The sequence below is a fragment of the Onychostoma macrolepis genome, chromosome 04, assembly GCF_012432095.1.
Source record: "Onychostoma macrolepis isolate SWU-2019 chromosome 04, ASM1243209v1, whole genome shotgun sequence".
Classification (NCBI taxonomy): domain Eukaryota; kingdom Metazoa; phylum Chordata; class Actinopteri; order Cypriniformes; family Cyprinidae; genus Onychostoma; species Onychostoma macrolepis.
In genome coordinates this window covers 23,839,937-23,897,024 of record NC_081158.1, presented here as the reverse complement: position 1 = coordinate 23,897,024, position 57,088 = coordinate 23,839,937, and the positions used below count along the sequence as shown (strand labels likewise).

General features: G+C 39.7%; 1 protein-coding gene across 2 annotated transcripts; it reads right to left on the bottom strand.

Annotated features, from left to right (window-relative positions):
* Positions 1 to 1,006: 1,006 nt before the first annotated feature.
* LOC131539638 (mucin-2) lies at positions 1,007 to 56,654 on the bottom strand. 2 transcript variants are annotated; one of them, XM_058774299.1, is made up of 16 exons: positions 56,398 to 56,654; positions 49,212 to 49,277; positions 43,891 to 44,068; positions 40,570 to 41,046; positions 40,010 to 40,456; positions 34,671 to 34,826; positions 30,972 to 31,187; positions 29,833 to 29,918; positions 29,147 to 29,255; positions 26,673 to 26,741; positions 16,260 to 16,490; positions 6,914 to 6,984; positions 6,682 to 6,792; positions 5,638 to 5,735; positions 3,269 to 3,338; positions 1,007 to 2,128 (listed from the first exon to the last, which is right to left on the bottom strand). In XM_058774299.1, the coding sequence occupies exons 1-16, from the start codon at positions 56,548 to 56,550 to the stop codon at positions 1,877 to 1,879; spliced, it is 2,790 nt and encodes a 929-aa protein (XP_058630282.1). In that variant the 5' UTR covers positions 56,551 to 56,654; the 3' UTR covers positions 1,007 to 1,876. The 2 variants fall into 2 exon arrangements, with proteins under 2 accessions (XP_058630282.1, XP_058630283.1); XM_058774300.1 differs by lacking the exon at positions 3,269 to 3,338 and having other exon boundaries at positions 1,898 to 2,128.
* Between the last annotated feature and the right edge of the window lie 434 nt (positions 56,655 to 57,088).

Below are 57,088 nucleotides of genomic sequence, written 5' to 3'. Positions count from 1 at the left end.
GAATGCACTACGTGGTTAACCTGAAAATACAAGCCACCAATTCCCTTTACAAACCATTCACTCTCAATCTGAACTGTGTCCAAGGGAACGGTAGCGAGCAATGCCGTGTGTGTAGTTGTGCGCACAGCCCATTCGAGCCCGTCCGCGTGTCCATCCCATTGTGGCAGAATGTTGCCTCCTCATTATGCCACGCCTGAATAGAACAGGAGCGGCAGCATGTAACCCACACTGATTAGTGATCCGGGCCCCTCTGATGTTCTCCCTGTTGAAATTCATGGGGACTTCTTGTTATCACTCCTCTCCAGCCTCCTTTCATTCTCTTTGAAAGTGCTGCCATCCCTGCCTCTCAACTTCTTCTACAGACTTTGTAAATCTAAAGACGCAGACTGTTAGACAGCACTCACTTCCTCATGAGTGCCCAGAAAGCTTTTCACGACTGTCCAATGTCTGTGGCCATTTCTTTAGGCTAAATGAGACCGGTCGTTCTCTGTTTTTCTCACTACCTCGATCCTTTTCATTTTTTCCCCCCTCTCCTCTTTCTTATACAAATCCTCACTTTTGTTACTTCTGAATGTGACGGTGCTCTCTATGCTTGTCAAAGCTCTTCTCTTCCCTTTCCCCTACTGAGTCTTGCAGGTTTGGTGAGTGATTATCAGTGATGATTGGATGTTTGACGACCACACTGAGCAAACTTTTCACTCTCTGTATGCCGAATTGGAAATGGCATTAATAAAGGCTCTAGCCTGCATGAAATATGAGCTGCTTGACTTTGGCCCTGAAGAGTGCAATGCAAACAGTGTTTCAGTACCACAGACAGCACTCCTCTCCACTCTACTAATGTTCAGCAGCGATGGCTCAGTCTTGTGCAGTAACTGAAATATATGCCCTATTTTTTGGTGAAATAGAGTAAGGTTTTGTTATTTTGATTGACATTCAGTGTTTACCCCTTTTTTTAACGAGTTATTGACATGGATGCTAAAAGAATAATTAACAAGGCATTGTTGTAGTTCATTTTTATTGAGGTTTGATCACTTTCAGCAGAGTTCAGCAGGATGAATACATAAATGGGACACTTAAACAATCATTTGTATCAGTATTTGTATAGTCTTACTTAGTGATGATTTTTTCCGCATTGAAACAGTATACAAAATATAAAAAATATGATATGAGGCTGAAGTGTCTCTACTTCATTAATTGGCCGACTCGTATTCACTCCAATAATATAATATAATATAATATAATATAATATAATATAATATAATATAATATAATATAATATAATATAATATAATATAATATAATATAATATAATATATAATATAATATAATATAATATATGAAATGTATAACATATATATTTCCTATAATATACATAAAATATAATTTATATGATTATAATAATTTTAGTTATGTAATATTCTAATATACACTACTGTTAAAAAGTTTGGGGTCAATTAAAAAAAAAGAAATTAAAATCAAATTAAAATAAATTAAAAATCAAAGCAATAATAAAACATGTCATTAAAGTTTTTTTTTCAAAGAAATGCTGTTTGATCTTCCTATTAATCAAACCAACTTTGTGGGGGGGAAAAAAGTCCCACAAAAATATTAAGCAGCACAACTGTTTTCAACATAATACTGAAGTATTTTTGAAGGATCATGTGACACTGATGACTGGAGTAATGGCTGCTGAAAATTTTTGTAGCTGTATTTTTGATCAAATAAATGCAGCCTTGGTGAGCAAAAGAGCTTCTTTCAAAAACATTAAAAATCCTTCAGGCCCCAAACTTTTGTCATACATATGTATCTAATATATGTAATAATTTTGATGTTAATATGGCCTAACAATTGGTGCAAACAGTTGTTGTTGATACCATCACAGGTTACTGGAGTCATCGAAGGGGTTGGCGATAACTGAGTTATGAATGAGGATGAAGAGAGGCAGGTGAGCAAGGAAGTCGAGAAGATCGAGGGAGCGCAAATTGTGAAGTTCCCGCCTCACAGACGCCTCATGCTCAGGTCTGATGCCCCCTGCCTTGAGCTCCACTAGGAGTTGCTCTGCTCCAATGCAGCCCTCTGGCACCACAGCGCCCCCTGTTTGGGCCTCCAGCAAGAACAAGAACAACCGCTGTAGAACAAGCACAAATACTCAGGTTAGTATCAGTGAATGTAATATTTATTCCATGTATATACATAATAAATATACACGGTACACACACATATATTACATAAACAAAAACGTTTATTTTCGCGATTAATCATTTGACAGCACTAATATATATATATATATATATATAGTTGAGTTTAGTTTTTTCCCCCAGGTTTTAACTTGTGGTACACAGCAGCATCAGTCCATACATATAACCCTCCATCCACATGTGCAAATCCCTTGTGAATACATTCATTTGGCCCCAGTAATCACCTATTGCACACTTCTAGATAGTCAGGGCACTGATGTCGGTATAACCTGTGTGTTTGTGTGTGCGCGTGAAAGCGTGTGCTCGGTTCACACGTGTGCCTGAGGAGGCTCAAGTTACAGCGGCCTTTTCCTACTCTTCTATGAGTGCACCTGTTTGCACAGTTAAATGCATCCGAGGTAATGACTAAAAGTGAGTGTGTATGTGTGTGTGTCCTGTAATCCCCTGGCAAAGCGCCCACTCCTCTCTCCTCTTGCTCGATAACAATTCAAGCCCAGCTCACTCTGTAATTAGCCTCCCCTCTCCACCTAACCCCAAGACCGGGCAGGGGCTCAGTTTCCCCAACCTCCTCCATCAACTTTTAAGTCTCCACGCTTTTCAGCAGCCGGCCTTCTCTGTTCAATGGGCCTGGTCGGGTCTTGCTACTGAATGGCCACCTTATACCTCTGCTTTATCCGAGATGAGCAGTATGTCTTTGCCTGATTACAGAGCACGCTGCACTGGATGTACACTGCCGGCCACTTTAATGAGATTACAGCCTGTAATCCATGAATACAAGGGAGGGGGAAGGCTGAAGGAAAAATGAGAGAAAACCCCATTTCTCTTTTTTTTACTTCGGCTCTCAATGCCATGCAAGGTGCTTGACGGAAACAGCTAGTTTTACTAAGCCTGCGTTTGAGTTGGCCTTTAAAGTGTTTTATGGTCTCTATTTCACTGTAATTAGTTCCTACTGAGAGAGGGAGAGGGAGAAAGAGGGACAGAATTGCCAAATGATCAGGAACAGTTTGCTAGCGAGTATGACAGATGTTCATTTTTACACTAGATGCCATTAGCATTGATAGAAAACAAACCTTGGCTTTATAAAGCTTCATCTCCAGAGATTTGAAATCCATCTTGCTGATGAGGGAGCGCATGAAATCACTGTGAATTAAAAGAGAAGTCTCTCAGATTTCTATACACTAATATTTTATCAAATAATAATAATAATTAACAAAATATATTTTAGTAATTTTATATAAAATTATTCTAAAACATATTTATTACTATTATTAGGTAATTATTTTATCACACATGTATAACTGCTATTATCACTGTACAATTGTAATATCATTTATTAAAATACTATTTTACCATTTTATGACATCAATATCAATTGTTATATATTATATATATAATTATTCTAATATATATAATTATTATTATATAATTATAATGAATTTGTAAGTTATTTATTTATTTATTTATTTCACACACACACACACACACACATACATTTTTTTTTTTTTTCACCAAATGACAGAAGATGATGGGGTTATGCAAGGGTAGCTGGTAAATGTTGCTGTATTTTGGCGGGTATTTTTCCAGCGGGGCCTAATCGTGTGGCGCATTGTTTTGGGTTTTGGTGGGGGCAATGATGCTAAAGTGTTCTGAGCCCATTGTGGTTGCTCATTATGGCCTGTCCCCTAAAACAATGATCCCAACCCGCCAGTATAACGGATAAAAAAAAAACTGCCCCAGTGTGAGGAGGGTGTTTAGGGGACATGCTCTGGAGCAATGTGACCAACACACACCTACGCAAAAATACACTTGCACGCGCACACTGGGATAATTGCTCGGAAGCGGTGGCTATTCAGTCGGGACAGAGCGCCACTGTCCAGCGTGTGGCACAGCGATGGTCATCCCCCGTGCTAACGAGCCCCTCCTTTCAGTAAGCATGCTGGGAGGAGAATAGCTGCTGGTACGCCACCTTCAGACTAACTGCTATTGGCCCGTTCGCCCGGGGTTGTGGTGAGGCAGGGGGGTTTGATGGGAATGAGGGGAGACAGGCCAGCTAATGATCATTAATTGCACTTGGTTTGCAGAAAAAGAGCCCAAACTGCAGCATGGATAATAGCCGGGGCAACGGAGAGCGCGCCAGAGACAGAGAGCAGGATAATAGCAGCTCTAACCCATTTCTATTGTTGCGCCCCATCACCGCGGACCTCATGCTTACGTAATTGCCAAAGTTTTGGCGGTTCTGGCAGGGGGCTTGCAAGATATGGTTGGATATTTGGAGGGGGAGGGGGGGGGGGTAGATGGGTGACCCACTTAAAGTTTGGGTGGACGGAGTTGTTTTGACAAGCTGGTTTTGGCGGTAAGTGTGTTTATGTTTTGGACCGGGTCAGAGAGTGCGAAAGAGAGATAGAGGCGGGATGCTAAAGGAGGTCGTTTCAGGTTTCCCTCCGTTTTTTTCCGTTTTGTGTTGGTGCAGTGAGTCACGCAGTGATTCGTAGTTGAATCAGTCCAATTAAGCCATAGATTTACTGTTCTTGTCATTGGAACTGAACCCGCAGACAGCTCAGGCCACACGCAGCCCACCCAGGATGTTTCTACCTATGCTTCAAACCCACAAAAACACACACAGGTAGAGGAATACACTATGTTTTGAGGGAGCACTGCTCATATCAACCTCTGTATGGAAATGTAGTGGTTAATCACATGACCAGCTCTGGGAGAAAGTGCCAAAGCACAGACAGATGGCGAAAGCAAAAGGTGGCAGGAGAGACTTTGGACAGGCAGTCAAGGCACTGGATTTTGTCGTTCTATGAGGGTTATGTCCACTGTAATGAGTGAACATGGGGGTATATCAGCTAATGAATGGGGTCAAATCCATATCAGGGTTCAGAAGAGGTTGATGGAAAAAGGTTAAAGCACATAAATGTCCCTATTGTGTCCATTCCAAACACCCTTGTTCCTTTTCATTTGTTTCATTTGTCCACTAGTGCAGGGAAAAGAGCAATGCCGTAAATCAGCGAAGAGGCGTGACCCCAAATCCCCTCGCACACATAACCCAGGAAACCCAGAATGGGCCCCTGCGTTGAGTGGAAGCTGTTAAAGATCCTAAAAAAAGTGAGCGGGAATGAAAGAGCCTGTGTGTGGGAATTTCTGGCATATGGGCTGTAATGTAGCATCACAGCCAAATGCCCCCAAACCCTCATCACAGTAATGGACTTCAAGACGACACACGACCGCCCAGGCTGTCATGGGTCACCCTCCAATCGCATGTCACATGCTCTTGTATTTTTGTACAATCGAATGGTACAGACGCTACAAACGGATATACACATTTTCGGTCCTACACACACAAACACTTATGAACTGGCCGTGAATATTTATGGAAGGTCAGTGACTCCTCTTCTAACGCTATTGTGTATGTTGAATGCTTGGCCTGCTGACTCACTCAAGTGTGGCTATTTTCTGGGCCAAACTGGCCACTACAGCAAACAGGCGCAGATCCGTAAGGCCTTCTGTCACTCTGAAATCAACCAGCTCCAGAATCTGAGAATAGATCATGTACATATTTAAATACAAGCAAATACATGTTTAAATTTAAACAATATATATATATATATATATATATATATATATATATATATTTTTTTTTTTTTTTAACACAAGTACAAGGGTTTTTTAAACTAAAATTAAAACCATAAAACATTTTTCATTACTTGAAATAAATGTTAACTGAAATAAAATATACAAAAAAAAAAAAAATTTTCATTACAGCAAAGGCAATATTTCTTATTTTTATTTAGTTTAACTTGTTGTTTATCTTGATGAAAATAACTAAAACTACAACCGAAATAAAAATGAATGAAAACTATGTAGATATATAAAAAAACAAAAACAACTACTTAAAATGACTAAACACACAACAAAATTACTCAAATTTTAACTAAAATTAAAAATGTAAAAATAAAAACTTCAAAATATGAATAAAACCGATTATAGTGACTCAATTACTAAAATTGTATTATATTTGTATTTATATTTGATAAAACATAATAATAAAAAACAACAAATAATAAATGCAATAATTAATAATCAGTTATTTAATAATTAATTAAATAAATTGCAATTTCTGTTGATTTTCTAGCAATCAGTAGTAATTCATTAAATCAAAATGATCAAATGATGCAGAAAAATCCTAAAACCAGTTTTATATGCAGACATATGGTGCAGACCAGTATTTTCACAGTTTTACTCGGCCCTGCAATTCCACGGGGAAAATTGTGTTCAACACAGATTTTTTGGGTGTGTTTGCGCTGTTACCTAATTTGCATGATTCCTTTAGTGAATCGGGTGCTAAAACAACACAGACAGTATATGCAAATATACGTCGCTATCAGCCGGCACAAATTATTCTTAGTGAATTGCCTCCAGACATTGTGATAAAAAAGAGAGACGGGCAGATCATATATTTTTTTGTGAAGGCGGCGTTTACCCTGTACACATATATTTCCTCTTCTTCAGTCAGAAGTTCTGGGGGAATGATCTCTTTCAGTGCCAGCAGCACTTGGAGACAGCTCAGATAACCATCTCCATCACTATCAGCCTGCAGGCACAGAGTATTACAGTCAGAGTTAGTGGCAGTTAAGTGATTACTGTCATTACCAGCATATGAAAATGAACCCGTTCTTTTTGATGTGGAAATTGTGGAATTTTCTTTTACTCACAGCCTCAAAAGCCCTTTTGTACATGGACAGCTTGTCCTGACTGAGGATGCAGTACTTTGCCAGAAAATCAACTGCAAAAAAGCACACAAAGGTATTAAAAAGTGGGTTACACTTCACAATAAGGCTGTATACATTAACAATAATTAACACAGTTAACATGAACTTTGACACATCTACAGCATTTATAGAGCTTAATTGATTATATTATATTATTTACAATTAATTAACGGCAACATTTTAATTTTATGAATAGAAAAAAAGAGAGAGAGAGTCACATATATATTTTGTGATTTAAATACTGTATGTCAGAACTTAACTATTACAATCAACTATAGATGTACACTACTGTTCAAAAGTTTGGGGTCGATAAGAATTTTGTCATTTATACTCACCAAGGCTGCATTTATTTAATCAAAAATACAGTAAAAACAGTAATATTCTGAAATATTGTTACAAATTAAAAAAAGTGTTTTCTATTTTAATATATTTTAAAATGTAATTTATTCCTGTGATGCCAAAGCTGAATTTTCAGCAGCCATTACTCCAGTCTTCAGTGTCACATGATCCTTCAGAAATCATCATTATAATATACTGATTTGCTGCTCTAGAAATATTTCTTATCATCAATGTTGAAAACAGCTTTGCTAGTTAATATTTTATACACGATACCTTTATTTTCAGGATTCTTTGCTGAAAAACAAAAACAGAATTGAATTGAAAAACAAATCTTTTGTAACACTATAAATGTCTTTACTATCACTTTTGATCAGTTGAATGTGTCTTCACTGCATAAAAGGATTCATTTCCTCAGACTTTTGAACGCTAGTGTATTTGGCCTAAAGAACAACGCCAAAGAAGCTAAAGCCATGTATTTTACTATTTATCATGAATGAATTACAATGAAACCAGTCACATATAATGAAGCCTTAAGAACAGGGAAAGGCAGAAAATCAACCATTTGGCCACAGAGGAACAGACAGATGGGAATGAAGACTAAGATGAGTTAGGAAAAGAGGATCAGAACCGAAAAGTTAAAAAGAAAAAGGAGGGAAAGAGAGGAAAGGAAGCTGTGGAGACCTCATTTAAGCTGCTGCCACTCCAATACATGAAACGAACAAGAATGATAGACAGAATCCACTGAATAATGGATCTATTCATCAGCGAGGCAGAAGAATAGGGAGGAAAGAGTTGATATCAGTGTGGATTTAAAGCACTGGGCCCAATGAGCTGCGGCCTGCTCACAGGGGGCCGATTCAATCTGCCATTTATCAGCTTACCCCTAATCAAACCCGGGCCTTGCATGGCCTCTCCCATTCACATGCAAAGTGTTACATTCGCATGTAGTCAACTTGACTTGTTAAGGCCTGATTGATCAAAACCTCTCGGTCCAGGGACGCACATCTGTTTGCAAATAACTGCGGCTAGCGGGAGCTCTGGTGTCACCCTGGTCCCTCAGCAGCGCTTGGATTTAGCTTCAAATCTGAAACAGTGATCTGTTCGGATCATTGAGCTGATCTGTATTCACTGACTCTCTCTTTATCTGCACTCATCTGTCTCAGATGCTCCCAAGACACTGAATTTGCCGTCCCGGTCCTGCTGCCACTGTCTGGATCTGATCTGACTGGGCTGCACAGGTGTATTCATCTGGTTTCTCACTATATGAGATGTGCAGCCAGGACACTCACACTTGAAAATTGTATTCTGTGTCTAGTAATGCCATGTCTGGCTCATGAAAATTGCATAGTGGATGCAGCCAGAGTCGTGACATGCTCAAAACATGCACACGTAGTTCAGCAGGTTTGAATAACCCATCACTTTTTCCCCTCTTTGCCCTAGTTTTAATTTAGTCTTGTTTTCCAGAAAAAAATATATAAGCACATTTAGAACAAAAAAACTTGTTATCAGATAATATTTATTTATTATTCATTTATGTTAATCTTAAACTTAATTTATCTATTTATTTGCTTATTTTTGAAATGTAAACTTTATATAAAATATGAAATAAACCATATTTATGTATTTATTGATTTATTTATTTTTGCTTATTTGGCATTTTATGTATGCATTTATGTATTTATTGATTTATTTATTTTTGCTTATTTGGCATTTTATTTATTGATTTATTTGCTTATAACATATTGTTTTCTTTGAGTATAAGCCTAATTTATTTATTCATGCATTTATTTATTTATTTACTTACTTACTTTGCAAGTTCACATTTTTTGTTAAGCTTAAACTCTGTTTATTTATTTTCTTATTTTAGAAATGTAAACCTTATATAAAATATAAAATATACCATATTTATTTAGTTTTACTTATTTGGCATTTTGTTAAGCTAAAACATTATTTGTGTATTTACTTATTTATTTGATTTAAAAAACCTTCAAGCATAAACTTACATTCATTTATTTGCTTCTTTTTTCTTTAAGCAAAAACTTCATTCATTCATTCATTCATAATGTCTTTTTTGGAATAAACTTCACAAAATTGTTGTCAGATTCATGCTTATAACAAGTTAAAAAAACTTTTTTCAATGATGCAAAAAAAACTTAATACATGATATTCTTTATAAGTAAGTCTTAATATAGTCTAAAATATATTTTTTAAAGTCTAAAAGTATGATTTTATTTAAATAAAATATATGGATTATCTAAAGATTTATAGCTTTTCTTTTCTTTTTTTTACTGGAAAACAAGACAACGAGAGTTAAAGAGTTAAAAAGTCAAGAATTTTTTTTTGTAATCAACTTATTGATGAAGTTACCTTATAGTCTGGTTGATTTTTAGTTTGGCGTATCAGTTATCATCTTTCTAACTTTCTTAAATATTAAACCTGTATTTGGGTTTATTTACACTTGCCCAAATTTCTGCCTCTCTGTATCTTCACCAAATCACTTATTTTACCTCCTCCTGAGGCCTTTGAACTTCACTATAGTCCTCTGTTAAACTCCACCATAGATGTCTTTTAGACCCCACCGGAGTACTGCGTCCCATCTCAGGCCACCGGTCCACTCAGGGATTTGTGGCTCGTGTGTGTGTGTGTGTGTGTGTATATGCATATGTTTTTTGGGGGGGCTCTGTGCCGTGGAATCAAGGGAACAAAAGGTGCAGTGGAGTGAGAGATTGAGGGAGGAAGCACAGGCAAACGTGCGGGAAGGGGGATGGAGGGGGCACAAAGCTCCTGGGCTAACGCCTCCCGCCTGATAGCCTTATCTGATTCTGCTTCAGCGGCTGATGGCTTTTTTTCCACTGTGGGCTTTGCTGCACACAGGTTGGGCCCTTTGGTGTGAAGCCTAGCAGAAAATGTTAATCAAGAGAAGAAGTCTTAAAAAAAGAGGTGGAGAGAGAGAGACAGAAATCGAGATTGCAAGAACAGAACTTCTCTCGTAATCTGTAATGGGAGTGACGGCAATTCAGTAGCAAATGGAAGTCCGAGAAAAAGGGAAGTGTGACGGGGTGACAAGAGCCGGGCGACGTGCACCCCGTCAACCACATTTGCGCGTTTGTGCTTTGTTGCTCTCTTTTTTTGACAGAGTCACTCCTCTATGAGGTCTGATGGCCTCAAGCCGGTATCATTCTATCCAAAAGGTTGAAGACGCCATAGAAAACTGCAGTCACATCCCATTTAACACTCACTCTTCAAGGCAGAACTTCACAGCTGTTTCACTGCAATGCACTGATTGCATGTCCTTTCACGTCTGTAGCCAATGAATAATGGATGTTCATTTTTGCTATTCTGTATATGGTTTATTTCTTACTGTCTTAGAAAGTATAGTTCATTTTTATTTTTTGCTTTTCAGTTTAAATACGTTTGTTGTGAAAACGGATGATGCAACTTTCTGCCACACATACAAACACACACTCCCGCTAAAAAGTAACACTATTATTAATACACAGAGACTTATTGTGCATTATTGAGGCCGTTTTGTACCCGTGTTTGTTTGTGTTCCATATTTAATCCTGTAGCTTTGTTTATGTTCATCATCATTCAGATAGACTCCCTTACATAGTTTGCTAACAAGGTCAAATTGGGTCAAAATATGACCTCTTTTCTCAGATTGGGGTTGCTCTACATATAGTATATGTCAAAGCATGACAGTAGCTATCAAAAGCACATGTGTTGAGCGCAGTAACGGTCAAACCAAGAAAATTTTGTTTTTCTTCAACTATGGGTGTTTTTTACTCTTTGGATTTCCAGAAAATAAACTAAAGGCTAACATTGGACATACGTGCAGCATTTGTCATTTTATTTCATGAACATTTCCACTGTCATTCCCACCATATTTCTAATTATTGTTTAATAGCATTCTAGTGGAAATGGAATTTTTTGGAAAAAAGGAAACAATTTGCAATGGATAATTTCATAGCATTTTCTTCATCTTAAATGCATACAATTAAATAATATTTTCATACTTTTTGCATCATTGCAATTTTATATTTGACAAAATTAGAGCTTGATTAAAAAATGACACAATAAAAGTGACACAATCTGCTGACACATTTTCCAATTCACAAAATTTTATAGGGACATAAATATTGGACATGATAGAAATGATGCCAAAATTTCTTTGTGTAAAAATTGGTAGTATAAGTAATAATTAATATTTTTAAGATGGATTTTTATAATCTAATACCTGGGTCCAACACAAGGATAAAACAAATCTATACAAAAAAAGGCAATTTTTTTCTAATAGCAAAAAGAAAAAAAGAAAAAAAGTTTTAATAATAATCAACCTCTAGAACAGTAAAGTGCCCTTAGTTGAAGAAAAACCCAAATGTTTTGCTGCATCTTTGACACTTAATGGTTTCCAAACATAAGCTAGCTTTTTGTCCTTATAGAGTAAAAATGGGAAAAATAAGATGAATGTATGAATGTAATTTCATTGGTTAAAGTATTAAACTAAAATGAAATTCACAGTATTTAAAAGAAATAATCTTTCAAAAAAAAGATTCATACAAATACATTTGTTAGGTTTACAAATGACACACACACACACACACACACATGTCTGGTTTGCTATCCTTGTGGGGACTCTCCATAGGCGTAATGCTTTTTCTACTGTACAGACTGTATATTCTATTGCCCTACACCAACCCTACACCTAAACCTACCCCTTACAGGAAACTTTCTGCATTTTTAGATTTTCAAAAAACTTCATTCTGTGTGATTTATTAGCTTGTTTACCCCTGGGGACCTCAATTTAGGTCCCCACCATTACATGAGTCCCCATGAGTCTGTGTGTATTCAGGTTTAAGTCCCCACCTGAATAGAAAAACAGGTACACACACACACACACAGCAGGCCGGTCCCCATAATGTGAAAAATTTCAGATTTTACTATCCTTGTGGGGACATTTGGTGCCCACAATGTAGCATAAACAAGTACACACACACACACACACACACACACACGTCTTGTTTTCATTGGGGACAATATGTATTAGGACACTTTTTGTTTGTAAGATGTTACTGAAACATGTTACTTGGTACCTGTGTGAATCTAAGAGGAGCTGATATCATACAAAAGTAAATATATTTGATATATATACTTGATTTTGTTATATAATACAAGACATATATTTTATTCAGAAATCTGTACTTCTTACTAAATACTTTTTGTGCCCACTCTAGCTGCTTTCCTGGCCTGCACCACACACACACTTTGCATGCACTCTGCCACGTGCTGGTCGCTGTGGTGCCGACCCAACTGACAAATAACTTACGCAGGCCGTCCAACTCTCTGCTGTGCTCCTTGATTATTCGAAATTTGGCACTGTACTTTGGTCCCTTTGAACAAGTGCAGGGGGCAAATTTTGGCAGACCTCTCGAAGTGAGCTTTGTTGTTGGCCGCCGGACACGTGGCTCCGCCCCTTCACTGCCCTTGAAAAGGAGGGGGAAAAAAACAAACAAAGACACACGCAGGCACCACACTCCTCCTGCTGGCTGCATGCCATGCACTCTCAAACACACACAGACCACAATCCCTTACAAACCACTACACCCTGATCTCCACTGATAACTCCACAAAGGGCAAATCATCTGTTATAACTTATCTACAGCGATAACCCCACAATGGCCAAATCATCTGCCATTATTGCTGCCGCTCTCCTTGACATTGTCCCTTTATTAAGGGCATTGTGGAAAGGCCCACTCTGTTTGGACGCGGCATAATAGAGTCTTTGACAGATTCACTTCTCTCCCTCTCGCTGTGAGCTTTGAAAACAGCGAGCATATTCCATGCTTCGTGCTTGTCAATAGCCGGACTGTTTGTTTGCCTAGTCACTCTGAGCTAATGGTAAACACACACAGCTATTCCATCCTTTAGCGCTGTGCAAATAGCGCTTATATAAAGGCACTGTACCCCTACACACACACATATACACACACTTTCTGGTCTTTCAGGATGCTGAGCTTTTGAAGAAGCCATTCAACAAGGGAGCCACATAGTTAGCCTCCTACACAGTCTGAACGCTAACCGCTAGCAAACTAGCAAACAAGTAGGGTGGGGCAGTCTCAGGTATACCAGGTGTTCTCTGTCAATGCTAACATTTATCAGAGATATCCACTTTCTCCAAGTGACCAGAAGAAACATAGATAAGGGCAACTGGAAAGATTGTATGAACGTCACCACAAAGTTTCTTTGTTGAAATTATTTTTGGACTCATTTATATTAAGTGTCCTTAACTGTACTTAAAATTAAATTAATCATTTGATAAAATGCACTCATTGTGTACATACATATTTTTACATTGTAAAACCTTCCAAAATACTTCCAGTAATTAATTTCTGTACTAATGCTATAATTATACTGTTGACTCTGCCCCTTAAACCTTACCAAACCACCAAACCAGACCCTATCTTAACCATATCCCACCTCAATAGCAGCAAAAGTGTTTTGCAATTCAACATGAACACAATACACGTGCACGTGCCCCCTCAAATCTTTGAGCCAAGTGGATTTTGAATGCAGCTTCCAAATTCCAAATTATATTTAATATAATCACACCAGCGTGATTAGATGGTTCAGTGCGTCATATCATCAGCTGCTAAATTCGAATCTGCGTTTGCTGGCTGGCGCTGAGTGCACTGCGCATTATAACCAATCACACACGATGCTGTTGAGCTTATGAATGCAATGACCAATCAGAGGCGTTCAGATGAGTCATCGCTAAAATTCCAGTGTTTTCTTCACTCGCCTGCTGACTGAATACCTCTTTCTGGCGAATTCTCTCGTCAGAAACAGTAAAGTGCAAATATGTGTACGAATCGGTAAGATATTAATTTCATAGTGTAAACAGCTTCAGTGGGAGTTTTTGTAAGTGCTTGGACTCTAGACAGTCAGTGAAAATGTTCTTTGATAATGTAAATGTTCTTTTGCTCGCTTTCCGTACAATGAAACTGTTATGATTAGTAGCCTAACTTACGATGTTTTTATTCACATTCATTTTCAATTAATTAAAGTCAGTCATATTAAAAATATGTTATGGCATGACACCCATATCTGCTAATTAAGTAAACAGACAGGTTTTTGTTCATAGTTAATAGATTACATTATTAGGTTACTTTGACCATCACCCACTAGATCAACTAACATAATCTATAAAGGTGAGAATCAAGATATTTCATGATATAGTGAATGCGTTTGGGAATGTTTCGAATAAAAAGGAAAAAATAAAATAAAATAAAACATAAGTGCTGTTGTGGCTGTTATGTGTCACATGACAACCATATACAAGTAGTTTAAATAAAACTGGCCACAAACATCTCATTATTGACACATTATTTTTTATATTTTTACACAAAATGTGATTAAAAAAAGATATTGTGGCTACGAATGAAAAATTTGTTTCCATGCCTTATCAGTTTGTTCCCTCATTTTAGGTAAAATCATGGCCACGTTGTACTAAATTGTTCCCTCGTTTTAGTAAAATTGTGTTCATGATTCAACTAAATGAAAAGGAGCAAACAAATTACTATTTGATTAAAATTAATAAAAGTGGCCACATATTAACAAGGCGTGCAGGGGAACAAATAATTAATTCATAGCCACAACATATCTTTTTCCTTCTTTATGTCATGTGAGGGGCTCTGTATAAAACATAATATTTATTCTTTATTTACTGAACTGGAAACCACGCACTGATTTAAATGTGCAACTTATTGAAGTCAGGTGACAACTATCAAGCCTACTATTTGAATTTCACATACTTTTCTGGAAAAAAAGTAAGCAACACCCAGTATATACTGTACTCTACTGTCTAGTATGTAGTATGCTAGTATTCCATTCTAAACACAGCCAAACACACGCGCCAGTGCTACATACACAGCAAACACTGAATACCTACTGCAGGTAGGGGCCACAGAAAGGGAAAGCACAACGAAAGAGTGGAAAGATGAGAAAAATGAAAGAACAGGGAAGGCCAGACCTATTTTGTGACACTTGTCATTTGTGCATTGATTTTTTGGTCAGTATGGAGAGAGTGGGTACAAATTATGTCCAATTAGGGCTTTTGAGTTCCTAATGAGGAGCCACACTCACAAGTGTCTGAGAGGCCTCACACATATTCATACACACAATTTATGGTGAATGCTGTCTCGTTCCGAGGGAATCCTATCGTTACAGGAGAACGAGAGGACTAAAAACAGTGACAAATGTGAGTCAGTTTGAACCAGATTCAAATCTTCAACATTAAACAACCTTCTTTCTCTTTTCTTTCTCCCTTTCAAACTCCTCTCACTTTCATCCGCATACACACAAAGAGCAACACTCATCTCTGATGTGAGCGACAGCTGCGTGCTTCCTCCTCTTGTGCTTGATTAGGAGCTGAAGGGACCTGTCCAATCAGGCCTATTCACACAATGCCCCTGCATTCACACAATCCCCGTGACCTCCCATGACCCCTCTGGAGCTCCGCCCCTTCACCTTGACCTTCAGTACACACCCTCACTCTCCTCAGCACTCCAAACCGCATATCCAATCATGAAAAGGACCGGCAAATTGGGACCATCGGCATAGACCGGCAGAACGGCACTCGAAAGCATAGCTAATTAAAAAATCAAGTGCAAAGCTCCGAGCTCAAAACTAAACAAGAGATGGTGGGGCGACTGGAGTGTGTACACAGTGTCAAATTACAGCGCTGGGGTTCTGTGTTTGAATGGCGTGAGTTTTTTTATTGTCCTTAAAATGAAAATGGTGGCCTACTGAAAGGACCTTATCAATCAACAGCTGAAATTGCCAGTTCATACTGGCAGACTGGTAAATAAGTGACTTGGAAATGATGTCAGAGCACATTCACCTTATTAGTCTACAAATTCAGATTGGTTTTCACATGCATTTGTGTACTTACAGTCCTCAAACTTAGAGCAAGGTCTTTGATGAGCGGGCTCTGTCGGGTCTTTTCCATCCTGAAGTTTGGAGTAAATCTGCAGGGCTTTATTCTTCCTCTCCTCAGTCTTCTTGATCTCTCTCTTCCTCTTCCTCTTCTCTCGAAGTCTCTCGGACTTGTTTCTGTGCTTTTCAGCATGGTCACTGGTTCTGCATTGCGGGACCAGTATGGTCCCCCCGTTTGTTGGGCTTTCTTTAATTTAGCAGACATAAAACCATATAACATGCATATTAGATTGTTACTTGTGATTAGTGACCTAATAAAAAATTTATATAATATATTCAATTTAAATAAATGTAAGAATAAATATAAATTGTTCACAAAATACATTTACATTTTTTAATATAATATAACATAATATTAGTGCTGTCAAAGGATTAATCGCGATCAATCGCATCCAAAATAAAAGTTTTTGTTTACATAATATATATGTGTGTACTGTGTATATTTATTATGTATATATAAATACACACACATGTATGTATATTGTGATGCGTGTCCCGAGGCCTCATCAGCGTCGCCCTGGCAACGAAGGAGAAACACCTGCACGCCATCCGCACGGGCTGGCTGGCCACACCTGAAACCAATCATCAGCCACCTACAAAAGCTGCCAACCCGCACAGACTGGTGAGAGACCTCTCATCTGATGAGATCGCTAACCTTCCTCTCATTTCCCCACAGAAAGCAGCGTATGACCGGCCAGCCCCGAGGCACTATCCCCACACCGGCACACAACGCGCACTCACGGAGGAAGAGGAATACACGCGGATCCTGGAGCACGAGGCTATCTCACCGGAGCACTTTGGCACGACCTTCACTTTCAATAAACGCAGCCTTCGGGGCACTCATTGACTCACTCTGTCGTGTGATTCTTCCTCCCACCACACTGGTGGAGAATGCGGGCATAATCACGGAAGAATCACCGACAAACACCGTTTTTTTTGTTGAAATTTTCCATGGAGAGGTCCCGACCCCCAGACGCTCACTAACCCACGTCAATTTTTTTTTTTTTTTTTTTTTTCTTTCAGGTGGCGCCTCCTCCCCAGCCATGGAGGAACTGCTCAAACATCTCACCGAAGTCAGTATACGGCAGCAACAGATCGTGGAGCATATGGCTGCGCGGCAAGGAGAGGTAGAACGAGAGGTTGCCGCCCTCCGGACCGCCTCCGCCCAGCGGGTTCCGCTGCCTGATCCCCTCTTCCGAGCCACCGCCTTGCTGCCGAAGATGACAGCCCATGACGACATCGAAAGCTACTTGATGATGTTCGAGTCGACGGCGAATCAAGAGGGCAGGCCACGAGACAAGTGGGCGCGCGTGCTGGCACCGTTACTAATGGGGGAACCCCAGCGGGCGTACTTCTCCATGCCATCGGAGCTAAGAGAGTCCTACGAGGAACTAAAAAAAGAAATCCTGTCCAGAGTAGGCCTGTCACCCATCGTGGCCTCCCAGCTGTTCCACGGATGGGAATATTCTAGCCGGTTGCCAGCCCACGCCCAAGCCGCCGATCTCTCCCGCCTCGCACGCCATTGGCTCCTCGCAGGAGATCCCAGCACCGGCCAAGTGGCCGAAAGAGTCGTCGTGGATCGTCTTCTACGCGCGCTTCCTCGGCCGATTCGGCAGGCAGCCGGCATGCGGAACCCGCTCACCGTAGTAGATCTGGTAGAGGCCATCGAGCTGGCGGAGGCGGCTCAACGCCGCGAGGCTGGGGAGCGAGCGCCACCATTTCCCCGAAGGGTGCCCCAGGAGCAACGCTCGCCGGAGGGCACCATCCGACCAGTGAGCAGGCCGGCAGCTCCCGACCCTCAGGATGAACCCATGCCAACGGATCCTCCCACTTCACCACGCCGGGCCTGGCTGGCAGGTTGTATAGTACACCGCGAGCCCCCATCAGCCGCACCGAAGGTGGAAGTGGATGTCAACGGGCGCCCGTACCAGGCATTACTTGACTCGGGCAGCGCATTCAGCCTGGTCCAGTTAACGGTGGTTTCCCCACGGGAGGGGTCTCAAGGCCGGTTCCCCATCACCTGTGTCCATGGTGTCAGGTCCCGTCTCGTCGGGTCATGATCGCGGCCGCACCGGGCGCTTGGCCCGTAGAAGTTGGAGTCATGAAAGACCTCCCCGTCCCGGTACTCCTTGGGAGGAACTGGCCAGGCTTCGACCGCCTGCTTGCCCTCGCCACCCAACCTGCCAGCCCTGTCGGGAGCCGCCGAACCCGAGGCCAAAACCGACGTCCCCGACGGCGCACCGCCCTGCTGGCCTCGGACAGCCCCCGAGACGGTGAGTCCCCCTCCTCTAACCTCTTCTATGATGTCTTTCAGCAGGTCAAGGGAGGTGGGGCGTTCGCCAAGGAGCAGCTCGGGGACGATCGGCTGAAGCACTGTTGGTCGCAAGTGAGGGTGATCGACGGGAAAGAAGAACAGCCTCCTCCACACCCAATCCCCCACTTCATCATGCAAGGTGGCCTGCTTTACTGTGTCGCATCACGGAGGGGAGAGGAAAAACAACTTTTGGTGGTGCCGCGGTCGAAGACAGAAACGGTAATGGAGCTGGCCCATTCCCATCCGATGGCGGGCCACCTGGGGGCCCACAATACCATCCAACGGATCAGGGACTGTTTCCACTGGCCCGGCCTGGACGCTGACGTGAAACGGTTTTGCCAAGCCTGTCCCACCTGCCAGCAAACCGCGCCGCGCACCCCTCTCCCCAGTCCGTTAATTCCATTGCCCATTATCGAGGTGCCCTTCAAGCGTATAGGAATGGATCTGGTTGGGCCGCTGCCGAAGTCCGCCCGGGGCCACGAGCACATCATGGTGATAGTGGATTACGCCACTCGCTACCCTGAAGCCATCCCCTTGCGAAAAGCCATGTCCAAGGCCATCGCCCAGGAGCTCTTTCTCTTGTGTAGTCGAGTCGGCATTCCATCGGAGATATTGACTGACCAAGGCACCCCGTTCATGTCCCGGACCATGGCGGACCTCTGTCGCCTCCTTCAAGTGAAGCAGATCCGCACCTCTGTGTACCATCCTCAGACCGATGGGCTGGTCGAGCGCTTCAACCAGACCCTTAAGCAGATGCTCCGTCGGGTGGCCGCGGAGGATAAGAGAAATTGGGACCGGATGTTGCCATATGTCCTCTTTGGCATCAGGGAAGTGCCGCAGGCCTCCACCGGATTCACGCCATTCGAGCTCCTGTTTGGACGCCAACCTCGCGGTCTACCGCCCATCGGTCCACCATCGAGCATGTCCGCGAGATGAGGGAGCGGATCGACAGGGTCATGCCCATGATTCGGGAGCACCTCTGGAAAGCCCAGCAGGCCCAACAACGCCACTACGACAGGGCAGCCCAACCACGGGAATTCCAACCAGGAGACCTCGTCTTGGTCCTAGTCCCCACTGCTGCCTGCAAGTTCTTGGTTGAAATGGCAGGGAATGTATACGGTGACCGAGAAAGTGGGGCCCGTCACCTACAGAGTGTGACAGCCAGGAAGAAGAAAAGAGGAGCAATTATATCACATCAACCTGTTAAAACGTCCGCACACCACCCGGAACCATCGTCCGGCAGCGGCCCTACCGACACGCCATCGAAGAGGAGGTGCAGGAGATGCTGAGGATAGGGGTAATAGAGCCCTCGCGCAGCCCATGGTCCAGCCCCATCGTCATGGTCCCGAAACCCGACGGCACCCTCCGCTTTTGTAACGACTTCCGCCGCCTAAACAAGGTCTCCGAGTTCGACAGCTACCCCATGCCGCGGGTAGATGAACTGCTGGATCGGCTGGGGAGAGCCCGTTACATTTCGACGCTGGACCTCACAAAAGGCTACTGGCAAGTGCCACTGACCGAGGAAGCCAAGCCCAAGACTGCATTCTCCACCCCCAGTGGCCACTGGCAATATCGGGTTCTACCCTTCGGCCTGCATGGGGCTCCCTTCACCTTCCAGCGGATGATGGACATCCTGCTGAGGCCCCACCAGTCCTATGCCGTTGCCTACCTGGACGATGTCGTCGTCCACTCGGAGACCTGGGAGGACCACCTGGAGCGGCTGCGGAGGGTGCTCTTGGAGCTGCGCAGGGCGGGGCTGACCGCCAATCCCCGGAAATGTCACCTGGCCCTCGATGAAGCGAAGTACCTTCCAGGTGGGCCGAGGTCTCATTTGGCCCTAAGAGAAGGTGGCAGCAATCCTCTCGGCCCCACGGCACACCTCCAAAACCCAGGTGCGTGCCTTTTTGGGATTGGCGGGGTACTATCGATGTTTTATCCCTAACTTCTCCTCCTTAGCAGCACCCCTGACAGACCTGACCAGGAAGGGGCAGCCGGAGAAGATTGTGTGGGGACCCACCGAAGCCGAGGCGTTCAGGAAGGTGAAGGAGGCCCTCACCGCAGAACCGGTACTGCGGGCCCCGGACTTTAGCTGCCCCTTCCTGCTACAAACGGACGCATCCAACACCGGGTTGGGAGCCGTCCTTTCCCAGGTACAGGACGGTGAGGAACACCCGGTGATTTATATCAGTCGGAAGCTGACCCCAACGGAGCAACGATACGCCGCAGTCGAGAGGGAGGCGTTGGCCGTCAAGTGGGCAGTCCTGGTGCTCAGGTACTACCTTCTTGGCAGGAAATTCACCCTCTACACCGACCATGCCCCATTGCAGTGGATGGCCCGGGCCAAAGACACCAACGCTAGGGTCACCCGCTGGTTTTTGGCGCTCCAGGACTTCCACTTCGTCGTACGACACCGGGCGGGGACGGCCAACGCCAACGCCGATGGACTCTCGAGGATCTGGTCAGCTTTCGCAGGTCTGTCAGGTTTGTCTTCCCTCCCACCCCCAATCTCCCCTTTGGCTCGCAGGACCAGGACGACGCTTAGGGGAGTGTGACGCGTGTCCCGAGGCCTCATCAGCGTCGCCCTGGCAACGAAGGAGAAACACCTGCACGCCATCCGCACGGGCTGGCCGGCCACACCTGAAACCAATCATCAGCCACCTACAAAAGCTGCCAACCCGCACAGACTGGTGAGAGACCTCTCGTCTGATGAGATCGCTACCCTTCCTCTCATTTCCCCGCAGAAAGCAGCGTATGACCGGCCAGCCCCGAGGCACTATCCCCACACCGGCACACAACGCGCACTCACGGAGGAAGAGGAATACACGCGGATTCTGGAGCACGAGGCTATCTCACCGGAGCACTTTACAATACAATACATAATTTTTTAAGAACCCCCCCCCCCCCAAAAAAAAATATATATGCAGATTTGTTTGAATGTATCGCTATTAAAATAATGGCTGCCAATAGAATAAAATAATCATGATTTCCAACCAGTCTTTAAACAGCATATAATTATGGAAAAATCATTAAATGTCATTAAATTTCCTTTGCATGTCTTTTATCATTATTTTCAGACCCCCCATAGCACTCTCTTGTCCTGGATCCCAGTTTGAAAACCCCTGCATTATGGGCTACTCACTGGTCCCAGGAAAGATGAGGACCACCCATAAAAAATGTTCTGCTACAGTGACTTTTAATATTCTATATTTCCTTCTAATTGATCCTAATCTCTAACTCATTTAGTGTATTTTGAAATAGAAAATTTCAAAATAGAATAAAATAAGATGTACCCCTTTGATATATCACTATGTGAGACTACAAACAATGCCTTATTTCTTTTTTGTACCTATACTTGGCTTTTTCTGTGAATCAGATACCAATGGGCCGTCTGTGGCAGAATTCTCAAATGTTCCCCTTAACTCTTCCATTCAAAATGTACTTATTCTGTTTCCTTCCTTCTTTACCCTTCATAATCACATTTTCTGTCCTTCCTCAAAGACACCATTTAAAAGCAAAATGCTCTCTTGAGAGACCTGGAGGTCTGTTAATTTGCCAGTGCTCCCAAATTAGCAGCTTTCATTAGAACTCATTGAGAAGTCCTCACAAAGCACTTCCTGCGTTTAGAGACACAAAGAGTGAGATCGATTAGCACTGAACCTGTGGGGGTTTCTGGATTGTGTGTTCTTCAGCATTTAAATTTAAAACACTGGACTGTGATGTGGCTTTGTGCTGAAGTGTGAGAGAGAGGAGAGCTGGAAAATCAGCTCTTATTCTCATTAACAAAAACACACATGAATTCCTGGGGTCAGTTTGTTAATTATTGTCCCACAAAGACACATCAAGTTCAGTCTTATGTTTCTACATTTGCAATTACAGGATGGCTCAAAGATACAACAGTAGCCTAAATGTATTTTTTTCCAACACTAAGACAGTGGTTCTCAACTGGTGTGGCTGCAAGTCTGTTCAGTTATATAAACAGCGGGGGGAAAGAATGCTAAATGCACATAATAAAATGTAACTAATCGTTAATTGTGCAAAATTAGTTCACTGCAAGAATTTGGTTTGTGCCAATTTTTAAATACTATTTGTGATTATTAGATAAGATACATGCAATATTTTTGTTTACTTTTGTACCATAATCAGATATTTCTATATACAGCATGGAGGAAGTTAAATGTCTCATGACTGGACACATAATTTCTTCCTCGTAATGGTTGTGTTCCCATCAAAAGACTATACTATGTATACCTTGATCATTTATCTGTATTATACACAGTTACACAGTTCACATATCTACAGATATTGCAGATAAGAGCAGGTATCTCTGCTTCTATCTGAATTCTGATCATATAGGCTAATACTGCTATGGATCGCTCACCTTGGCAGATGCCGATACATCACACTCAAGATTTAATGGTGTGAAAACACTAGCCATATTTTATGGTTTTGCAAAACGGGCAAATGAGACGTGAGTAAGGACAGTTAAGCACTTGCTCAGCTCTGAAAATGGGCCATAATGGATCTGTGATCAGCTCTGTGCAACGTGAGAGCACTGACAACGAGGCACCTTTGCATAAATCCTGCAAGGGCAAACGGGTTTACATAGTTTATGATTCATAGTTTATGATCCACAGACTGTTGGTCCTTGTAATCTGAGTCCGCAGCCCAAACTTGATGATGGAAAGTTTTCTGTTCATGCAAATTTTATCAGCCAGTCAAGGAAAGCCATTTGTTTGTAAAAAAAAATAAAAATTCTGCCAAGACTTCACACGTGAGATCAGAGAAAGTCAGGGTGTACTTTCCACTGGGAAAAAAACACATTTTACTGACTATTGTTCTAAAATAAAATACAGAAACCACATTTGAATTGTTAATTAATCATATTAGTGACTTTTCTGGCCAATGACAGTGATTTAAATTAGATTTTAGAAAAAGCCTGTTAAAATGCGAGTATAAAATATGTCTCTCAGTCATCATTGTATTGCATTGCACTCTTTTTTGCTCCACACAATAAAAACTACAGATTTTTCTATCTATTATTTCATATGTCAGGCTGTACAGAATGATCTACTAAAGTAATAATCAACATACATTTCAGATTTAGTGTGTTTCTAAAATCTAGGTGTATTTTTTAAAGGATTAAACATCTCCGGACCCTGACCGCTGTGTGAAATCAAGTTTCACAGGGTAATTTGCCAAACCCAACTAATTCCATTCAGCGTGGCCTATCTCTCCCTGTAAAACCTCCTTTTCTTACACTGCCTAATCCTCCAATGCAGAACAGTGATTACTGAACGGTCAAAGCTGGAAACAAGGCACTGACCTGCTTAGAAACCATCTTAAACCCACACACGCCAGGTTACCATACCAACTGGCCGGCCTGAAAGAGACAGATAGCTGGATTTGGCTGAGAGTGGCAGAGTCAAATCCTTCATCTAGCCCTCCCCTGGTGCTCACAAGGCCGTGGAAGACAAAACACAAACCTCCCCTGGTCCGCCTTGGTTAACACACACCCTGCCCACCCTCCCATGTGGAAATCCGAGCATCCAGCGCACCAGAAAGAAGCAAGAAGGTCGACCGTGTATCTCTTTCTTTGTGTGTTTGAGAAAGGGATGAGCGTCAACAACACAATCGGGCGGCAAGAGGCTTTCAGCGGTGCCACCCAGAGCCATTCTCCCCCAACTTTCGGCAGAAAAGAGGGAGGGCTGGAAGAAAAAGGGAAAATCCCTCCTTGATTATTATTCATGGTACCGATTGTCCTTTCTGGATCTTCAGTTTCCCAACTCGTCATTCCATTCTAGCAGCGCTGACAAGTGCCAATCAAAGAGTCGGTATCCGGGTCTCAGCGCTGTCCAAACGATTGAGGATTTGGCAAACAATGGCTTCCAAGCCCTCAGTGACAGTGGGAGAAAGACAATAGTGGCAAAATGACTGTGTCAGTGTGTGGTCCTGTTTTAGGGCGAAACGATCCTGCTTCGAACATGGCTAATCTCTCCTTCCCCATCTCTTTCATTCACGCCCTTAATCTGTTCGCCAGTGCCTGGTGTCTTCCAGAACAATCCGCCTGGGTCAGTCCGGCTTAGGCCCTTGTTTTTGTCCGGGATGATGGCACATTCATGTCCCTCTGTGACATCTTCAGTTTCAGCTGAATGCTAAAGACTATAATAAACACTTGCAGGGGTCGCCTGAGTGACCAGGAGAAAAGCAACAGTAGCCATTCCGTCACAAAAAGGGATTAGGACACCTATGAATTCATTATTAGCCGGGAGCACAAAAGAGTGGTCAGGGAGCCGACACTGGTGGGAATCGGGACTGTGTCATGTGTCATTTTGAACAGTGACCGAAACACCTTTATTAGTGGGTGCGAATCAATAGTTTCTTTGAGCTGATGAATAATTGATGGTGTCTTGCAAAATCAAGACACATTACATTATTTTTATAAAGAAAAAATCTAAATCAATTCAAATCAGACACAAAGTCACACACAAATAAGCAGACTATTGATCACTTTATCCTTATGAAGCCTGACATATTAATAGTCAGATTATTATTATTTTTTTAATGTGACAGTTTATTGAACCTTTAGACAAAATCTAAAGGTTTGCATATATGTTTTTTGTTGAGAATACATCAGCCTTTTTTTGGGCAGTTTGAGGCCCAAACTGAACAAAATTATACAAATTGGTGCAGCTGCTGGCCTATAAAGTAAGAGAAACATTCTGATAACTTCTAAATCAATGTGATCTTTATAACATATAGCAGACTACTTAAATAAAATGCATCAGTTGTCCTGCAATCATTCTCTCTATGTCGATAATATGTGTAAGATGATATTTAAATGCTTAGTTTCATGATCAAGCTCTGTAGTTTTTACTGTGGGGACTAAACATATACTGATGGCCTGATGTAAGGCCTAATGTATCATATTTTATACTCTCATTTTAACATGATTTTTCTAAATAATAAAAAAAAGAAAATAAAAAAAAAGTATGGATAATGTTATTCTTATATTGTAAAAATCAGTAAAGATTTCACAACAGAAAGACACATGTACCACAACCTGAACAGGGATGTTTTTAGAATTATAATAAAAAGTCTTTTTATTTTAACTTTTTATTAAAACTTTTGCTTGCTAAAAAGTCTAAACTATCAATTAGATGACAGAAGGCATGCAGTAGATTGTGTACTACTGTTTTTGTTTCTTTGAACATGTTGATAAATAAATATGATACAGTAGGCTTTATATGATTAAAGAGTCCAAAAATAATAATTCTGCCATCATATATTTACCCTCATATCGTTCCAAACCTGCATGACTTTCTTTCTTCTGTGGAACAGTTTTGAAGAACAGTCCATATAATGAAAGTATCTGGCGGTCTGAAACAACCATCATTATATAAGATTTTATTTTATTTTTATTCTTTTGTGATTCACAAAGAAAAGTCATACAGATTTGAAATGACCTGAGAGTGAGTAAATGATGACAATATTTTAATTTTTGGTGAACTATCCCTTTAACATTAGTGGTTTTGATTGTAAGTGGTGTGCTTTCTTCTCTTAATTCTCCTACTTTAAGAGTTTTTTTTGCTTATTTTCGATTATCACAAGAGTCCCAATCAGTGATAATCCACATGCTCTTCTCAGCGGGAGGCGTTAATCTCATGTCCACTGTTTTAGTCACATTGAGGTCTCTTCAATACCTACTGGCCCTGGAATGACCTCGCACTGACCCCACATTGACCCTCTCCCCAGGAGTGACCATGTCTTTGGACTTTGAGGAGGGTCGTTGCATTCAGACACTCCCACCATCTCCTAGGTTACATGAGTAACATCTCTTTTGAGGTGAATTACTTTTATTTGCCCCTCTTAGTGAAATAACTGAACCTAAGGTCCCTTATTCATTTTGTTCTGGTTAGTTACTGAAAGTCTTTTGGTGTTGGGACTATGACTTGGTGTGTAAAATGTGATATATATATATATATATATATATATATATATGTGTGTATATAAACAGTATTGTCAATACCACATTGGTGTTATAGCAAAACCACTCACCTGTCAGCAAAGCACTGGGAGAGAGAGTTGACAAATAGAGCGGGACATTCTCATCTGGGGATTCACAACCTTGTGATAAAACAGCAAAAAATATTTAGATTTAGTTATCTTTTATGTTTTTTCTTTTGGGAAACACTAAATGAGAACGATGTTCTTTTCCATACAGTGACAATGAAGGGTGAGCAATATTTTGAACAATAATTTACAGTGCAGGAGTCACAAGGACTACGCTTATGATGCTTAAATGGTGCGTTTTGTGCTTGAGGCCTGGTCACCATCCACTTTCATTGTATAGAAAAGAGCAGTGTTATTATCCTCCTAAATTCCTCCTTTTGTCTTCCATGGAAGTAAAAGTCTATGAGTTTGCGACAACATGACAATAGTTGATTAAAAGATTAAATTTTTGCCTAAACTATCTCTTTAAGCACCTAAAAGGATTAAATAAATTCTTGTAAATGTCCTTGAGCCTTAGAATGGGTTGTTTTGGGGGCAACTTTGTGCCCTGCAGATATGCCAGTCTGAGCCACTAATGGAGGTGGGTGACTGATCAAGTAACATGGAACATTACTCTCTCAACACATTGACGGATGCTGGTGATTAACGTTATTCTTCAAAGGTATGACAGATGCAATATAGCTCAGTCATAGCGGGACAGGCTTGAGCAGGATATTTCCAGTCTGGTCGTGGTTGCATCTTGAGAAGTAGGATGAGAGTACATTAAAGAAGCAGACTCTTAATTTTCTTTCTGGGCCCTTATTTCATTTATGTACATAAGATGGCCACACAGTGAAGACAAGCCTGGCACCAGGCAGCTGCCTCTCAGAGGGATTATGTGGCTTAACTGTACCGGAGACACAAGGATACCAAACACTGGCCTGGCAGTGATGAGAGCTCCATGGAGTGGCACCTTAACTCTGTACGCTCCAAGCAACATGCAGGTATTCATCCCTCAGGTGGACATTATGATAGAGCTTTCAGCTTGGGACTGGAAAGGTGTGTTTTACGCTGCTCACATGCAGGAAATCTTTATTGATGTAGGGGTATTGAACTGAAAGTTGTTAAATGTGATCACATCAAGGATATGTATTTTGCATTTTGCACATTTATGGTCAAAATGGTTTCTTTTTTTTCTTTTTTTTTCCGGTTTAGGTTTAAAGGAATATTCTTGGATCGATTCAATTTAAGCTCAGTAACAGTGTTTGTGGAATAATGTTGCATACCACAAAACTATTATTTCAACTTGCCACTTGTTTTCTGAAAAAAATTAAAATAAATAAAAATTGAGGTTATAGTGTCTCACCTAATGGATGTAAATAGGGACAATTTTTTGGAGGATTTAAAAGCAAATGCAAAGCTTATAAATTTATTTAATAACTTGCTCTACTGTTCAAAATCTTGGGTTCAGTAAGAATTTAATTATAAATTCATAATTTTATTCAGTAAGGATTTATTAAATTGATAAAAAATGAATAAATGTTTCTCTTTTAAACTTTCAAGGAAAAAAATGTATCACAGTTTCACAAAAATATTAAGCAGCACAACTGTTTTCAACACTGATAATAACAAGAAATGTTTTTTTAAATTTTTTTATCAGAAATGCCAAATCATCATATTAGAATGATTTCTGAAGGATCACGTGACACTAAAGACCGGAATAATGATTGCTTCAGCTTTGTCATCACATGAATAAATATTTTAATTACAATTTTAAACTAATAATGTTTCACAGTATTAGTTTTTACTGTATTTTATCAAATAATTGTAGCGTTGGTGAGACTATTTGGTCTGTGAAGCTGTTTAAATCATATTTTTTTACAATCGTTTTAGGGTTTATGACGTTATGTTGTAACGTTGTAAAATTGGACATAACTTGGACAAAAATGTTTTTTTTTTTCACATGTGAATCATGTGAACATGCATATTGTTCAGGTCTTGTGGCTTTACATTTGAAACAGCGAGTATTTGAATGTTTCTGGCCCTAATCATTTTCTTTTTTTAAAGAGAAGGAAGGATGAGTTAAAATAATTTTTTTGTGGTAATCAATATAATGCCACAAATTGAGATTAACCTGGAATATTTCTTTAAGCAAACCATACATAATAGCCTCCAGAACTCTCGTACACGACTGTGTTCCCAAACAGCGGGCATCCACCTCCGAAAGCAATGACCGCATTTATTGTGCTTTGTCTGCTCACTCTGAGGTGCAAGTAAATTATTATATATTATATATTATATATAAATTATTATATTCAGCGGTTTCTCCCACTTTTCTTAGTGATATTTAGTGCCAGTTTATCAGGAAGCAACGATATTGTTCTCTTTGTCATGCTGGATGTTTTATGTGACATTCCAAAGTTAAATTCTCAACATTGGTTTGAGCATTGTTATGATTTCCATCTGTCAGGTGTCATTTCTCAACTGAAATCAAATCCTTTATAACAGTTATGTGTTTTGTGGTGTGAGTGGTGGCACACCTTGGTCCTCACAGGTGGTTTTCTCTCGGTTCCCGGAGCTGCTCTCAGACACACTCGAGCTGAGAGAACAACATGATGATGTCCTTGATACACTCCCCACACTGATGAGCTAAAAGCACAACAATTAACACACAAACAGGACAGAAGTGCATAACCACCAAATATGAATGTGTGTGTTTGCAGCCATGGCCCTGCTGTGCTGCAAAGAAGCAGTGGCCTCCCTAGCGTCGACAGTAATCTGTCCTTATTGTACTGAAACTTAATTGACGGCAGCTTACAACACATTCATGTTTAGGCCACCATACCCCTCCCCTGGCTTTCCTCCTTCCTTCATAAAAGAAAGATTAATGCCTCCATCCTTTTGCACCTGCATCCAATGCTTTGAGTCCTCATACCCCTCGCTGACACTGTTTACCCCCTAAACCTTGCCCTTTGGCCCCGCTGTGGCACATCCATGCCCTAAAATTCAGCCCTCTTATCAGCAGGGTAAGTCAGAGAAGCCCAACTTCCTTTTCTATAAGCAACTGCACCTTTTTCTCATCCGTAGTGACTTATTAGCCCCACACCTGCCGCCCAGCAGCAAGCAGAAATCCCCCAGTCACCTCCATACAGCAACGACAGCCATAAAGTGGCTCATAGATTCCTCTATGTGTGTGTTGAAATGGTTTTATGAGCGACGTACTCACCCCGGGGCACTTTCTGCGTCCCTTGAAAGTTGCCAAAGAATCTTGGCCACTGTTTCTGCCACTTAATGGTTTGCGGTTGTCGGGGACTGCAAATAGACACACATGGCTTGAAAACAAGTGCAGACCAAATATATACAAAAGCAAAAGAAATGCAAGAAGAGGGACGACAGTGAGTGATTAATGCCTTGTATTTGAGATGACTGAAGGTCTATAATCCCTCTGCAAATACTGATAGAAATGGTGCCTCACAAACGCGCGACAGCACCTGTCTACTCGCAGCATGCCAGGTGCAGACACACCTAGCGAGGAGCCTGGCCTCCACGCGCTGCCGTGCGTGTTTGTGCCAGACTTTAGAAACACATTAACACTATTTCAAAACACATTCGATCAAGATTGCTCCCAGATCTGATCCACCGCACGTGGCTTTCCTTTGTAGTGCCTTTATCTGTGAATTGCGCCTGAACAATGCACAATAGCTGCATCGCAGGATTACGTCCTGATAGGGGGGCCATTGCGACCAGACGTGTGGATGAACGGAGGTTTTGGGTTAATGATAAACTTTTTATCTTGATTAATATGACTTTTTCATAACTCCATAAAGCGTTTTTTTTTCTGGAGGAGCAACAAACCGCTACATCTTTATGGCTTCAGTTAAGGACTTGTAGACGCGCGCCCTGGAACAGATGAGAGGCATGCCGGCTTTGGTTCAAAGGTAACAGCAATGGGGTCACACACACATACGCATACACAAATACTAAAAACATTACTCTCAAGGACGGCCAACAATCGGCACACCCGTAACGTTATTCCCCGACGCCCTCTCACAATTGCCAAATTTCCCCAACTCAAATCAACCGTTCCTCTTGGGATTTTTCCCCCCCCACTCCTAACTGCTATTTTTCAGAGTTATTTAAAGGCAATCAAGGCGCTGTTGCTCGTGAATGTAAACATTGCAATCTGATGTGAGGTGACGGGGAGAGATAGCAGGGCCCAGTGCGTCTGCTACGGTCTTTTTACGCACAAATACGCGCACAGAAAGGCAAGCTTATACGTGCACACACCCACACACAAACGGATGCAGACATTCACCGCTACACTGGACAGGTGCTTGGCAGCTTGCTATATGATATGTAATGTACCTGTGGACTGATAATATTGGGAAATGCCCGAGCTCCAGACTCTAAGGCCAGTTTCATACTCCTCCCCGTCCGGAGTCCGGCACCATTCGGGGCTTGGGATGGAACCTGGACTCTCGGATCCTCTTCGCTCCAATAGCAGGAGCTGCACACGGGACAAAGATCCCAGATCACCCGAATCACATCCCACAGTCAGTGCTGCAAGTCCAGGACTCAGATCTGTGAAATAATAGGAAGAGCATGCACATCAGTCAGAGCTAATTTGATGTGGATGTGAAATAAAAACACTTTTTTTGGAATTGATAAAAGATAAATCAAAGAAAATGAAATAAAAGATTTTTTGTCAAATCTGCGATAAATGTCGAAGAGTGAACTGAATTAGCGATAACGAGAAATATATGTATTTGTGGTGTTTCTTGTGAGCTCTATTGTACAAAATAATATAAATAATATTCTAATATTTCACTAATATTTATCAAATGTATTTATATAAAAATAAAAATTAATTATCTTGAATAAATAGTTTAATAAATGTAATAATTATTTTTAATTGTCAGATGCATGTATAGTATCCAACATAATCGTAAAGATCACATTTGTATCACATTTTTAAAAGACAATCTCTCCCTTTGGGCTCTAACATGTGCCTGCTTTTTGAGGAAACTTATTGATGTAAATATTATAAAATCATAATTTGTACCATATCTTTTTGGTGACAGTAATTGCTAATACCTGTAAAACAAATGAAATATAATATAATATAATATAATATAATATAATATAATATAATATAATATAATATAATATAATATAATATAATATAATATAATATAATATAATATAATATAATATAATATAATATATGAATATTATATTATATTTATATGAATATATAATATTTAGGACTTCAAGAAATGAACAAATGTCTTCCATATAAATTTTAAACAGACAGATGTTATGTCAAATGTGCCCATGTCTGAAATCTAAATACCAGACATGCCTTTCTTGTTTTTTTAATGTTTTATTTATTTATGTATTTATTAAAGGAGGATTAAGGAGCTCACTTTCATCATGTGTCATAAGGGTCATGTGTTTGCGGTCACACCCAAGTAATGTGATCGCTATGGGCCACATATGCAAATCTCCAACCCACACTACTGAGGTGTGGTAACTGGTGGAATTCACTCTACTGTCTCACTCTAACCATGAATCTCAGCACTTCACACGTTATTTTTACAGACACACAGACAAAATTTTTACTGTTAACCAATGCCTTTCAGAGATATGGCTCCATAAACAGGCCCATAAGATTCTATTTGTGTCTATAGATTCTATAGATGTCTGTTTTTGAACACAGACAAAGTGGAAGAAAAACAAAGACAGAAAAAAATGTCATGAAGATTTTTGCAAAAGTGCCCCCCCCCCCACCTTTTAATGTTCTCATTTGTCTAATTCGAATATCAGTTTTTGTCTTTTTTCCCCTACAACTCCTAGAACAAAATAGGACTGTTTTGCAAGAGTAAAGAGCTATGTATATAGCAACGTTTATGTATATAAAATGCATGGATTACATTGCTCATATTAAACCCTGTTAAAAAAAGATCAGCTTATACCAGCTAGTTTATGTTGGTTTGGTGCTGGTCAAGTTGGTCGACCATCAGTACACCAACATCCAAAACACAACATATATGCTGGTTTTAAGAGACACATGTGAGATTACTCGCTTTTTCATAGGATAAAAATCTGAGAAATGGTAGTATTAAACAAAATTATCCATGAGAGAGATCTCATTTGAGATTTTACATTACTATAGCCTGTGGTAAAGTTTCTTTGAAAAGACTCACTAACTCTTTAACACCACTAAGCCTGGTTTTGAATCTTGGTCTAACACTGCCACCCAGATAGAAACTCTCCTCATGTCATCTTAATTAAATCCTTGAGCTGTTCAATTTGCTGTATCCACACCAAAAGCATTTCTAAGGAAGAAAAAAACTACTCAGTGACAGAGGCTGACAGTTATTCCATATGGATTTGAACATACAGTGCGTGCATAATTATTAGGCACGTTGATATTCTGGTCATATTTATTTTCCATGCACATTTTACCAATTCCAAACCACATCAATCTTTATAACTACTATTAATTTTGTATTTAATCATTTATAAGTGATATATAATCATCCATGAAGGCTGGAAGTGAAAAGCTTGTTATATTCAGGTGTGCATAATTATTAGGCATGTTTTCTTTCACAAATAAAATGAGGCAAAAAAGAGTTCAAAATTATTAAAGCCTAAAAAAATTTGCAAATTCTAGTATTGCATTAGTATTGCATCCTTCTCATAGGCATTTAATAATTTTGGACTTCTGTCTGAGTTAAATCTCTTTTTTGGCTCATTTTATCTGTAAAATAAATCATGCCTAATTATGCACACCTGAATATAACAAGTTTTTCACTTCCAGTCTTCATGGATGATTATATATCACTTATAAATGATTAATTACAAAATTAACAGTAGTTATTAAGATTGATGTGGTTTGGAATTGGTAAAATGTTCTTGGAAAAAAATATGACCAGTATAGCAATGTGCCTAATAATTACATGCATTACAGTGCAGCTAAACACTGTGCATTACAAACACATGTTAGCCATCCAGAGGAGTTAGAAAGATGAGAGAGTCAGGTCAGGAGGTCAGGTCACACAGGCACGCGGAAATACTTAACACCTTGTCAAGATTCAGGAGGAAATCCTAAGGGAAAAATTCACTTAGGTAATGTTTCTGTCCCCCTCTCTTTCTTATAATAATCCTCGGGGCAGGGTGAAGACAGGGACTGTGTCCAATTGAAGGATTAGGTTTTTCACAACAACAAACAGATTCATAATAATGTCTGCGGGGCAACGGTGTCGTGAGACAATGCCGTTAATACACCGGTAAACAAAGTTATTTTCTATCAGTAAACACAGCGGTCTTTTTCCACGCCTGACAGCATAACTTATTTACCAGTGAACATTCCTGTTGAAACAGAGAGTAAATAATTATGGCATGTTGAACCAGTATGCAAGTTTTAAAACAAACAGGCTTATCGCCGTTCACAAGATTAGCATAGACAATAAACTGATTACTTGGAAAACATTTAATATGGAGCAACTTATGTTTGTCACAGGCAAGTCAATGGATCAAAATTGACATTATGGAGAACTGTTATTATCAAAATTAAACAACAAAAGTGTTAATTGCTGTTATATATAAAAGTTTGGGGCCAGTAAGATTTTTTTTAATTTAATTCAGCAAAGGTGCATTAAAGTGACCAAAGGCGAATATAATGTCAAAAGATTTATATTTCAAATAAAGGTTGTTCTCTTGAACATTCAATTGCTCAAAGAAACATGAAAAAGAAATGTATCACCATTTCCACAAAAAATATTAATCATCACACCTTTTTTAACAATAATAAGAAGAAATGTTTCTTGATTGCCAAATCAGCATATTAGAATGATTTCTGAAGGATCGTGTGACACTGAAAACATGAGATATGAATGCAAAATATTCATATATCCCATCACAGGAATAAATGGTACAGAAAAATACATTGTTGACTCAACACAATCTTCCCAGTAATGTTTAATCACTTCTTTTTGTTTAGTACAGTGACAATATAAAAAGCCTCTGTTTGAATTGTGTCCATGGCTTTGGCAGAATTACCTGTGGTAGGTGAGGATCGGTCAGTTTGACTCCCGGCTGGGTGGTCTGGAGACACACAGGAACTTGAGCGAGGGGCCAGATCATCCAGCTCAGCAAAGATATCAGACTGTGACCTGTCGGACAGGGAATCAGGGGTCCCTCCCAGTAAACTCTCGTCTGAAACGGTCCAAAACATGATAAGTAAATACAAACTCAATATACTGTGTAAACATCTCTTTATGCGCTCATTTGAGGAATTTGCATTTTAGTGCAATGGACGTTTTAACCTATTACCTCAGCTGTCATACCAGAATGTTTGATTATTGCTCCAGGCTGACTGAATATTGTAATACCTCCATGAGCAAAACAATCACCATCATTACACCCTCCCCTGCAGGGCCATCTCAGTTCCTGAGAATGACTTTTGGCCAGATGCTTCTGTGTGTAGATTAGTGTAGATTAACAGATATACACATAACACTAGCGGTTAGGAACCTCGTAATTTGTTTGTGTGCACAACTATAGGTTATTTCTTATTCAGTTCTCATTTTAAACCCTAACAGACAAACACAAATATGCACAAGTTACACACACACACACATATACAGGTGCTGGTCATATAATTAGAATATCATCAAAAAGTTGATTTATTTCACTAATTCCATTCAAAAAGTGAAACTTGTATATTATATTCATTCATTACACACAGACTGATATATTTCAAATGTTTATTTCTTTTAATTTTGATGATTAGAGCTTACAGCTCATGAAAGTCAAAAATCAGTATCTCAAAATATTAGAATATTACTTAAGACCAATACAAAGAAAGGATTTTTAGAAATCTTGCTCATAAATGAAAAGTATGAGCATGTACAGCACTCAATACTTAGTTGGGGCTCGTTTTGCCTGAATTACTGCAGCAATGCGGCGTGGCATGGAGTCGATCAGTCTGTGGCACTGCTCAGGTGTTATGAGAGCCCAGGTTGCTCTGATAGTGGCCTTCAGCTCATCTGCATTGTTGGGTCTGGTGTCTCTCATCTTCCTCTTGACAATACCCCATAGATTCTCTATGGGGTTCAGGTCAGGCGAGTTTGCTGGCCAATCAAGCACAGTAACACTATGGTCATTGAAACAGCTTTTGGTACCTTTGGCAGTGTGGGCAGGTGCCAAGTCCTGCTGGAAAATGAAATCAGCATCTCCATAAAGCTTGTCAACAGAAGGAAGCATGAAGTGCTCTAAAATTTCCTGGTAGATGGCTGCGTTGACTATGGACATCAGAAAACACAGTGGACCAACACCAGCAGATGACATGGCAGCCCAAATCATCACAGACTGTGGAAACTTCACACTGGACTTCAAGCAACATGGATTCTGTGCCTCTCCACTCTTCCTTCAGACTCTGGGACCTTGATTTCCAAATGAATTGTAAAATGTACTTTCATCTGAAAAGAGGACTTTGGACCACTGAGCAACAGTCCAGTTCTTTTTCTCCACAGCCCAGTTAAGATGCTTCTGACGTTGTCTCTGGTTCAGAAGTGGCTTGGCAGCCCAATTCCTGAAGACGTCTGAGCGTGGTGACTCTTGATGCACTGACTCCAGCTTCAGTTCTCTCCTTGTGAAGCTCTCACAAGTGTTTGAATCGGCTTTGCTTGACTGTATTCTCAAGCTTGCGGTCATCCCTGTTGCTTGTGCACCTTTTCCTACCCAAATTCTTCCTTCCAGTCAACTTTGCATTTAATATGCTTTGATACAGCACTCTGTAAACAGCCACACCTTTCAGTAATGACCTTCTGTGACTTACCCTCTTTGTGGAGGGTGTCAATGTTCGTCTTCTGGATCATTGCCAAGTCAGCAGTCTTCCCCATTATTGTGGTTTCAAAGAACAAGAGATACCCAGAATTTATACTGTAGGGATGGTCATTTATTCAAACTCAAATGTAAATATTCTTATATTTTGAGATACTGATTTTTGACTTTCATGAGCTGTAAGCGCTAATCATCAAAATTAAAAGAAATAAACATTTGAAATATATCGGTCTGTGTGTAATGAATGAATATAATATACAAGTTTCACTTTTTGAATGGAATTAGCAAAATAAATAAACTTTTTGATGATATTCTAATTATATGACCAGCACCTGTATATTCAAATAAGGCTTCGTTGTTTGCCTGCACGAAGACACACACACAGCTATTGTATGGGAGCAGCCCTCGGCTTACCACTCACACACACAATAGAGAGACTTGACTTGACACTTCAAAACATATTGGTGCTGTCAAGCTCGTCGTCATCTTCAGCCAAGTGCTTCTCGAGACAGTCTATGTGTCCGTGAGTGAGTGCATGTGGGGTTTGTGTACATCAGCCTATAGGCAGGGTCAGAAATTAATTGAGGCTTGGGGTAAAATGACACTAAAAGGTGATATTCAAAATGTGTGGACAAAAATGACAGGATTTAAAAATAAAATCTATTAATCACATAAAATATTTAAAAATGTTCCATATCAACTCTTTTAGTGGCTTAGTAGCTGTCAAATATCAGCATTGCCGTGTAAAGAGTGTTGCTGCGTGTGTAGTTAATATGTATGGAAGCCCCCTTTAAAAACATAAAAGGCATTTGTAAGAAAGTTTAAAGTAACTTTATACTTTGTGAAATAAAAAATAAAAAGTCACACAAAAGTTCAAGCATTTGGAGTCAATAAGGTTTTTTGAATGTTTCTCCATACCAAGGAATTTATAAAAAATACAGTAAAACAGTAGTATTGTGAAATAGTATTACACTTTGCTTTCTATTTTAATATATTTTTAAATGCATTTGTCAAATTATCCTTCAGAAATCATTCTAGTGCTGATTTGGTGCTCAAGAAACATTTCATGACATTCTCAAAGTTGAAAACAGTTGTCCTGCGTAATATTTTTGAGGAAACTGTAAGTCTTCTTTTTTCAGGATTCTTTGATGAATAGAAAGGAAATTATTTATTTGAAATTTGTATTATTATAATTTACTGCCACTTTTGATCAATTCCTTGCTGAATCCTGGCTGAATAAAAGCATTAATTTAAAAATAAAAATAACTTACTGACCCCAAATGTTTGAATATATACAGTAGCCCAAATTACTATATACAGTGTGTAAATATATAATTACTTCATATGACCCCAAGCCTTTGTGTGGCACTTTTTGTTAACCAACCAGTAACCAGTAGCATTTCTTTTGAGTGAAATTTGACCCTTATTCCAATTATTCTGTTGGTGCTCAAAATTTGAAAGTAAACAATTATTTCAAACATTTTCCAGCAGAAAATGATCATTTGTATTTGCTTGATCACAAATATCAGGTTGTGTGTGCATGTTATAGTCAGAATATTTGTCATGTGTGTGCCATATGTGTCTCTTTTTACTTTTCCTGTCTCTGCTCTCCTCTCGTTGGCCACACAATATGGAGATTTTGAGGGCCAAGCAGTGTGTGTGTGTGTGTGTGTGTGTGTGTGTGTGGTACGGGTGTCTCAGTGAGGCCTGGGGGTCCCGCTCATTGTCAAGGACAGTTACATTCTTGAGATGGGGCTGAAAGAGGTCGCTGTGGGGTCGGCCACTGACTGCTGGACCATAGCATGGGGGGTGACAGAAAGCTGGTCAGTTTTACAAAAAAGACCCCCAGACTGGCCTATAGTGCTGTATACACACAACTGCACACAGACAGACTTGAAGAAAGTTAGCAAAAGGTCACTGACGTCCCCCCATGTGTCATTTTCTGTCCCCCATTGCAATAAAGTAAATTACTAAACCGCAGCTCTACTATCGAATCAATGATATATTATCTGTCTGGCCCCATAAGTGAGCAAACAAGACGCTGATAGTCACTTTATCACTCCTCTGACAAAAAAAAGAGAAAAGACGAAGAAATCTCTCTGCAATTTCTGAATTGTTTGCTCTCTCTTTCATGAACTCTCAGTTTGAGTCAGATGTCAGTGCCCCTGCTCTTTATCCTTACAGGGGACGGTAAATTAGTGCACGGAGGGCATCTAAAAGATACGCATTGTAGCTGAGGCTCGCTCACTGTTCACCCGTCAGCGAGGCGGCGGTCAGCTCGGATTTATGACCGCCGCTCCACACGTCTGCCTTTCAGGGAGTGGAGAGAATAGAGAGAGAAAAGAGGAAGAAAGAAGGGAACGCAGGAGGCTGAGGCTCAGAGGGGAGAACACGACGCAGCCGGCATCACCGCCACCCCCCTCGTCCCCCACAACGTCCCCCATTGTAAAGGCCTTGGCCGCTTTGAACTGGGGAATCAAACGGTACCAGCCTGATTCCCCATCAAAAGAACCCCCTCGCTTTCCCTCTGCTTTCAGTGAAGAGCAGAAGAGAAAAGCTCCTTGCCATATTTATGACTTAGTCGCTGTGTCAAGAAAGCCGAAGCTCATGGTCGTGGTGTAGGACTTTGATTTTCTTTTGTTCTCTTTCATGTCTGAGGTACGGTGAATGTTCAGTTCTGTTTGGCCCAACTGACCCCAGCGTGTGTGGATGATTATGCGAGACTCAATCTAATAAAGCGTACAGTGTGTGTAGGTGTGTGTGTATGAGATCAGATTTAGCCATTCTTTCAGGGATGGAATTTCTAAAAATGTCTTCAGAAGAATAGTAAACCTTGAGCCAAGTTCATAAGTAGACTAAATAATGTCTTAATTCATTTATTAAAATATGAATTATACTGCAAACACAAAACAAGTTTTTTTTAAATTAGTACTTTTGTCTTGTTTTACAGTAAAAATACATAAACATATTTAAAACAAATTTACTTGCAAAGCAAAATATTAAATGTTACACTACATACAATATTATGATTGATTTTCAGAGAATATAAATAGTTCAAAATAAATAAAAAATAAGAGTTTAAACAATTTCTTAACCTGGTAAATTTTTATCTCTTGATTTAAGCACAATTTCTAATAAAATTCTTTAAAAAAAAAGGGGGTCAAAAAATTATACGTATGTGTCGTGGTACTCTCGTGAATGGTGGTGGAGAATGACACGGAAGAAAATAAATTGTTAAATAAAGTCGTTATTTTTGTTTTTTTGTGCACAAAAAGTATTCTCATAGCTTTATAAAATTACGGTTAAACCACTGATGTCACATGGACTATTTTAACAATGTCCTTACTAACTTTCTGGGCCATTGCTGTCTATGCAGGGTCAGAAAGCTCTCGGATTTCAGCAAAAAATATCTTAATTTATATTCTGAAGATGAACGAAGGTCTTACAGGTTTGGAACAAGTAATTATTGACAGAATTTTCATTATTGGGTATATATAGTCATTAAAATTACATAATCTTTGGAACAACAGATGTTTATATCCCATTAAACTCACCTTGCAGTTCATCTCGCTGTGGCATGATGGGAGGAAGCACAGGCCAAAGGTTCCATTCTGATCGACTATCCGCTGTTGAGCATTTTTGTGACTGAATGCTCAGGCCAAACCGGCTGGATCCAGGGCGTCTGTGCAGGATTTCATATGTGGACTTTTGGGCAGCTGGGGTTTGCTGAGATTGAGGGGTTTTGGAGGTGTAAATTGGAGTGTCTGGCAAGCAAGTGGAAGGTGTTTCTTGTTTGCAGGAGGTGAGAGATCTAGAGAGACGTGCTTGAAGGACATCCATTCGTGAGCTGGCCTGACTGTGACTTCCTGCAGAGCTAAAGTGAAGTTCGGGGAGAGAAGTAGAGCAGCCCTCTTGATAACAATTATTCTGGTCAAGGTCAGAAGCATGGTTATCCTCGTCATCGGTATTATTGTCTTCACAATGGTCAACGCTGAAGTTCACTAGTAATGCAAAGAGAATGCAGAGATAAATCAATTAAGGATCTCTTAACTGCATCATCTACATTTTCATTTTAATATGGATGATAACCAAGTGTTCAAGGAGAACTATGTACCTGACAGGGCATCTGAGAAACTACTGTTCAGGTCAGTGCTACGGCTGAACTGGCTTGATGAAGGCCGGCTAAAATCAGAAAGAGAATCTGGGGTCACAGATGAACTTGGTGTGCCTGGAGTGACTGGGCTACTTGGAGTACTTTGGGTGCCAGGAGTAGTTGGGGTGTCTGGGATGCTTGGGGTTGTTGGGGTGGATAGAGTTGTTGGGGTCATTGACTCCTCTTCAGCCAGTTCATGGTGCCCTTGATTCAGGTCTTGTGAAGCAGAGCATGCATCTTCTTCCTTATCTGTCAGTTGCAAGTGTGTATTGGGGGTTTGGGATTTCTGAGGGTGATCAACAAACTTCAGAGTCAGAGAAGGACTTGTCGGGAGTTCTGGAGAAGCTCTGCTTGGATTAGGGCATCCAGATACATGCGGTAATAGCACACTGAATTGACTCCTACTGGAATTATCCACATTTTGGTTCCTCCTGACATCTGGGGAAAAAAGTGGTTGAGATCTTTTCAAATTAATGTGGATATGAGGACAACCCATTTCTGAGGGGTTGCAGGGGTTCAGGTACAATTACTAGAGGTGTCCAATTCTGCTCCTGTTGGGTCACCTTCCTGCAGAGTTCAGCTTTAACCTGCTTCAACACACCTAACTGGAAGTTTCTAGATTAGTTGGGTGTAGATCTGGAGCTGAACTTTGCAAGAAGGTGGTCCTCTACGAGCAGGATTGGAAACCCCTGGCCAAGGGGGAGATTACATCTGGGTCAAGGTTAGGGTCGCACCGCAGTATGAGGTTTGGGGAATCTTTAGTCAAAAATGCAAATGAGAAAGGGCATTGCAAATGCACAAGAGCAGAAATCCTTCACTAAACAAACCATACCGCAACAGAGCACCCAGTCTGCAGCTGTCTCATGTAGAGATGAACAGGACACACTCACGTACATCCACACACACACACACACACACACACACAGGCTTAATGACAGACATTGTTCAGGGCGCACACAAAAAGAGGTCCTGAATAATTAACATGGGGGTCCTGCATGAGGGTCAGGCGGAAAGCGTATTCATCATCATTTACAGCTAAAAAAGAAGAGGAGAGAGGCAAAGGCCACCCAGCCCAATAGCTGACGCTACCCTACTCCACTGAGCCTCAGAGCAAACAGTCTTTTGCCTGTTGCGGGCCCCTGGTTCCTAACAAGGGCCCTGGACACCCCCCTTCCCCTCGAAAACTCTGCCCCTCTGCAGGAGCAGCTGTCCAGTTCCCAGCTCAGTATGCAGAGTGACTCTAAGATATGATAATTACCACTTGCAACCACTATATGAAGGAACTCATTCTCATAATTGGGATTAGAAACCCCATATAGCTAATTATGGATGCAATGACAGCAAAGCAAACAAATGAGCCAAGCCTGACTCTTTCTTCAATGGCTCTTGATGCTGATGCCTGCTGGGAGAGAATTACAGAGACTTTCCTCTCGCATGATGTGTAGTGTTCCTTGCTGGTCTTTTTCTCGCTAAAGAAACCGAAATGGCATATGATGTTTTGGTGTAGTTGCCTATGACAAAGGGTTCAAAGGTTTCAAAAAGTTTCTAAGGGCCACAATTCAAAGGTTCTGGGACCATGTTTTTGGGTGGGCCCCATAACCACTGGGCTAATTGAGTAGATTGTAGAGGACTCTAGTAGGCCTCCCTGAGATTGGGATATCTCTATCTATCTATCTATCTATCTATCTATCTATCTATCTATCTATCTATCTATCTATCTATCTATCTATCTATCTATCTATCTATCTATCTATCTGTCTATCTGTCTATCTGTCTGTCTGTCTGTCTGTCTGTCTGTCTGTCTGTCTATCTATCAATCTGTCTATCTGTCTGTCTGTCTATTTATTTATCTCGGTTGACAGCTTCATGCTATAGATATTCGTTGTATTTGGTCATCGAATTAATGCAAAAAAATTTACACCAATAGACTAACCGTCTCTGGCTCTCGTCCCTTATCGTTTGTTGTCCCCCAGGCCAGTATGTTGTGAGTCCCCCAGCAGGGGCCTGTGTTGAAGCAGACCAGAGGCCCCTACACAATACACTCTTGTTCCACTCAGTCTGTGTCACTGAGGAAGTCAGAGGACAGAACAGCGAGAGAAAAGGATTGAGTGAGGGGAAAGAGAAAAAGAGTGAGAGAGAGGCTGGAAAGCACATAGCTGCACTGCTGTTCTTACAATACCATTGCCTAGTCCATCTGTCACAGTCTCACACACACACACACACACACACACACAAAATGTATGTGTGTGAACGACATGTGTCATATCGCACTGTTGCGGCCTCGCCCCCCTACTCTCCTTGGGGAGCTAAAGGCAGGTCCGGGTTGATTGTTAGAGTCTCCGAGCACCATATGGCTGTATAATTAGTTTTGGCCTGTGATGTAGAGTAATGCTCCCATCTCTGTTGACTCCCAAGCTCGCTTTGAAAGACATGGTCCTGATGCACGTTAATGACCGATCTTATCCGAATACCTTCACACCAGCACTGAGGCCTAATTGAAGTAGCAGGCCACCAGGAGGGCGGCGCCACAGTAAACATGCATATATGAGCTTAAATGGATGCATTTAGATTCATACTTGTTTCCTTAACACAGTAGCTTAGATCATTTCTTTAATTTGAGGACAACATGGTACACTGTCGAGCTATAAAAATAAAAAGTTTTGGTGAGGAAGATAATTTCAAAACTGAATGATAAGTGTTGTTATTCTGTTATAATATAAATAAGCGATACACTGATGTGAAAATTATAATATTGATCAATTATTTTCAAGTAATTTTAAATTTATATAGTTTTATATACTCATATATACTTTTACATTTATATATTTAGTCTAAATAAAAAATGAAACATTAAAAAATAAATGAATTATTTAAATATTACATTTAGGCAACACAACATTATATTGTATAGAATGAAAAATGGATGTTCATTTTGAGATTTGCTAAATTATTATTATTTAGTTTTACCATTTAAGGATTACCATTAAATAAGCAAAGTTGGTGTCAATGGTAATGTAAATGGGAAAATGAGCATTCACAATTATATTAATAAATAATAAAATATTTATTATTAAATGAAAGATATTTTATATTGGCCGATAATGGTCAATTTAAACAACAACAACAACAAACTAATAACGACTGATTTAATTAAGAAGCTCAAATAATGACTGATATATGATGCTGTTCTTCCTTTTCGTTTTCATTGAGAGTTTTGGCAGTTTGTTAAATTTACCCCTGTGCCTGCTGTGCCCTGTAAAAGGCCTGTATATCAGTACTAACCTGGACATTTTTGAGGTTGTGGAGCACTCTGCTGTCGTTGTTTTTGCCCCAGATGATTAGGCCCTGGTCTGGGATGCATGTTTAGGAAATGTGGGTTTCTGAAATGGACAGGCCAGACCTCCATATGAGCATGAAAACGAGAACACAAGGGTGGAGGGCATTTCTCACGTCTGATTACCTGAAGAGATAAAAATAAAAACATCTTTGTACTAATTTACGAAATAACATTTGGAAAGCCACTGGACTGGTTCAGCCTTGCTTGAATAAGTACCTTTCTGCAGTGCCCCCTAGTGTTGACTTATTGAACAGCTTATTCAATATTGCCTTTCACTGTGACACACATACATTTAGCATTCTTGCTGCAGGGCTAGCATTGTGTATATTGTTTATATTTGGGACCACAAGAAAGCAAGGAGCAGCAGTTGGTTGATATTAATATTTAGAAAGGTTAACTTGTTTGCCCTTTGCCTGTTGGCTGGCAACAACCAGCTAGCAAACATAGCTGCATCCTCGGGCTAATAAACAACCTGTGTTTTTTACAAACGCATAACATGTAAATTTTTATGAGAATTTGAACAGAGTTCTTGGTGGTTCTCTGTGTTTGTTCGTGTTGTTCGTTTTGTGCAGCCAGATGGGTGCCACACTGCTTATAACTTGTCAGGGAGCAAGTTTTAACCTGTCCAGTGCTACAGGGCAATGTTAACAAGCACAAATACACACACGTCTTGATGTCTTTATCCCTTTTGAATTGACTGACAGTAAATTGCTGAGTAAACATGGCTATGTCTGAGCTGTCTGAGCTGACAATGTTATCAAAGGGGACATGTGCTCCCTGTTCCCTGCGTTATTGGAGCTCAGAGCGGTGACCTGAAACCATTTTACACTCTCTCTCTGACACTAATGAAGCCTCTCCTCTGATACAAACAGATCTTTCGCACCTTTTATCTCCCTTCAGTCATTCTTTCATTCATTCGATCTCTCTTTCTGTCCTCCTGTCCCAACACATCTGTCTTAAACGCCCGAAAGGGATCCCTACGTCCATTACCCTTTTTTCATGTTGTTAAGGTTAGTGAAACATGCAATCTTAATGTTTAGGATCACTTAAAGCCCATAATTGCAGTCACACCACCACACGATTTGGGGAAATAATCAAATTGTGCTTGTTTCTCTGATCAAAATTGGGATTTAATAAACTACTTTAAAAGAAAAAAGCTCCCAGTTTGCTTTGCTTGTTTGTAGGGTTGCACAATTTGGCCTAACATGTTTGAGATTATTTGTATCAATATGACTATACTACTATTACTTCTACTACTAAATAATACATTTATTTTATTGCTAAAAAATATTAAAATAAGAAATATTTAAGACTATAATAAAATAATAAATAACAAAAACAAGTAGTAAAAAATAAAATTTTCTTATTAATAATAATATTTTTTATTATTATTATTACTAAATAGAAATATTAAACAAAATAAGAAGTATTACCATTGTAATATTCCACTCTAGAATAAACTATAAACTAAGTAAACTATTTATGTATATTATAATATAATATTTATTATATAAAATTATTATTATTTTAAAATTACAGGGAGCCCTTAAAACTTTTCATTTTATATTTATTGATTGATTGATTGATTGATTGATTGACAACAACTGGATTATAAGTGCTTCTCATTGCAAGTTTGGGAAGATGGTTATGCACATTATAAGCAACCCAAACAAAAACTCCCAAGGGTATACACAGAATTTGGTAAAATCGCTTTTTCTTTTCATGCTCCTTTGGTTTGAAATGAATTGCAAAATGTACTCAGATTAGATTTACTTCCACCTTTGAACACTTTTAAATGTCTTATATGAGTATTTGTAGTACTGTTATTTTGTGATTTGTTTTGTGTGCCATCTTGACCAGGACTCTGAAAGAAGCTATTGTAATATCTCAATGGGATTTTTCTGGCAAAATATAGGAAATAAAGCAGATGCATGAGTGAGTTTGTGTGGAGCAGCATTTACTGCAAATTGAGTCACTGAAAACACTGAGCTGCTCGTGTGTAAAAGAACACAGTGCCAAACATCACTCTGAAACATGCAGTGCATACCGTTATGGTATTTGATGAAGCCTTCATGATTTTAGTTTTACTCCAATTAATCATGGAACCCATACTTTTTTCAAAGTAACAAGTTTGTGCTATGGACAGTATGCCAGTTCCAGTGAGTTTCACTCAGGCAGACACTTCAGAAAATGTAAAAATTAGGCCCTAATTTAGACACACATCTCTCAAAATACCCAAAACCAACTGTCAGGCATCATCTCCGACCCCAACCTGAAAGCAATGAAAGCGAAGCATTTACTTGCAGAAGCTGTTTGGAGTCATCTGAGAGTGGCATTGTATATTAAACGCCGAGTGTCTTTGACCTTGTAATGGTGATTGTAGCCCCATGTCGGGCCTGAGGGTCCTCTGCCCCAGTGTGTGGGCTCTTCAGAGGCCTACAGGAAATGACATGACCCCCTGGCGTCAGGCAGGCCGCACTGCGGCACACACACGCACACCGCCTGTACTAATGTCATTAACCTCGAGTGTTCGTGCCGGACGGCCTTCTGACGGAGATGGGCCAGCGTACGCTCGTGAATGTAGGGAGTCTGTAAACCAGAGTCCCAGATGGCCTGTCCCGGGAAGAGGCCTGCATACACTCCTCAGCCTCTTCACAAACACACGTACACATACACACGCACGCATAATAGCACTGCCTCTGTGTGAACCCTCCGTCGGGGGGAGACGAAGCCATCGGGGCCCAAACAGAAGTGTGTCTCTGTGCCTCTGTCTGCAGGGGAACAGAGGATTCCTCTCAAAAAGGCCTGACGTCTAAGAAAGCCAGGCTTAGCGCTAACAAGGTTAAACCCTGCTGAAAAAGAGTGACTTTTTCAATCAGCCAGATTTGTGTTTCTGCCTGCGCCGTAATTAGCTTTGCTCCGGGACGGGGGGATGAGGAAGAGAGGAGTGGAGGAGAGGAGGGGAAGAGATGACAGTGGGGAGCATTGTGGAGTCTCTAGGATTGGGAGGACCAAATCTGATTAGCCGCTCGTGTCAGAAGCCAGGCTCAGATGCAGCTTAGCATTCTGAGCAACTTTCTACTTTCTGTCCCGGCAGACAATGAGGCTACTTTTTCGATCTCCTCTATCTCTCTTCACCCCTTCACCTTCTCTTTTAAACTTTATGCCCTGTGCAAAACAGCTCATCCCATCCTGCAGAATACAGAGCAGGCAACCTTGAACGCTCATAAAGTATATAGGCCGAAGCTGTACTTAATTTAGTTTAGTTATGTTGTAAAAAAAATTGCATACTCACACAAAACAAAATCATAATTTACATGACTAAATGTTGTCTGTCCAGTTAATGCCACCTTCAGCATTTACTTGTAAAAATGATTTTTTTCTGTCATCATTTACTCATGTCAACAACTCAGCTTGTACTTTTATGGCTATGTATGTGTAAAATAACTCAACTTATGATCAAAATATCACTGGCTGTCAGCAATTTAACAAACACTACTGCCCACAAGTTTGGGGTCAGTAAGATTTTTTTTTTTTTGTTGAAAGAAGTGAATACTTGTATTCAACAAGGACACATTAAATCGATCAAAAGTGACAATAAAGACAATAATAATGTTACAAAAGATTTCTATTTCAAATAAATTATGTTTTTAAACGTTCTATTCATCAAAGAAACCTGAAAAATGTCACAGTTTCCACAAAAAAATATAGTTATTTCTGTTATTAAGTAATTTTTTTTAAAGCAGTGTATTTGATCAGTGTATTTGAATGATTTCTTAAGGGTCTTCAAAAAATACATTAAAATATACTAAAATAGAAAATAGTTATTTTAAATTTTAATAATATCTGACTGTATTTTTGATCAAATAAAACCAGCCTTGGAAAACGTAAGTTAATTAAAAAATACATATATACTGTATATATATATATATATAATGTTTGATTTTTTAATGTTTAACAACCCTAAGATTTAGCATTATACTGTCTTGTACTTAAATAAATAATTATTTGTTTATTTTTTTATGTAAATATGTGTGTGTGTGTGTGTGTGTGTGTGTGTGTATTCATTTATTTGTTTTGGTCCTATCTCACTAAGGCTATCAGTTTAGGCATGCACCTCTATTAAAATGTTTACATAATTATTTATAATATATATATATATATATATATATATTATTATTATTATTATTATTATTATTTATTTAGGCATTATTTTTGATCATTAATCTGGAGTAGTAAAGGTATTTTAACATTTAAAAAAAATCACAAAAATCACCTTTCAACTCCAAACAATATGTTTCACTGTTCCAGACTCCAGAATTGTATCCTCTTACTGAGTGCTAACACAGTCAAGTCATTGTGTCCCAATTGGATGCCTGTGTAGTTTGAATGCGTCTTGCCTTCTTGTGGCCACCCTCTTTTCTATGCACACAAAAATGGAAGTATAGCTCCACTCGCCGTTAAGACAGGATGTCATACCGAAAAGAATGCATCCCAAACCAAACCATAAATCACAGTGTAAACACCAGTGTTTGTCTGCGGAGCGAGGCGGGCCCACGAGTGTGTTTGCCCACCTGTGCATGTGTCATCGTTTGGACGTACAGTATTCAGGGCCCTGACGGCACTCGTGATGTCCATGGAGACTGTGAGGTATGAAGCCAGTGGGTGGGTTAATCGTCTCTTGTTCTCAATAGATGTTTGAACTGGGACGGCCCCGTAAAGTTCACAGTGATGCACCCAGTGTTTTATAGCATCCCGAGGTGATCCAGAGGGCAGAGAATGTGTGTGTGCCAGCTTGGGTGTGTGTTTTCAAGTTTAGCGATGCATAAATGTGTGTTTATTCATACTCGTGCGCCCCTGGCTGATTGTGTACTGGTACGTTTCGAAGATGTAAATTAGTCAGTAAGAGGCTGGTGGATCTTTGTGCCCTTTTTTTTCTTGTTTGTTTAACCAGAGGCCAAGACAGGAAGCCAGCCCACACAACTCGCTGTCCCCATGGTAACCTCTCTGTTGCCTGTGGCACATTCACAATCTCTGGCTTCTTGAAGACGGAGACAGTGAGGTGGATGGGCACAAGCCATCAGTGCATATGTGTTTCCAAGCGATAGTGTTTGTTTACAGGAGTCATATTTGAATATCAGTCTCATTTTATTCGATTATGTCAAAGTACGGCATGCTAAATCAATTTTTAATTGTGCTTTGATGAAGCATAATTATGTGTGGCAGTCTTGCGTTTTCGTAATTGTGTTCTTACACAAGTACTCACCATGTGATGCTGTCCTCTGTTCCACAGGACAGCTTGTTTCACAAAACAGAAGTAATATGATGGTGCCTGGGGGACAGAAAACAGGTTTAGAGTAGGACTAATGTTTACACTAATTTGTCTTGTTTGCTAAGATAAGCATGTCTGTTTTTATTGTTTATATACTTTGGGTCAGTGTGTTTTCTGAACGTCACTGCATGCTTTATTGTGCACTATTTGTACTATGGAAATGTCATTATTACTTTTCTAAGTCAGGTGTTTTCAAGACCCCCAAATGATGAACGAAAAGCCTCTTCCTAAAATATTAATGTAGTTGCATATGTTCATATAAAGAAGAGAAAAATAATAAACAGGATATTATGAATACAACCAAGAAAATGTAATATTTTTATTTATACTACTGTTCAAGAATGTCATGCATGTAAGATTTTTTCTTTTATGCTCACAAATACACCATTCACATTATTTCATATACATTGTGAAATATTATTACAACTTAAAATAACGTTAACTTCAAAAAGTAATTTATTTCCAGTGATGGCAAAGCTGAATTTTTAGCATTCATTACTCTGGTCCTTCAGAAATTATTTTTAATATGCAGATTTGGTGCTCAAAGAATAGTTTTATTAATAATAATAATATCAGTAACAGTTTTGCTACATAATATTTTTGTGGAAACTTTGATACTTTTTTTCAGGATGATGAATAGAAAGTTAAAACTAACAGAATTTATTTAAAATGTTTTACTATCACTTTTGTTCAGTTTAATGTATCCTTAATAATCCTGAATAAAAATAATAATAATAATAATAAAAAAAAACCTTACTGACCCCAAACTTTTGAATACAGTTTGAATAACATTTGAATAACAACCTGTTGTTAAATAAATAATTAAATAATTTGCTTTTATATTGTCACTGTTATAAAACAAATTATTAAAATATCTGCAAAATATTGAATTTGTTTTAACTTGATAAATCTATTATTATTTGTATAAACCTGAAGCAGACAAGCAAGCAGAATCATTCTCAATTAAACAAATTTGCCCATGTTATTTAAAAAAAATATATATAATAAAATAATTACATAGGTTCATAGGTTTCATTTTGTCAGGTCTAAAAATACATATTGTAAATAATTTTTCTTTTACATTTTCTGTGGACCCTTTAACACCCCACTGCAGTTCCAGATGCCAATTTGAAAACCTGTGTTCTAAGGACTTTTGATTTCCACCTGTCCGACAGTGAAATGAGAGGGAAAATGTTCTTTCTGGCCAGAAAGCAGTCACTCAACAATCAGAACATCCTAGCAACCTCATAGCATCATGCAAAAACTCCTCCAAACACCTCAGAAACTGCTGAGCAACACTTTGACAATCATATACAACCCCCTAGCATTGTGGCGAACAGTTTTGCACAGGAAAGCATCAAAAAAAAAAAAAAAATAAATGTTTATTAGTCTCCTCAGTTTGTGCACAAACACTGGCTACACTAACATGACCACACACACACACACACACACACACACAACTGTGATTCATAGACCTCCTTCTCAGAATCTCAATTGACCCTCTGTCTTTGCCCGAGAGCTGTGTTGCATCTCAATAGTGAATACGGACCACTGCACAGCCTTTCTGAGGAAGTTCATCAAGCTCTCATCAGCTATCTTTGCCTTTAGCTGCAATACAGCCGGCCTGTGGGGGAATCAACTGCATCTCTCAGATCCCTTTTTCTTTTCACTCGCTCTCGGACACTCTCATCTATCTGACCTGTGGCCCAGGGCTCCAGCAGAGACTCATCCATCACCACAGACATCTCGCGATTCCTCTGTCTATCCCTGTCCCTGTTCACTGAGGTCACGTATTTCGCTCCTCTAAGGTCATCAGTCTCACTGTGGCAGATGCCAGAGCTTCTGAGTCAGCTTCAGCCTGGCAGCCTTGTGCTTTTTCCTCTCTTTCACAGTGGTCACACACTGGGGCAGGGAATTGTGTGATCTGAAGCCACGGGCCCACCTGTGGGCAATGAGTGGGACCTGTAGAGTGGGACCAAAGGAAGAATATTGAACGCCTGCTTGAACCTGTCCGTTGAGAAGAATTAGGAAAATCACTATTGACAGTTTTTTTTTTTTTTTTTTGTACAAAACAGTTTGATTTAGCCGCATTTGAAGCCATTGTTAAATGCTGATAAATGTGCATGTGACCACCATCACAGATTTGAACTGGGCCTGGTTCTGTAGAAGCTTTAGGACACACATTATTAGTAGAGATGAACATATTTATTCAACAACAGTTTGATTATTATTATTAAATTATCATTTATTATTGATTCAATAAAATATAATAAAATAGTAAATGAAATGTTGAGTTTTAATTGTTAGTATAATAATATATGTCAAAATGTGACAAAAAATTTACTTAACCAATAATTAAACATAATGTCTTGTACAGTGGAAAAAGTAGCACACTAAAGCAGGGTCAAAAAATTTAAAATGATTTATTATTGGGATAAACAAATAATCATCATGAATCAAGGTGCAGTAAAGTGCAAATTTATATATATATATATATATATATATATATATGTTCCAAATATTCCAGAAAACACATAACTCACTTTGCTCAAATGATGCACATAATTATGAATAACAAAGAAATCTGTGCATTTATTTCTTCCCATATACAAATATAATATATATTTGCCTAAATTTTCATATATGAAATATATAGCTTAAAACATTTATGAAACCAAATCAGAAAATGGAACAATTTCGTATATTAACATACTGTATATATCACATATTTATGTATGTGATACTTTTTGGAGCATATATATCATATACACGTTTATCCATCTTTAAAAAAAGTTTATATTATATACCGTAAGTGGTAGCACTTTATAATAACTGCATGCTATGAATCATTAGTTAAGCATTAGTAAATTGTCAATTCATCCTTTATAAAGCATTGTCCCAACATTAATAGGCATTAGTAAGCAGGTTATAAATACAGCTATAACTGTTTTGTTCTTGAGCATATCTATAATGTTTAATAATTGTATTTTCATACTTTATTAACAATCAATTTATCATTTCTAAATTATTACGTTATTTACAAACCAGTTATTTAGCAGTTGTCAGTGGTTCATAAGATCATTTAGAAAGTGTAAGTAAATGATTAATAAACTATTTAAATGTACATTTATAAATAGTATTATTTAGACACATAATAGTTGCACAGTGTGTTAATAAATACTTTATTAACACATATTCCTGCTGTAATTCATGATTAGGTCAGGTACTTATAAAACATTTAGTAGTTGTCAGTCATCTATTTTTGTGAGCTCATCTGAAGTGAGGACTATTTATGCCTTGTAAAGCATTTATAGGCTCAGTTATCTTCTAAACAGAAAAATTGAACAACACAGAGTAATACAGAACACAGAAATATTTTTTTCGAGATGCAAAAAATGAAACTGTAAAATTGCAATGTCAGTTCAAGTGTACAGTTGTACAGTTTCATTTTTGCATCTTGAAAGAAATATTTCTGAGTTCTGTATCCCTCTGTGTTGTGTTTGTTCAATTTTTTTCTGTTTGGAAGATAACTGAGACTTTAAATTACTTTGTAATAAATATGCTTATAAATCAAGAACAAGGTATTTATAGCTGTATTTATAAACTGCTTTCTAATGACTATTAATGTTGGGACTATGCTTTGTAAAGGATGAACTGACTATATTTACTAATGCTTAACTAATAATTTATAGTGTGCAGTTATTATAAAGTGTTACCATATAAGTAAATATATATATATTTATTGTTTACATGGTTGCTCCATAATACCATTTAAAAAATCATCATGTAGATAATAACACATGTACATAAAGTATTCACATTTTACTGTGAGGATTTTATATACAGTATATTATAAACTTCATCTAACCACAGAATGTATATGAAAATTATTTAGTGCCTTATATATAACATATATGACTATATCACTCTCGATATAGGGCAGTATCAATATTACATTTCAGTTTCACATGATTAGTGTCTGTTGCATGCAATTTGTGACAGCTTCTTTAACCCACTGGGTAAATCAAATTACTGAATTTGTAGATATATTTTTACACTTCTATTTATTGGTTTTACCATCTTTAAAGCATTTTGAATGGCTAATTTAACCTAAGGGAACAGAGCTGGGAATCACCGGTGCCATAGAGTTAAAAATGACTTCTCTACCTGCCTCTGAATGTAACTGCAGACAATATTCTAAACTAACGACTCTTACAGATAAAATGCCCTGCAATTTCTGCTTGTCTTATTATGCTCTTCACCTAAACGACTTCTGGACTATGCACAATGACCAAATTCTGTAGCTGAATTGGGCCTCTTAGTACACAATAACCTGTCTTCACCCTAATTACTACTTGAACGTGAATTCAAGTATGTTTGGATTCATATGGGTGATCCTGAGGCAGCAGAACACAGAGATTAGACACTAGAGACTAGAAGAAAATAGTGCTTGTGTTTTTGTGAATGAGGACAGTAATATTCAGTCTTCACAGATTGGCAAAGGGACGGACAAGACCAGCAGACCTCATGAGACCCTAAGACTCATTAAAAGTCACAACACCACAGGCTGCGTTTAAACATCAGGAGGGCAGCTTGGGTGAACAGCGGCCTTGATTAGATGTCATATTCATGTCGTAATCCAACACCCTGCCTTAGAGGTCACAGGGTTGACGGTCTTATTTCAATCGGGGCTCTCGAGCAAACATAAGCGGGTCTGTACTGAGTCTAGTCAGCCCACAGAGTCTGCTCTCCTCTCTGAAATTCTCATCATTGAGATCTGTAATGAAATTGGACAGGCGTGATTGGTGTTTTCTGTATTCCATCGTCCAATTCACCAGATGAGATTAGGCCAATTCCAGGCAGATGGGCTTTCCATTGCCTCAGTGTCTCAGGGGCGCAGCAGAGCCCCTGTCCTTTGGGCTTTTCCTGTCAGGGAGACTGTTTACTATTGCATCACACAGACTGAGGCCAGACAGGAAATGCTCCTCGACTGGTTTAGAGACACAGGAAATGTGAAGCTTGTCAAAAACAAGTAGGTGGAAGAAGGAAGATCAAATTACTTGATGTACTAATAAGCAAAGTGGTCCTTTCTTCTCCTCCCTCACCGTCTCTTTCTCTCTTGCCTCGTGGGCCATCTGTCCATTTCTTAAGGAAACTTCTTGCATATTTTCAAATTATCGCAAACTGTCTTATATAAGACCTACATAAGATTTAATCAATGTTTATGGACGATCATTGAAGCGATGAGTCAGGGACCAGATGATCACTCTTTATTGGTCATATTTCATGGGCTGATATGTACAAACACACAAGCACACTTTTATCTTTTTAACAAATCTCAATTGTCCTCCTCTGGACACAATAAATGCTAAGAGACACAAAATGTTAAGTGAATTAGCAGTGACGCGCAGGATGGGAAATGCTGTATAAGTACACAGTCACGCGGCCACTGAAAATAAAATAAAAGGTTGATCTTGAGATTTTAAGAATCGTTATCAGGAATGTTAAAGTGAAGATTGTGATTAATCATAATTCAATATTTTTAGCCGGCCCTAAAAAGGAAAAGTGGGTAGCACTTTAGTATAGGGACCAATTCTCACTATTAACTAGTTGCTTGTTAGCATGTATATTGCTAGCATATTAGCTCTTTATTAGTACTTATTAAGTATAAATTCTGCATGACCATATTCTACATCCCTAATCCTACTGAATACCTATAAACTTAACAACTACCTTACTAGTTAATAGTTAGTTAATAGTGAGAATTGAACCTTAAAATAAAGTGTGACAAAAAAAGAGTTGTGTAGCTTTTGCTACTGAGCTTTCCACATTTCACCGTAAAATTTAATTTCTGTCATTAATTATTCACCTTTATGTCGTTCCAAACCTATAAGACTTCAAAACACAAATAGATTACTTTTACAGTCTTTATGAATTTTTTGAAGCGTCAACTTGTTGTTGTGGGACTTTCACATTTGACAGAAAACTCTCAGGTTTAATTAAAAAATATCTTCATTTTGTGTGCTTCAAAGAAGAACAGGGGTTTGCAACCCATCTTATGGGTTTTGAACAACATGAGGGTGACCAATTAATGACAGAATTTTCGTTTTTGTTTGAACTAAGCCTTTAAGAACTCATCACTCTGTTCCCGATTGATGACTGATAGTCATTCAGCATAGACGGATAAACTTTTCAGTCTCAATTGAGTTGATATAAGCAGATCACTGTCTAGGCTTATAGAGCAATCTCTGACAAACCACATTACACAGACATCCGCAACAAGAGACTTACCAAGCTAATACACAACAAACACACACCCTAACATCATCCACACACAACCTTACAACACAGAACATCAATCAAACCACAAAAGCACCACGAACACATGAGGAAATCCTTTTTCCCCCAAAACAATGAGGTCTCCAAACTGCAACCCTATTAATAGTCTACAAAAGAGACAGGCCTTGATCCCCAGCATGGAGGAGACCGGTGTAAAACACATGCACAAAACCAACGGCCCACTGCAGCTCGCCGGGTCAGCTATGATGAGCCATGAATGTAACCGTCCAACCAATCTGGCTTAATAGTGTCCATCCTCGCCACCTTTGCAGAGCCAATGGTGTGTGTACGTGTTGACTCGGAGGGTCAGAGGGGCTCCACAGATTCTGTGACCCCGAAAGGAGACCGGAGAATCAGAAGAGGACCCCCACTGCTTGGACAGAGCCTTCTTTATGCCCTAATCTGCTAGCATCAGAGATCAATATGGTTAGTGGTACCACCACAATAGGAGGAGCAGGAGTTAGCACCTTGCCCGATTTCGAAGGCTCTCCAGGGGGGGGGCATAAAGCTGAAGTTTGCCTTGCCCGTCACTGACCTCTGGCACAGCCGCACCCCAGCAGCTAACCTGCTTAACATTCATTACGAAAACCTGGGCAGATGCTCTGATTTCAGGCCTGCTGTCGCCTTGTCTCTTGTCCCTGCTTCCTCATCCTCTCAATATGGGGTCGATTTGAAGTGCTTTTTCATTTCTAAAGCAGAGATCAGAGATCCACTGACAGGCCGAGCTTAATGTTATCCATGCTAAAGGGTTTTGAAGAACCCTGGTGTGGCGGAGACTCACCGTATTTCTCCAGCGCTGGGGTCTGGAGCTCAGATGCCAGGCCTTGCTGTTGATACATCTCCCAGGGTGACCGAAACGAGGTTGGGTGCCTCCGACAGAATGAGGTTTCCAGCTGTAAATGTGCCTTTTAGGTTCATCCTCAGTAGTCAACATGCTAGGTTTTCTGTAACACAACGTTTTTACTCTGAAACTTCAAGTTTTTGGTGGTTATTTGGACGGAGTTGTCTAGGCTTCTGTTGTTCTTGTAATCCACCCGATTTGGTCTTGCTCTCTGGAATAAAACGCTCGAGAGCTCTTTGCTTCTGTTAATGATTATACTAAACCAGTAAGGTGAGTCATCTTTATCGAAAATTAAGAAATGTACACACACAAGCCCAAAACAGTGGATGGAACGGTAGACAAAGGGCTTTTCAGAGCGTGGAGAGAATAGGCAAGGATCAGGTTCTGTCATGCTACATGCATAAATCTGCCATCGTGCTTAATTACATTACTGAGGATTTACAGAGTCGTTTTAAGGAAACCACACACACTATCAGTACCACAAATCAAAGCTCATTAGTGGGAATGTGTGCAAGTGTGTGTTTCCCTTCGTGCATTTCAGTGGGACTGCTGTCTATCTGCCGTTTTAATCATATCTCATTAGTGTGAGAGGATTTCAAGGATTGAAGTTGTTTTATGCTCGTTCGCTCTT

Bases quoted from the DNA above. Each gene is read 5' to 3' on its own strand.
- LOC131539638 (XM_058774299.1), bottom strand. From the start codon at position 56,550: ATGTTGACTACTGAGGATGAACCTAAAAGGCACATTTACAGCTGGAAA. The intron at 29,919-30,971 runs GTACATTACATA...GTCTATTTGCAG, and splicing joins CCAATATTATCAGTCCACAG to TCCCCGACAACCGCAAACCA. The intron at 16,491-26,672 runs GTGAGTGGTTTT...GCTAAATTAAAG, and splicing joins TCCCAGTGCTTTGCTGACAG to AAAGCCCAACAAACGGGGGG.